Consider the following 72089-nt stretch of genomic DNA (forward strand, 5'->3'; position numbering starts at 1 on the left):
GATCATCAGGGCAAGTGAGGGTTAGTAATGGAGAGTTATAGACAAGTAATTTTGTTCCTGCTGAAGGAACCTAACATTACACTGTGCTTTGACTTCCACTTTGCTATTACGGTATAATGCCATTTCACAGGACGTTTGTGTTCTGGTGGCTAGGGTTAGTCTAAAGGGACAGTGTAAGGTAGAAGTGCCATAACAGTGACCAGTGAGAAACCTGGTCCAAATTGAGAGTGGTGAAATATTGCTGGTTAAGAGAAGTTGCAAGAAAAGGTTGCAAATTAAGTAGTTGTGTAGAATGGCTAGTAGATTCATTTACAGGAACTGACATCGAAATGATTTTGTACAGTTTAAAGGAAACATCAGTTGGTGCCAATGGAAATTTGACAGCTACGCATAGTTTGTTTGATTTTGTCCTGGCATACAAGAACTTAGCATTATTGTAAGAAAACTGTAGATCAGTTTGTAACAATTTGAAACATTTATATTTACTTTTAAGAATGTTAAGGATAAAAATTAATTTGGTTTTACCGGTAAACTGATCCGGGCTTTGTTTATGTTGCCGCCGGTAAGGATCCGGATTTTAAGTGGTCCCGGCCGGTAGTTTGATCCGGGCGACTGAGGTCGACTAAAGCACATGGCTGGTGTCACTGCGGTGATTCAATTTTGTAGAGGGTCAAGGGGCCAAGAAAATTTGTAAGTAGTTGATGGTTGTTGTTTATATTGATGAACATTGTTGATAGGGTCACAAAGCGTGTTAAGTTTGATGAATTTATATGAGTTTAGAATAATTTCAGTTTTGTCAGGTCAGGCACGTGGGTTCGTGTTTCATATTTTCGTTATATTTACAGATACATTGCATTTATCTGAGTAGTCAAGATATTGATTTAGCAGTGGAAATTGTTCAGCTGTATTTTTATAATTGTTTATTTATTTATACAGTTTGAACCGTATCAAGTTGAATTCTACCTACGCTGCGGCGTCATGTAAAGAGTCTGCGGACAATAATTCAATAAACGTGTTCAAGATGAAGGCCCGACTATGTTTTAACCTCTGCAATAAAGTTCAAAAAATTTTCAAGGATTTATAAACATTTCAATCAGGATGTTTGACAGCCAAAGTGATATCGAAGAGTGTACTAATACTCGTACCAGAATGGAAAACGTTAGCGTTGACATTGATGAAGGTCGTGTGATTGCAGAGACAATTACACAATTAAGAAGACAAAGGGGAGGAATAATGTCTTCATATACTAAGTCGGAGAATTACCTGAGGGACAAACTTCGTGAAAAGGCCACTGTGGTTTTGGTTGACTTAGTAGACAATGAAAAGGACAATATTGAAGGAATAATGGCCAAGCTTGTACAGAAAACTATGCAATTGAAAGATCTTGTTATGAATGACCCTGCTGAATATAGTCAAGCCGAGACATATTACATTCAGGTGAGAGATAGGTATGAACAGTTAATGACTGACATTACGGTGTGGAGGCTAACTTCACAAAGTAATCCAGGAAATGATATAGAGGATGTGCGCCCAGAAGATTCTGCAAGTCAGGCTTGTGGAAGTCATACTTCTGTAAGTTCAAGGTCGAAGGCTGCTGCAAAGAAAGCTGCTTTACGTGTGCGAGCAGCAGCATTACAGAAACAACATGAACTGAAGTTCAAACAGCTGGAGTTGGAACAATTACACGAAACTCTTCAAATAGAGACAGATTATAGCAGCTGCTGAAGCAGAAGAACAAGTTTATGAAGAAATGAGAAGTAATGTCTCACAGAAAAGGGATAACACTGATGTATTGCATGATACAGGCTTAACTCGTGATGGCTTGGTACAGGGAAAGGGTCTGGCAAAGAAGGATAAGCGTTTAGATCCTTTGGCAAAGGAGGGCCACACCGGAAGTCTTATCTATCAGATAGGGGTGATAATCCAACCTTGTCAAAACATAATCAACAGGAACAGCAGGTAAAGAAACAGGGTCAACATGGTATCATGGATGGCCCGTGTGAAGTGACAGGTGACAATATGACAACTGATGATAAAATGCTCTACATGCAACACCAGATGTTGAATGTTATTCAGCTTCCCAAAACAGAGCTTATGAAGTTTGATGGGGATCCTCTGAAATACTGGATTTTCATTCGTTCATTTGACAACAGCATTGGGAACACTAATGTCAGTGATAGTGCAAAGCTTACTCGTCTTCTCCAGTACTGCACCGGTAAAGCTCGGAGTCATTGAATGCTGTGCTGTGATGGAGCCACATGTAGGATATCCTGAAGCTAAAAGACTATTGTTGGAACGTTTTGGCAACCAATATGTAATATCAAAGGCTTGGGTCGAAAAGGTCACTGAAGGATCAAGCTTGCGATATGGTGACAGTTCAGAATTAAGGAGATATGCAGACTCTGTTAGAAGCTGTGTTATCACTTTGACTGCCATGGGTAGACTGAATGAAATAGACAATCAAGTCAGAATGGGGAAGATAATTGGAAAATTACCTTCGTATCTTCAAGGGAGATGGAGAAAGCAAGCAGTTCATACCTTGAAAGTTCAAGGCAATTACCCTGGTATTGAAGCTCTATCAGAATTTATTGAGACAGCTGCGGAAGAAGCAACCGATCCGGCCTTTGGTACAGATAGTGTAACTTCAAAGGACTTAAAAGGAAAACCCCAAAAGCCTAACTCTGGAAAATCTGCTGTGTCCAGCTTTAACGTTCAAGCTAGCAAGGAAGCTGGCATCTCAGCTGGTAGTAGCTCTTACAAGAACCTAAACAATCAGTACAGGACTGGAGGATGGCCTGCATGTAAGTGTTGTTTGGGAAATCATGCCATATATGTGTGTAACAAATTCAAAGAAATGACTCCACAGAAAAGGTTGGACTTTGTGAGGGAACATAAGATGTGTTTTAATTGCTTTTCAACTCAACATGTGTCTTACAGCTGTAACAAACCAAGTCGGTGTCAAGTTGATGGTTGCAATCGCAAGCACTCCAGATTGCTGCACGATGGCTTACAGACATTGGTAAAGTTTGGTGGACGTGGTGTTGGTTCATCACATGGACAGACGTCTACATTGACACAAGAATGTGGAACTCAAACTCATTCAATGCATAATTCTGTCGGTGGTGGTGTTAATGGGGCCGGCGTGTCCAGAACAGCCCTGCCTATTGTCCCCGTTTCAATAAGGTTGAATGGTCAGGATGGATTCATTGAAACGTATGCTTTTCTTGATAATGGAAGCACGAACACATTCTGTTCACAAGAATTGATTGAACAACTCGATGTGAAAGGAACAAAAACGTCTCTTTCACTTACTACATTGACCAATGAAAACTGTGAATCTGAAACCAGTTTAGTAAGTTTAAACGTGACAGATCTTGATGGCAGACAACTACCACATGTGTTTGTGATTCCCAAACTACCTGTTCCGACTGAGAGTTTAGCCAGCCAAACGGATGTTGATAAGTGGACTCATTTACAAGGTATAACTCTGCCGACCTTGGATCATGGAAGGATAACTCTTTTGATTGGACAAGACAATCCTTCAGCACTCGTACCAATTGACGTGCGGAAAGGTAAAGACAATGAGCCATATGCTACAAGAACAGTATTTGGCTGGACACTGAATGGGCCATTAGAATATGGTAGCCAAAGAAGGATAGTATCAAACTTTGTCCAAGCAGAACACAGCTTGGAGTCTTCAGTTGAGAGATTTTGGAAGTTGGACTCTTGTGAACACATTTTTGATAGTAAACCACAAATGTCTGTTAATGACAAGCGTGTTATAGATATTTGGCAGGAGTCTCTGGAGGTTGAAGAGGGACATTATAAAATGCGAATACCTTTCAGAAGTGAGCTTCCAAGCATGCCCAACAACTACAGTGTTGCAGAAGTCAGACTTGAATATCTAGGCAGGAAATTATCCAAGAATAAGAGCCTGCATGAGAGATACAGAGATGGAATACAGGAGCTTCTCAGTAAAGGATATGCTGAAAAGGTTCCACGTGAAGAAACAAAACCCAGGAGGGCCCTGTTTGGTATATCCCTCACCATGCCGTGATCAGTGAGAAGAAACCGGACAAGTTGAGGATAGTTTTGACTGTGCTGCTAGTTATGGAGGAACAAGTCTAAATGAGGAGGTTCTTCAAGGACCGGACTTAACCAACACATTAATTGGTGTTCTCCTTCGATTTCGTCAGGAAAATATAGCCATAATGGGTGACATTGAGGCAATGTTTCACCAAGTTAGAGTTGCCGAAGAGCATGGCAATGCTCTGCGGTTTCTTTGAGTGGCCTGATGGAGATGTATCAAGACAACCTGAGATCTACCGAATGACAGTTCATCTGTTTGGGGGCGTTTGGAGTCCAAGTTGTGCAAGTTTTGCTGTGAGACGCACTACTGAGGACCATAGAGCTGACTTTAACCCCGAAACAATAAGGACAATCTTGGAAAATCTGTATGTGGATGATTGTTTGAAATCTGTAGCCTCTGTATCCAAAGCAATTCATCTCGTGAAGGAGTTGTGTGAACTGCTCCTGAGAGGAGGTTTCAAACTTACCAAGTGGATCAGCAACTCCCGGGAAGTACTAGATTCCATCCCTGCAGAGAGAAGAGCAAAGGAGCTCAAGGACGTTGATCTTGGAAGTAATGTTCTTCCACAGGAGCGAGAGCGTTAGGCGTTAGCTGGAACACTGAATCTGACAAATTTGGATACCTGATCATGCCAAAGAACAAGCCAACTACACGGAGAGGTTTATTGATGGGAAAGGCCAGGCTAGCACCCATGAAACAAATAACAATCCCAAGGCTTGAACTCTCAGCTGCAGTCATTTCTGTAAAACTGGATCAAATGTTACGTCAGGAACTGAGACTCAAGATAAGTAGTTCTACCTTCTGGTCAGACAGCATGGTTGTTCTTCACTACATTAAAAGTGATTCACACCGCTTCCATACATTTGTGGCAAACAGGATAGCTGTTATTCATGAAGGATCCACGGCTGATGACTGGCGTTATGTTGAATCCAAACTTAACCCTGCAGATGATGCATCCCGAGGTCTTAATGCAGATGAGATGATTTCGCAAGAAAGATGGATGAAAGGGCCAGACTTCCCTCTGGTTGGATGAATCTACATGGCCGACTATTCTAGAAGCATTTGAGTTGCCAGAAAGAGATGTGGAAATAAAGAGACCCAAAGTGTACTTTGTTCAAGGTGATGTCAAACATGGATGTACTAACAGGTTACTGGAACGGTACTCTTCATGGTACAAGTTAAAGAGAGCTGTAGCTTGGATCTTGCGACTGAAACAGTGCCTATTGATAAGGTATAGAAATCTGAAATCTGATCAAAGAGTTTCAAAGAATCCACTAACTGTTGAAGAAATCAGAACTGCTGAGTATGAGGTGGTGAAGTTTCTTCAAAGATGTCATTTCTCTGATGAGATCAATGATCTTACAGGAGGTCACCCTGTGAAGAAAACTAGCTCAATTTACAGACTCGAACCTGTGATGAACTCTCACGGAATTGTGTGTGCTGGAGGCCGTCTCAAGTACGCCGAAATACCAGAACAGGCTAAGCATCAGATGATTCTCCTAAAGCACATCATGTTGCCAGGCTGATTGGACATCACTATCATGAGCTTCTTGGCCATTCCGGGAGGGAACATGTCTTATCTCACATGAGACAAAGGTTCTGGATTATCAGTGCTCGTACGACAATAAATGAGATTCTGAGAAACTGTGTACATTGCAAGCGTGTTCAAGGTCTGAAGAATATCCAAAGAATGGCTGACCTTCCATCTGATAGGGTTACTGCAGGGCACCCCCATTTACCTATGTCGGCGTGTACTGCTTCGGGCCATTTGAAGTCAAAAGAGGACGGGCTCTAGTGAAACGGTATGGGTGTCTCTTTACATGCTTAACCACCAGAGCTATTCATATTGAGAAACTGGAATCAATGGACACAAACTCTTTCATAAATGCATTACGACGGTTTGAGAGTCGACGAGGAAAACCTGAGAAAATCAGATCTGATAATGGTTCGAACTTCAAGGGAGCACACAGGGAATTGAGGGAAGCAATCAATTCATGGAATGAAAGCAAAATACAGAACTACCTCACACAGAAGAATATTCATTGGGAGTTCAATCCTCCTACAGCATCGCATATGGGAGGCGTTTGGGAACGTCAGATAAGAACGGTGAGGAAAGTTCTTAATGGGCTGTTGAATGGCGACCATGGTCTGCACGATGATGGTCTGCATACATTATTCTGCGAGGTGGAATCTATAGTCAACAGCAGACCGATTACAGTAGTATCAGACAATACAAACGACCCAGAGCCACTGTCTCCAAACCATTTACTTTTACTGCGGTCGTGTCATACAATGCCACCAGGTGAATTCCATATACATGATGTCTATCGCCGACGATGGAAACATATTCAGTTCCTTGCAGATGTTTTCTGGAAGCGTTGGTTGCAAGCGAATACTTACCAACGTTACAGTTCAGGCAAAATGGCGCAAACAGACCTACAACCTTGGTGTTGGAGATATTGTTCTCGTGATGAATGAGAACACCCCACGTAATATGTGGCCGCTGGGTAGAGTTATCAAAACATTCCCTGGCAAAGATGGTCTTGTCAGAACGGTTGAACTTACTTCAAGAGGAACGACGTATGTAAGACCAGTGCATAAACTGTGTCTACTCAAAACAGTGTCTGAGTGACTTGTCTGATATGTGATCAAACACTGAGGATATTCAGTGAACAATTCAGAGAGGCGGTGGGATGGCCTAGTGGTTGGGGCGTTCGCTCGTCACGCCGAAGACCCGGGTTCGATTCCCCTCATGGGCTAATTGTGTGAAGCTCATTTGTGGTGTCCCCCGCAGTGATATTGCTGGAATATAGCTGGAAGCTGCGTAAAACCATACTCACTCACTCACTCGGTGAACAGTTCAGAGACTTTTGATATTATTCTTATTGAGTTATATATTATCTGTAGTTTGATCCGGGCGACTGAGGTCGACTAAAGCACATGGCTGGTGTCACTGCGGTGATTCAATTTTGTAGAGGGTCAAGGGGCCAAGAAAAATTTGTAAGTAGTTGATGGTTATTATTTATATTGATGAACATTGTTGATAGGGTCACAAAGCGTGTTAAGTTTGATGAATTTATATGAGTTTAGAATAATTTCAGTTTTGTCATGTCAGGCACGTGGGTTCGTGTTCCATATTTTCGTTATATTTACAGATACATTGCGTTTATCTGAGTAGTCAAGATATTGATTTAGCAGTGGAAATTGTTCAGCTGTATTTTTATAATTGTTTATTTTATTTATACAGTTTGAACCGTATCAAGTTGAATTCTACCTACGCTGCGGCGTCATGTACAAAAGAGTCTGCGGACAATAATTCAATAAACGTGTTCAAGATGAAGGCCCGACTATGTTTTAACCTCTGCAATAGATGTTGCAGTGCCAAACAAAGATTTTGAAAGTTGGCCAATAAAGCCTAATAGTGCCCGTTTGAACCTTTGTCCTTTTGGGAATGATGAGATCTGTAGTATTTGATTAATTTGAAATACTGTTTCGTTCAACATTGTTGAACATCTCATCTTTATAGAATTGAGTTGGGACTGAATCAATTTAACAAGATGACAAGTTGTATTGTCATTATGACATCCATTGACTGACGTAATGTTAAACGTTGACGGGGTGTCAAGTTGGTACGTATGATGCCGATATTCACTGGCAAATTGAATATGAGCAATGGGTTTGAAAATAACACCATAGTTGACACGCTGTATGATCTCATCGGAAGCAAGAGTAGAAGTAGTAAGCAGCATGAGCCATTGGAAAAAGATCCAGATCTTCAGATTACCTGAGGAAAAAGATACAAGAACGGGTTGAGATAAGTCTGGGGTGAAGTAGAGCGGCCGTCTCTATCTCCTAGCACTATTTATAACACCTAGTGTTAATTGTACATGTTGGGCCAGAAGTATTTCTGCTGAATTGCTTGTCTTGTGGAATCCCTTCCCCGACTTGTGAGTCATGATATGCAGCTAGCAGTTCTTTACGGTCCTGGGTGGGAACTGCCAACTGTGTCACTGAAGAAGGTCTGCCTGGTTTAGCACCTCTGTGCTTGGGGGAGTAGATATGATACAGTGTATTTGTTGACAATGTCATATTCCATGGCACGTCCGACTAATCCTTTAATCTGGGCTTCTGTTTACTCAAGTGGCACTTCTTTCTTCTCCAAATATACTAGCCACATAAAGAAACTGTGCATTGTCAAAATATTATCCCAGTTGATAAGTACGATAACAATGTCAAAGGTACATATAAACTTTAATGGAGGGATCATGAGACCATAACAAGTCTGGAGAATTTCAATTGAAAAGTCAATCACAATCACAATGTCCACAAGCGGGACAGGGGTCAAACGAAGAATCTGATCCCTGTAGCCCACACCAGTAAAGTTGCCCTGAACAATCACCAAAGGAGTTCTTTGGCGTGCTGTTATTCCACCCCAAATCATCACGGATCCACCATCAAAGCGATTCCTCTCCAAGACACAGGCCTGTGCATAATGTTCTCCCACGCGTCTGTAGGCACGTTGACGTCCATCACTATGGGAAATGTTAAACCTGGATTTATCTGTAAAACAACATTTCTCCACCAAAACAAGTGTCTGCGGACATGACTTCGGAACCACATTCGGCGAGCTTGTCGATGACGTTGTGTCCATCCCAGGACTTCGCCGTATCCATCCCAACACAGTTCGACAACGTTTACGTCATCACGGGATCAGACCACGACGTCCCGCCATACGGCCTATCCTGACACAACGTCATTGACAAGCTCGCCGAATGTGGTTCCGAAATCATGTCCGCAGACACTTGTTTTGGTGGAGAAATGTTTTTTACAGATAAATCCAGGTTTAACATTTCCCATAGTGATGGACGTCAACGTGCCTATAGACGCGTGGGAGAACGTTATGCACAGGCCTGTGTCTTGAGAGGAATCGCTTTGGTGGTGGTTCCGTGATGATTTCGGTCGGAATAACAGCACGCCAAAGAACTCCTTTGGTGATTGTTCAGGGCAACTTAACTGGTGTGGGCTACAGGGATCAGATTCTTCGACCTGTGGCAATTCCTTTTCTGCAACGTCATGGCCCTGGGTTAACATTCCAACAGGACAATGCACCCTCCCCCTTCCATACGTCAAGCGTTGCTATGGATTTCTTGCAACACCACAACGTTGACTTACTGCCTTAGCCTGCAAATTCACTGGATCTCTCCCCGAAAGAGCATGTTTGGGACGAGATGGATCGACGTCTACGCCGTCTTCCTCATCCGACAGATAACGTCCTTGACCTTGCAACAGAACTTGAGAGAATCAAGAGAAATGGCGTGACATCCCACAAGCCTTCCTTGCACGTTTGATATGCTCTATGTGTCGTCGATGCACTGCTGTTCTCAATGCCGATGGTGGACATACCCGTTATTGAGCTTGTGACATGGTCGTTTGACCCCTGTCCCGCTTGTGGACTCGTGACGTCATTGTGATTGACTTTTCAATTGACATTCTCCAGACTTGTTATGGTCTTATGATCCCTCCGTTAAAGTTTATACGTACCTTTGACATTGTTATCGTACTTATCAACTGGGATAATATTTTGACAATACACAGTTTCTTTATGTGGCTAGTATATATCAATACAAATTTCCAATTGATTGCTCGGAGAGCTTGAGCCAAAGTTGACTGAAAAGCCATAGGTGCATTCTTTAAGCCAAAAGATAACCGATTGAATTCAAACACCTTCCTGTGTAATAAATGCCGACTTGTGTTTGGTTTCAGGATGCAATGGAATTTGCCGGAATCCACTTGCACAATCCAGAATAGAAAAAAGTTTTGCCTGGGATTGGCCAATTGTATCAATGACATCATCAAATCTTGGTAGAGGATAGTATACCGGTTTCGTGATGGCATTTAATTTTCGATAATCCACGGCAAATCTTAAGGATCCGTCTTTCTTTTCAACCATAACTACTGGTGAGCGCCACCGGGACTCACTTGGCTGAATAATACCTGCTTCCAACATTTGCTCTACCTGTTTAGCACATTCCTGTCTTATCTGAACAGACTGTCGGTAGAAGGGCATCCCGACAGGATCACCACTACCTGTCTCTATCGAATGATAATGAAGATAGGTCTTACCTAATTCCTTCCAGTCTGTGGCAAAGACATCTCTTTCGGTCTGCAGGAACAGATGCAGTTGCCGTTTTTCATTGTCGGAAAGGTCGGAATCACTTAGATCAAACTGAATATGGTCTTTAGCACTGGACTTCACAGTAACAGTATCAATAGATGGGATGGCATTTGACTGCTTGGAATCAGTCAAGGTATGAATGGAGTCTTCCTGAATATGGGAGACTGTTGCTAGCACTCTGTTTCTAGGGATAAATATTTCCTCTTCTGATAGGTTAAAGATGCGCATCCTGGTTTTCTTGCCATGAAGGAAAACTAAGCACTTAGCTCCCAGGATTTGAGATGAGCGTTGCGCAACAGGTTCAAGTAAACAAACACTTCTTGGTGGAGTCCGAGAAAGGATGACAGGGATATCACATTCTTGTTTAGGTGCAAGTTTGCAAGATTTAAGTGATCTAGCAAGGCCAGAGTTAGTTTCTACCAGACTGACAGAAAAGAGGTTATCATAAAGTGAAAATGTGCCGTGACCAATGTCGATATGTGCTTTGTTGATTTCCATGAAATCAAAGACTAAGATAAGTGCATGGTGAAGGTACTAAAAGACATGAAATTTGTGATCAAAAGTGGCATTTGCCACTCTAACAGGCAGTGTGATTGTACCTAACACTGAATGAACTTCACCTCCTACTCCTGTCACATTCAAGAAATCTGTGGGGCCTAACTGCTCTTGCGAATAACCTGTTTTTTTGAAGATAGCTAAGTTTTATACATGATATAGATGCTCCAGTATCTACCAATGCCTTTATCTTTGCTGAGTTAATGGATGCTAATATGGTATTTTTGTCAATTGGGGCAACTAAGTGAACTTCTTCAACTTGCCTGACCTCACCTCGATGAGAATCAGGCACCTTATCCTATTGGGGAAGATTTATTCTTACGCAGACTGGTGTGGTGGCCTTTCATCCTCCATATTCCACAAATAAAGTTAAATGGGGGCATGATTCTGGCGGATAACATCTCTCAATCTTACCACATTTATAGCATCGTTCATCTTCACGCCTTCTCCTGCCGTTGCCTTTCTTGAAACTGGAGTTATTTCCCTTTGATCCATTGAAGTGGGGCTGTTGTCGTGGGTGATGCTGTATGTAGGTTGATTGCTGCCGTTGGCCTTGGCGATTGTATGTCATCTGTTGATGATCTGACTGGAATAGATGGGGGCGTTGACTGTTCAATGGACGATCTGGCCGTGAGTGATTATAGCCATTTTGGCCTTGATAAGGCGACTGGTCCATCTGGTTAGTGTTGTCCTGCCATTGATATGGTGACTGTCCATGATTCATCTGCTGAGCCTGTGTGTGTGCTGCCAATGCTAAAACGACTATCTGGTCAACTTCTTTGGAATCTCCTTGCTGAGTTATGGTGTGGTGCTGTTCAACGAACTTGGCATGTTGTCTTATCTCATCCAGGGACTGTGGATCCTTACCTCTTACCCAGAGATGGTATGAAGGGTGCAAGCCCTTGGTGACATAGGATACGAGGATATCCTTTTGGATGGTGACTCCCAGAATGCGTTTTTGTACCCTGTCGAGGTATTGATCCACTGTCTCCAACTTTCCTTGGTGTATTTTGATGGGGAACACCTGTTGTCCAACAATGACAGAAAGTTATCTAGAGGAGTTTCCTCGAAGTCCTCTGAAAGTGAGTCAAAAAACACTTTTGCTTCGCCATCCAAATGTGAATGGAGAAGCAGTTTTTGACTGAGCTCATCAAGTTTGTGGGCCTTAATTGTAGCCTTTAGTCTCTGCACCCACACTTTAAAATTTTCTCCAGAGGCACCAGAGAACTTTGCTAGAAGGATCGGTAGTGATGGCATTGTATGGGTTAAGTTGACTCGTTCACTTGGACTATCCTGAATATCCTGAGATTCACCGTTGATATGGTTAGTTGGGGGAACTGATGCGGTAGAGTCTTCACCTTCTGCCGGGTAGTCCGGCGGCTGTAGGGAAGCACTGTTGGTGTAGCTCCTCTGTTTTGGCCACGCATTTGAAGGTTGGGATGTTTTGATTCTCCACTAGCTGAGAACGTGCTGTCTCACGGTAATTTTTGCCTTCAAATAAAATATATGAATTCAGGATAATGATGACATCAGAGTTACTAGCGTTTCAAGGTTTACGGAGCAGAGGGGAGTTGTTATAGGGACTAATTCAGGACAGCCATCGTTCAAATATTTAAAAAGTAAAAAACTATGTACTCAAGACATGTGAGACTTTATTGTAATTATTTATATGATGCTAATCTGTATTCTATGCAATCCTTATCACTTCCGCATTGTACATTGACTTGTCAGGCAATGAATTACTGTATATGACATTTATAACCTAATTGGTCATCCCCCTTGGCCGTGTCTGCCATCACATCAACTGGTCAAGGAAGTGCTATTGTTTTTTTCTATCTGTCCATTGTTGAGTCATCGCCTGTCCATTGTTGTCAAAAACTGTAGATATACTTATATATATAGTATGCTCACATCTAGACAATGAAGGAGTACGAGTCCGGTATTCCGACTGTCTGTAGGGACGACCACGAGCAGGTGAATGCCGCTCGTAGGAAACGTCCTGGGGTTGAGCAGGTACTCCGCTCACCACATTTATGTCTTGTGTATTTGTTTGTCATGTAACTAAAGAAGTTTGAACTCAACGTATTCCTTCGTCTTGTCAACGTATTGTACGTACACCTCATCCTAAACATGAGCTAATTCCCCAGTCGACCATATACCACGCGTTGACAATATTTTTCGCACCGAAGAGAGGGAAGTACAATGCCAACCTTTGTTCGCTGTGCTCGCATATAGGAAGACAGGTCATTTTCTATCTATTACGCAACCCAATTTGCGCTACAGTTTGCCTGTGGTCCACGTGATCAATAACACAATCCAGGCTCTAAAGAAATTACCTAAATATACAATTCTTAACGAGTAATAATTAAGGGTGTCCGGGACCACCATGTTTGTGATTCGAAGTAATAAAACCCTGATGCTCCCTTGACTAAGATTTGAAAGTCGTACGACTCTTGCTCGTATCGTTTAATCAAGGTACAACATTCAAGGCCTCGGTAAAGCTTTCAAAGTCTTTTATGGTGGACATGTGGAGCAAATTTCATAATTTCGCGCATCAGAGACAAATATTATGTCCGATGAAATTCCCTGTTTTGACGTGTACCACACGTTCAGTGTTTGCAGTTGAATAATTGCCTTGCCTTAGCATTTGTTTATGACGGGTGCCACTGGTCGGACAGGATACGCTCACTTTTACACCAGCACCTGGTAACATCACTATATGATAGGGGGCGGTGGGGTAGCCTTGTGGTTAAAGCGATCGCTCGTCACGCCGAAGACCCGGGTTCGATTCATCACATTGGTATAGTGTGAAGCCCATTTCTGGTCTCCCCCGCCGCGATATTGCTGGAATATTGCTAAAAGCGGCGTAAAACTAAACTCATTCACTCGTGCTTTAATTATAATAGTTCAGGGCAAAACTATACTTTATTACAAAACACATTGGGGTAGAGCGAACTTTATTTCTTAAATAGAATACAAAACATAAGCCACATTTATCTAATAAAGATTTAACATGATGCATCCAGGGATCAAAATCATTCTCAAAGATACTTTGTACATATGCATAATTGTTGATCAGTTTTGATAATTTCTGCTGCATTCCAGGATGATTAAGTTTATGCCAGTAACAAATAATACGCTTAGCCGCAGTGATACATAAAGGAAATCTTCCGAGTTCTCCATATACCATAAAAGTAGGGGTAGAGTTTCGTAAACCGCTGGCCAATTTTAGAAATTTCAAGTGTGTTTTTTCAATTATATTGAAATTTTCATATGCTCAAGTTTCGCACCAATGGAAAAGAATTTGGGCTATCATAACATCAAATGCCTTAAGTAAACAGTCCAACGGGATATTATGATTTATAGATTTTTTAAAAGACAAAACATTGCTTTGGATGCGCTTGCTGCACGGTTTTGATTGATAGAATAAATTTCCTATTTCTACTAAATGTCACTCCAAGATAAGTATAGTTATCTACAATTTCAACTGGAGATTGTTCAAAGACAAATTTTAGTTTACAATTTTTGGCAGGGCCACTTCCAAATATATTAAGACTTTCGTTTTATCGGACGCCCGAATAACATGGAAAATAATCTGAAAACTTATATTTTGAATATACACAAGATTTGATATTTGCATACATGTTTTGTATAAGCGTAAGAAATTACCTGTAATTCCATTGTTAACTATTTTTTGCCAAAGTCCAAGCCTCCATACATTATCGAAAGCTTTAGAAAAATCAATGAACGCACAATATAACTTTCTTTTACAGGTCTTTAAAATCTGAGTAAGCATGTTCAAAACAAATATGTTGTCGTTTGTGGAATGTTCTTTGCTAAAACCTGGCCTTTACCTTTGTATATAGGTCTAATAGAGCCAGTCAACCATGCTTCAGGCATTATTCCTGTGGAGAATATCAAATTGAAATAATCAACAAACAAAGGACCAAGTAGATCAGAGGAATCAATAAGATAGTCATTTTCAATGCCATCAATACCAGAAGATTTATTTCGTTTTAGCTTTTTGATAGCATGTCACTTTTGTCAAAGTAATATCATCATTTAATATGTGATCATCATAATCTTTAATTTCTTGATCTATTTCAAAATCAGGAGTAGTCTGTTTACTATTGATATAGTTGAAATGTTCAAAGAGTTAATTTATGTCTGGTATTTCAGAATTATCATATTTGTTACTTTTTGTTAGTATTTTCCAGAATTCTTTAGGGGAATGTTTTTGTTTTTTTCTGATCCAGGGGGAGAATTCATTTTATACTTGTTTATATGTTTATTCAGACATTTCTTATATTCTTTTGAACATCGGCGATATTCAGCCTTATTAGAATTCGTCTTACTTTTAAAATACCAACGTTTTGATTTTTGAAAGCATTTACGTTTTTCTCGACATTCTTTTCCAAACCAAGGCTTATTATTGCAATCTCGTGTCGACACTGGTGGAGGCGAGCGTCTCACACCAAATGTTGCACGTGCTGCGTCAGCCAGAAGGTGCGCTAACCCAGAGGCAAAGTCATTGACTGCACGTGCTGGGTCGTCGTGACTTGATGTTGATTGCAATAAATGGATTAATTCCAGGACAGAGTTTTTGTTAATATTATTTACAAATGTTTTGCTTCATTTATGTCATACCGCTTTGGTTTTGTAGAAACTTCTTTAGGTGAATTGTTTGTTACATTTCCCCGCCTATTCTCAGGTTGTTTTGAGTTAGAGTTTAATTCTATATTTAATGAGAAAGTGATGGGAGAGTGAACATCTGAATACAAAGGTGAAAAATCAATAACATCAAAATCAACAAAACATGGAAGACATTGTGGCGAGGATAAAACATAGTCAATTAAACTTGAGTCATTACATGTCACTTTACCTTTATCCTTATCTTTGTATAGTCTCCCATTGCATATAAACATATTAGTGGTTTTACAAAGCTCTATGAGCTTAAGTCCTGAAGCATTAACTTTTCCTAAATCTTAGTTAGCTCTTGTTATAGGGAGAGAAGAGGCATTAAGAATATTTTCAGGTTCAAAAATATCTGTCATAGTTTCAATATCAATATCAAGTTCTTCAATTATATGCTTGTCAACTGTGCAATACTCTTTCAATAGTCTAGTCCTAGCATTGAAATCACCCATAAGTAAAATGTAATCACTCTTAGCAAGCATTTGTAAAATGGATTGTTCTACAAGGGGAAACATATCATCTTTTGCATATCTAGAACTATCTGGTGGTAAATACACATTACCTAGATAAAGATCATTATCAACATTGAGCAATTCTTTAGATATTCTATACCAGATAATATATTCACATTCATGGTTATATAATGAGATATGGTCAGAAAAGGTGTTTCTTACTGCTAACCCAATACCACCAGACTTCCTACGGAAGCCTGGTCTATGGTGAAGATATAATTTGTAGCCTTCAATTTCTAGCTCATCAAGCGAATCTGTTTTTGTTTCTTGTAGGCCAATTATATCAGCTTTGTTTAATAGAGAAGTGAATTCAGGATACTGCAGTTTTCTTCTCAGCTCACATACATTTAGATTGATAAATTTTAGTTCACTGGCAGAACTTGATGAACCATCATTAGTTTGGCATGAAATGCATGTGGACCCGGTTTTTTGTAAATATCTCTTCATCCAATGATCCAATCGATCTCAAACTGTGCAAGTGGATGTTTTGTCAGACAACCTAATCACATTGTAAATCACCGATTTTATGCATTTGTATTAAAGAATCTGTCTATGTAACTGTCAAAAAAATAAACAGCAGAACGCAGACTGATTGCAGAGGGAGGGAGCCAATGACCTGTAACAGCGTCAGTGTTGGGTCATAAAGGTCAACGTTCGTCAATGTAGGTCAGCTATGCTGATGACCCTGATGTTAAAAGAATCTAACTTTGGATGCCTACCTTTTTGTACAAGGTTTTGTTTATTGGTTGTTGGTTTATTTTTCACAATTTTTAGCACGATGTTCTTTTTCATGCCAAGAGCAAAAGTTGTACGTTTCATGTAATCCGACACCTTATAAATCGGTTTGCTACGTTTGCTCTCTTTTTAAACAAAATTCAACACATTTCTAATTAAACGTTTAGCATCATCTGAATAAGCTTTCATGATGACAGCTAGAAGTAGTCAATGTGAATGATCCAAACGGTCTATCACTGTGCAGTGCACAGGTAACTATCATGAACTGCACGTGCATTTACCTTTATGACCCAACACTGCCGCTGCCGTATTCGTAAGCTCTGCATGTTCTTTATAGACTTCGGGAATGTTTCATCGAATATGAAGCGAGACGCAAAAGGGGCTCTCAGGAGTTTCCTTTTAAACTCTTCCTGCCAGGAACAAGGCTCGAGGAAACCTGTACGCCTAACAGCTGTAGTCATGGCCAACGCCGTCCTGAGGTGTGCCAGCAAACCATGAAGTACCTTACCCTGCCACTGGAACAGGGTGGTAAGGTGTTCAATCCTCGACGTATTGTCTTCAGTAAGATTCAAAGCAGCAGCCGAAGTTGCTGAGGCCAACGCCGAAACGGGCTTTAACGTCCTCTTAAGTTCTGCATCAATGGCTAACATCTTGGAATCTTGTACACGATAAGACGACTGTGGAGAACCCGATAAACGTCGGAGAGATTCATCGTGAGCCGCGCCTCCATCGGCAAAATCCAAACTATGTATCTTATAGTCTCCTTTCCGTGACTTAGGAGCCTTAAAAGTCGTATTGAGAGAAAGCTTTGCAAAATCCGCATCTAAAGAAGCCACAGCATCGGCTACCATCGGGTGAGGCGGGAGGAGTAATTCAGGAGAAGTCCTAATAGCTCTCGAGTTGTCACCTGAAGAGGGAGAAGGGCAGTCCGGCAGTCTATCAGCAAACCAGTCAAACACGGAGGATAGGGGGAGGTAGGTACCCACATCTTCTTCCTTTGGTAACGTCTCCTCATTATAGTCGGGAGAGAAATAACGCTCATCATTGTCGTCCCAACACACGGCCGGAGCATTTTAGCGTTGGCCAAAGACAGCAGGCGTCGGGCGCTCTGATGAAACCTGAGAATCAGTGCTAAACGTAACTGTCGGAGAACGTGGTCGTCACAGCGAGCGGCGCACAGGAGGAGGCCTAAAACGGGACCGATGATAACGCCTCCCACGAGTCGGCGACCTAGAACGCCTCTCCCTATCGTTGGAACGTCTAGGTGAGCGAGACCTGGAAACGGAACGACACCGGCGATGACAAGAATCAGAGCTAAGACGAGGGTTCCTGGATCAACGGCGGTGACGAGGAGACCTAGAGCCTGAATGCCTAGAACGCCTGGAACGCTCAGCCTCCTGGCATCGGGAACGCTCTTCCACTAATTGCCGCTGCAAGTCTTCCTCTCTAGACAACGTAGAGACAGGTGTCTTCTTAGGGATATGGAAGCCTGCCAGCGGCGTCGGCATTGGCGTCGGCAATGGCGTTGGCGTAGGCACTGTCGTCGACATAGGCGTTGGCGTCGGCCCTGGCAAAAGCGCTGGTTGAGAAAACAACCCAGCCACATCAGAGCTGAGCGCTGTAGTCGTCGGCGCCGGGAGTGCGCTAGGCGTAGGGGCAGCGCTAGGCGCTGGCACGGCGCTGGCTTGGGCTTCCACTGCAGCCGGCAAGAGGAGCGTCCTCAAAAGCTTCTGAACCTCCGGATGTGATAGAGCATCTGGCCGAGACAAATCAACAAAAGCGCCGGACGGTTGTTGGGGTCAGGCGTCAACATACGAAGCGCAGGGGTAGGCGTCTGTACTGTTGCAGGAGAGGAACGTCCATCCGGCGTCCGAGGAAGAGGGGATCGGGATCCCACTGAAGAACCAGGAGACGACATCTTCCTCTTGCGCTGTGATAACCGTTTCTTCTTGGCTGCTTTGTAGGCCTGAAATCAGCAACAGACAACGGAGAGCAAAAAAAGCAGCGCTGGTCAGGGGAACAGACGACAGTGGCGCTGTCCGGACACCACGGGTGGGGATCCTTGGCAGATTTCTGCACCCTGCAGATGTTACAAAACTGCTGGGTCATGCACAAAGCTGTAACACAAAAAAAAGTGGAAACGTAACAAAACGTAAACACACAACGAAAAAAACCCCTGCAGGTAAAATGGAAGCACCCCCTACAGCAAGAATGGGCACGTCTAAGCAGGCGAGACAGTAGAGAAACAACCAAGATGGCTGCCCCCACTGAGCCGAGAAGCGTGTGATAAAAACACAAAATTAGGCAAAAATATGAAGGAATACAACACCAAGCATGAACATTATGATGAAAGAGACACAGACATAGGAGTATGCAATACATCAAACATGCATCAAGTCAGGACATATGCCCGGAAATAAACAAATTTTAGGATACAGACCCGCACCGAATAGCAGAGCGAGTCTCTGATTGGATAGCGTCTTCTATTATTCCCACCTCTTTTAACGTGCGACTATATTATCCAATCAGATACTCGCTCTACTATTCGGTGCGGGTCCGTAGCCTGAGATTTGTATACTTCTGGGCATATGTCCTGAATTCGTGCGAGAATGGACGGCAAAATTATTGAAAGCTTTAAATGAGAATATAATCACCATGTTAGTGATACGCAAGGTACTTTACAGAGGTCAACTGAGCATAAATTGTGCAGTTTATTCAACGGTCAAAGCGATGGAAGCGTTTGTCAGACCGAAACCCAGCCGAGCCGAGCCGCCATTTTGTTTCGTTTACTGACACATCTTTCTTATATCTTATATATATAGATCATACTTATAAATATATCAGAGTCAGGCGCCTATGAGCCAGGTAGGTGAAGTTTACTTTTATTATATTCTTCACCCTCACAGAGAAGAATAATAAGAAATAAAAAACATACCTACCAAAAAGCAATCAATAACTTAAATCTGAAAGAGAAAGTACGTAACAAGCTAGCGAAAACAAACGTCTGACATGTAGCACGCTTAAAGTAAAAGTGATTTTTGGATAGACCGCGCTTGCGCGAGAGGGGAGACGACGTCACTTCCGTGCCTAAACACTCGTAGATACCTGAGGCAGCCATTCTAGAGAATGGCGAATCAACGACTGTCTGATCTCTTCTAAGCGGAGCTTAAGGTAATATGCATAAGACCTTTGGTAAGGTAAGTTAAAAAATGTCTAATTTGAAAGAGTCTTGTGTCCTGTCTTGAGATAGAAGTTGGTCCTTTAATTGTTTAACATCCCCTTCAATTCTAGTTTTGTCTGTTCCCCAAGAAACTAGCACTGACAAATGAGACACTCTCCTCTAACTTGTCAACCCTCCCCCTCACCTCCTCAAACTCCCTCACACGTATCTCTAACGAGGCTACGTCAGCTTTGATGGATGAAATATCGGCTACGATCTTGTCCAGTTTACTCAGTGTCTTATCCATACCTTCAAGTTTGGCTATAATGAGTGTCATGTCGGGTACCGGGGTGGGAGCGGCGTAGGTGTAGTTGGGGCCAGTGTAAGGTGTGGGGCCTGGGTGGTTGTAGTGTCCCTGGGGGGCAGGGTAAACATGGGGCTGTAATATATGTTCCTGAGAGTACAACGTGTCCATAGATTGCCGTACCAGGTTCCTCGTGCTCCTTTCTTGAGAAGCGGGTGGGCTCGGGGTGTCACCCATATTCGTGTCTGTCTCGCTCACTGACGATAGGGACTCTTTTTCTTCTTGTTAGCCTTTCGAGAATCGCTATGTTTGCCTTTAGACATCTTAGTGGGTAAACAGTTCAAATACTAACCACATAGTGTAACTAGATGTCTCTTGTAGCGCTAAAACTTGTATTTTAAAACAGAGTGAGACTCATAGCAATGTTAACCGCCATGTTGCCACGTCACACCCCTTGTCACAATAATGTCACAATAATAGACTATCGCTATCGTAATAGCTGTATCCACGTCAATAGTCACCCCAGGTTATGACACGACACGAGCGGCTCTGTTTGCAAATGTATCTGGAATAACCTAGCGGCGTATAATGTCAACACACATCACCCAAAGCACGACGACCCATAATACAAGGAAATCTAGCCTTCATTTACGTAAACATCTCCACCTCGCTTAGGACAAATTACACTTTCAAGGACAATAAGACAAGCCGACCCAGCAGCGTCCTAGATAATGAACACGTCTCCATATTTATAACTGCAGCTGCACGTTCTGGTAGATCTGACGCAGTCGACGATGTCTGATGTAGTGTACGACGTTGTGGTTGTGGGAGCCGGCGTGGAGGGGTCGGCAGCAGCCTATTACCTGGCCAAGAGGGGGAAGAAGACCCTGTTGCTAGAACAGGTAAATATTATTTCATAAATCGCTATCCACACGCTTGACCTACATGGTTATGATGAACGTATTCACGTTGAATGTGTGTATGGTAAATACGAAACGGGACATACACGAATCGGTAGAGCTGTAGCTATAGATCATGTTGATTTTCACCTCTGACGATTTGGGATTCGTATCAAATGCTGCAGATTGCTGGTATCTGGGTCTAAATCTCGTCGCCTTATTTATATATAGAACGGAAAAATACGTATTACCTTGGGTCTCCAGACCAGGCCATACCAGCTACAAGCCTTATCTATATATGTGTGCTTCCATGTTGTACACGTGGGTAATTTCACACGAATCAGGGCAACAGGGCAAAGCGTTCGCTCGCTCGCCAACAAGACCCAGGTTCGATTCCCAACATGGTTGCAACGTGTGAAGCTCATAGCTGATGGTATTGTTTAGATATTGCTAACAGCGGTGTAAAACTATGCTCACGCGTATTTTAACTCGTGGCAGAAGATAAGATAAATGATCAAAGCTTAACACCTTCCCTACATTCGTGAAGCAGGATAGAATTACTCGGTGTTTACACACGTTTCCGTGTCTGCTCTATTAGAACAATCTAAGGCACTGGGTCAAAGTCCACAAAGTGTGTACGACAGTCGTAGGATTATGGTAGAAATATAGAGTTACGACATGTCGTAACATTACGAACACTTTGTGGATCGGGGCCTAGAACCACATGACTAGTAATGCGTCTTTACGTAACCGCCTGTGTGATGTGAAAGCCAACCCCTCGTATTTCAGTTCCCCCTTCCACACAGCCGGGGCAGCTCCCACGGTCAGTCCCGCATCACCCGCAAGGCCTACTCCCAGGACTTCTACACAGAGATGATGCATGAAGCCACCGACATCTGGCGGCAGCTCGAGAAGGAAGCCGGGTGGGAGGTGTTCAGGTGAGGAGAGAAGCCGTGTGGGAGGTGTTCAGGTGAGGAGAGAGGCCGTGTGGGAGGTGTTCAGGTGGGGAGAGGTGTTCAGGTGAGGAGAGAGGCCGTGTGGGAGGTGTTCAGGTGAGGAGAGAGGCCGTGTGGGAGGTGTTCAGGTGAGGAGAGAGGCCGTGTGGGAGGTGTTCAGGTGAGGAGAGAGGCCGTGTGGGAGGTGTTCAGGTGAGGGAGGAGAGAGGTGTTCAGGTGAGGAGAGAGGCCGTGTGGGAGGTGTTCAGGTGAGGAGAGAGGCCGTGTGGGAGGTGTTCAGGTGAGGAGAGAGGCCGTGTGGGAGGTGTTCAGGTGAGGAGAGAGGCCGTGTGGGAGGTGTTCAGGTGAGGAGAGAGGCCGTGTGGGAGGTGTTCAGGTGAGGAGAGAGGCCAGGTGTGTGGGAGGAGGTGTTCAGGTGAGGAGAGAGGCCGTGTGGGAGGTGTTCAGGTGAGGAGAGAGGCCGTGTGGGAGGTGTTCAGGTGAGGAGAGAGGCCGTGTGGGAGGTGTTCAGGTGAGGAGAGAGGCCGGGTGGGAGGTGTTCAGGTAAGGAGAGAAGCCGGATGGGGGGTGGGTGGGGTGTGTTCAGGTGAGGTGGGAAGTGTTGGGGTGAGGTGAGAAGCCGGATGGGAGGTGTTCAGATGAGGAGAGAGGCCGTGTGGGAGTGTTCAGGTGAAGTGAGAAGCCGGGTGGAAGGTGTTCAGGTGAGGTGAGAAGCTGGATGGGAGGTGTTGAGTTGAGGCGAGAAGGTGAGGAGAGAAGCCGGGTGGGAGGTGTTGAGGTGAGGAGAAAGGCCGAGTGGGAGGTGTTGAGGTGTGGAGAGAAGCCGGGTTGGAGGTGTTCAGCTAGGAGAGAGGCCGGGTGGAAGGTGTTGAGGTGAGGACAGAAGCCGGGTTGCAGGTATTCGGGTGAGGAGAGAGACTGGATGGGAGATGTTGAGGTCAGGAGAGAAGCCGGTTGGGAGGTGTTCAGGAGAGGAGAGAGGCCGGGTGGAAGGTGTTGAGGTGAGGTGAGAAGCCGGGTGGGAGGTGTTGAGGTGAGGAGAGAGGACGGATGGGAGGTGTTCAGGTGAGGAGAGCGGCCGGGTGGGAGGTGTTGATGTGAGGTGAGAAGCCGGGTGGGAGGTGTTGTGGTGAGGAGAGAAGCTGGGTGGGAGATGTTCAGATGAGGGGAGAGAGTGGGTAGGAGGCGTTGAGTTGAGGAGAGAGCCCGGGTAGGAGGCGTTGAGTTGAGGAGAGAGCCCAGGTGGGATGTGTGTATTCGAGGACTGTGGCTGGGTGAGCGTTATTGAGATAATTGTCTTTTCTCTGAAGCATGACATGTTGATACTGACGCATTATTTCCTCTGTAGACCCACTGGTTACCTGGCGATGGGGGAACATAACGGTGTCTTCCTTCAGGATAACGTGAGTTCCCTCACGCGGCACGGCGCTTCGTTCCAGTACCTCCCACCCCTTGACTTCCGCCGTCGTTACCCCATGCTGGCATACCCCGACAACTACGCCGCTATCGTGGACCCCGACGGGGGAATTCTTCGGGCTGACAAGGCGCTCCTTGCTTACCAGGTGATATAAGCTGAAGTATACACGCATCACCGTCCTCCATTTTCAGGAGCGGACCTTCACTCATGTGCCATATTCAAGTTCACAAAATGGCCGCTGTGATTCTTGCCAACAGTAGCTGGTTCTTTTAAATGAAAGTTTATTTCATCTTAGCAATAGTTATAGGGTATGAAAGTTTTGGGGGTACAAATTTGACTTAACACCTGTTACATTTTGTAAACAAAAGGGGAATAACTCTCAAGTGCTTGGTATGACGTCTGCTCAAAGTGTCATGGCACCTAGAGGGAAAGATCTTACTGCCTATCAGAAAAAGATCATATTAAGTTTGAATTCAGAAGGAAAGAGTGGACGTGAAATAGGTACAATAACTGGAATTAATAGGTTTACTGTCTCTAAATTTCTGAAGAGGTTTTCTCAAGGAGGAAATACAGAAAATCGTCAAAGAAGTGGCAGGAGAAGAAACTCAACTGACAGAGATACTAGAGCTGTATTGAAGATTGTTAAGTGTAATAGGAGAATGTCTCTTCAGGATATATCTTCACTTTGGAACCAGACATCTCAAGTAAGACTATCGAAGAGGACAATACAAAGGCGTCTTCATGCAAATGGTTTTCATAGAAGAGCTGTGAAGAAGAAAAACAGGTTCAAGAGCAGAGCCTTTGCCAGAACACATTTGAGATGGAATGTGAACAGAGATTGGTCTTGGGTAATATTTTCAGACAAGACTCAAGTTGTTTAGTAAAACATCTGAAAGTTTTTGTTTGGAGGACTAATGAAGAAAAGTGGAAACCCCGGTGACTTGGTGTGTATACGGATAAAAATTGCCCCACGTCTCAGTGTGATGTTCTGGGGGTGTATTTGTTTTGCAGGTGTTGGAACCCTTGTCGATGTAGATGGTCATATCAACTCTACAAAGTATATAGATATACTGGACAGCAACCTTTGGCCAGTAATAGCCAATGTTCCAGCATATTGGGGCTATATATTTCAAGAGGACAATTGTCGTCCTGTCCATGTTTCTAGATAGACAATTCAGTGGAAACGTGAGAATGACATTCAGACAATTAATTGGCCTCCTCAGTCCCCAGGCTGTAATATTACTTAAAATGTATGGAGAACTCTGACAATCAGGCTATCAGGGTATTTAAGACATTCACATGAAATAAATACCAAGCAGGATCTGATAGATCATGTTCAAGGTATCTGGACATCACTTACTCCAGAGTACATAAAATCACTGTATTCTACTCTACCTAAGCGAATGAGGGCTGTACATGCAGTAAATGGCTGTATTACTAAATACTGAAAATATCAGGTAAGTGGCTTCAGGCATTATGTTCAAATCAAACTTTATTTACATCCCAGCACAGTTAGTGAAAATTCGGGACGGCCATTTTGTGAACTTTAATATGGCACATGAGTGTATTTATTACCTCCCTTTGCTGGCTCAGCTTTTTCACAGTAGCATTCTCACACATGCCGTTACAACCGAGCTTGCCAGTGTTAAAGATGGTGGTAGAAGCAGCGAAGGTTTGCTCGCTGTGCGACTCCGATTTAGGGGAAAATCACACAGACAAATTGACAGGATACATGTATATGCAAGAACTCCTTCTATCTCTTTCAGAGTATCTCTGCAACATTTGTGTTGCCAAGTTTAATCGGTTAGATAAAAGAAGCGAAAGTGAGTTATGATAGAAGCCTTGTGATTGGTACGCTCAACTTCCCAGCGTAGACACCTGATTGGATAAAAGGCCAGCAAAGGGAGGTAATACAATTATCGAGCCGAGCTGTAGATGCATCCAGGGTACTAGTGGAGATTTATCGGAACGTATACCCTGGAGATTATTGAGGATGATGCTATATAAGACAAAATATATTCATTTTTGTAGAAAAAATAGACCTCACAAACACCCACTACAATTAAATGTAATGCCTTTGAAAGTTTAAAAGACGCCAAATTCTTCGATGTTATTTGCTATCAGCAATTGACCTTTCGGCACATTCAAAGTTATATCCATCACCGTTTTTAATCGCAGTACATTTGAACATGCCAGACAAATTGATAACGCGTAAGGTTTCTAGCAGTTAAAGGGATGGTATAAATCCAGCTAGGGATCTGCAACCGTGCAGATGCACGTGTAGTAGAAATCTCCACGGTCCCTAGTAGTACTAGTATCGTGGCTTTGGTTGCAATTGATCTCTGGCCCCTTTTTATACAGTGTTAGTAACTAAAAGTTTTTTCAATTTTCACATGCTCTCTGACTGGTTTTAAGTATAAAATCTGATAATCTGGTTTTTATCCTGTCCTTTGAGCGAATTTTACATAGATATATAATGTATACTTTTCCCTGGTCATGGCATGGCTGAGATATTGCCGATATGATGTAAATTTTTACTCACTCACTCATTTATTGATTCAAAACATATTAACCACAAGGAATACACCTTACATGAATACATGATAACACGGACAAGTCCATGCATCTCTGCTGATAAAACCGCCTCCGCAGTGTAGTGGTTACAGCGTGCGCCCGGAGAGTGGAAGGTCGCGGGTTCGATCCCCGGCCGTGTCATACCAAAAGACGTTAAAATATGGAACTTGTTGGTCCCTGCCTGGCGCTTGGCATTAATGGGAAAAAGGACTGGTCGGCTCGGAGTCAGTATAATGTGTCTGAGTGGGGTATTCATGCTAAACTGCGGCATGGTATCTCAGTGAGCTAGCACTATAAAACCAGCTTAGGTCTGGGCTAGTACAAGCAGCCACACATACACACGCATGTACGTCGTCATACGAGCGAACTATTCTTAAGTACGACGTTAAACCCCATTTCACCCCACCTCACAGCTGATTAAGTACATCAGTAAAACGGATGTACTTTATCCACAATTATTCTGAAAAATATCAATTCACATCAGTCTGCTTGCTGCTTCATCCATTCAACCCTGGTAGCAAAGACCAGGGTGCCGTTGTGGCAAAGCGATCTTAGCGCCAAGGTTACCGTAACTCCCATTCATTAAGCGCTTAAGATAGTCGTAAGGTTGTTAACGTAGAAATGTATGGCGCTTAAGACTATCGTTAATGTATGGCGCTAAGAGAGCTTCGCTAAGAAAAAAATATAGGCCCTGGTATCATTGGCTTGTCCACCTGGCGGGATACGATAGTACTTATCGCAAGGGACCATGGAGTAGTCTAGAGGTTAACGGTTTATTCGTCACGCCTCACCTCACCTCACCTCACCTCACCTCATAAATGAATAGGGATGTGAAAGGCAAAGCACCGATGACATCAAAACTCGATGGAGAAATATAATACTGTTGAAATACGAGTATTGTGAATATACAGTGCCATTTAGAAAGTGGTCAAATGTAACACATGTTAAAAAATGAACTCGGACAACTGGTAGTCTGGACCACAGACTTTGTGTACCCCTCTCACAAGTGTAAATTGGCACAGCTCCCAATTGTAATCCCAAATATAACATGTGTTACATTTGACCACTTTCTAAATGGCATTAGATATTGATAGCTTTCCGCCGCGGGAGCCGTGCCACATACTGCATGTCTTTGATCACGGTCTGAAGGTGAAGTAACCCATAACTGATTAACTGTTTCAGGGGATGTTCCAAAAATATGGCGGACGGCTTATCGACGGTGCCAAGGTAACCAATATCAGACGTGGTAACATTGTTACCCTGGACACGCCCAACGCCAGTTACCGGGGTAGAAGCGTGATCATATGTCCAGGACCCTGGGCGTCCCATATACTTCGTCCATTTGGGGTCAAGCTTCCACTTAAGGTAATTCTGTTCACCTGGGCATGGCTCAGTAATTAATGTCTCAGCAAGAGGCCTGTTTGGGGAATTGCGAATGTGATGTCTTCAAATCGTCTTTATCCCTTCGCCAGTATCTTTCATTTCGTTAGAAAATATTTACCAGTGTGTCGCTATTGGTCAAACTAGTTTTGTTTATTTGTTGTGTTACGTCGCACTTCGCAATATTCCAGCCATATGGCCGCGGTCTGTAAATAATCAGCCTAGATCAGACAATCCAGTGATCATCATCATGAATATTGATTCGCAATTGGGAAAAGATGACATGTGTCAACCACGTCAGCCACCCGATCCCGTTAATGTAGTCCAGTATATGTGTCGCAGCTTGAAAATACAGAGTAGACCAGCGTACTTTCACAGCCCTGTACCACCCTATTATTGTACGTCCTTGGTAATAGGTTATACAGATTTGCATTGTCTTGTAGGGGCGGTGGGGTAGCCTAATGATCTCGTCACGCCGAGGACCCGGATTCGATTCTCCACATGGGTACTATGCGTGAAGCCAATTCCTGGTGTCCCCCGCCGTGGTATTGCTGGAATATTGCTAAAAGCGGCGTAAAACTAAACTCACTCACTATATTTTGTAAGGGATACTGGGATAGCCAAGTGGTTACAGCGTTCGCTCGTCACGTCGAAGACCCTGGTTTGATTCCTCACATGGGTACAATTTCTGAATTCTTTTCTGGCGTTTCCCATATGGAAAATTGTGAAGATAAGCGTAAATTCCAATGGTTCGCTGTCTCAAGTCTGGTTATTTTTAATACCCCACTCAGACATTATTATACTGACCTGAGCCGACCAGTCCTTTTCCCATTAATGCCAAGCGCCAGGCAGGGACCAACAAGTTCCATATTTTAACGTCTTTGGTATGACACGGCCGGGGATCGATTCCGCGACCTTCCAGTCTCCGGGCGCACGCTGTGACCACTACACTGCGGAGGCGGTTTTATCAGCAGAGATGCATGGACTTGTCCGTGTTATCATGTATTCATGTAAGATGTATTCCTTGTGGTCAGTATGTTTTGAAATGAATAAATGAGTGGAGTGAGTCAAAATCTTCATCATATCGGCAAATATCTCAGCCATGCCATGACCAGGGGAAAAGTATACATTATATATATCTATACGGTGTAAAAATTCGCTCAGCTGAGGACAGGATAAAACCAGATTATCAGATTATATACTTAAAACCAGTCAGAGAGCATGTGAAAATTAAAAACGTTTAGTTACTAACACTGTATATATAAAAGGGGCCAGAGATCAATTGCAACCAAAGCCACGATACTAGTACTACTAGGGACCGTGGAGATTTCTACTACACGCATCTGCACGGTTGCAGATCCTAGCTGGATTTATACCATCCCTTTAACTGCTAGAAACCTTACGCGTTATCAATTTGTCTGGCATGTATTGAAGTATTGAGCATCTAACCAGGTTGTACGGATCTGTGTGTTGTACTGAAGTATTGATTGTCTAACCAGGTTGTACGGATCTGTGTGTTGTACTGGAAGGAGCGACAGCCGGGTAGTCATGGCGCTAGTAAACTGCCAACATTTTATGAAGACAATGATGGTTACCCTATTTACGGTCTTCCAAGCGAGGAGTACCCCGGACATGTGAAGGTAAGGGAAGATACGTGAAGGTAGGGAGAGATACGTGAAGGTAGGGAGAGTTACGTGAAGGTAGGGAGAGATACGTGAAGGGAAGGAGAGTTACGTGAAGGTAGGGAGAGTTACGTGAAGGTAGTGAGAGATACGTGAAGGTAGGGAGAGATACGTGAAGGTAGGGAGAGATACGTGAAGGTAGGGAGAGATACGTGAAGGTAATGAGAGATACGTGAAGGTAGGGAGAGATACGTGAAGGTGCTGGGAGAGATGCGTGAAGGTAGGAGGTAGGGAGAGATACGTGAAGGTAGGGAGAGATACGTGAAGGTAGGGAGAGATACGTGAAGGTAGAGAGAGATACGTAGAGGTAGGGAGAGATACGTGAAGGGAAGGAGAGTTACGTGATGGTAGAGAGAGATACGTGAAGGTAGGGAGAGATACGTGAAGGTAGGGAGAGATACGTGAAGGTAGGGAGAGATACGTGAAGGGAAGGAGAGTTACGTTAAGGTAGAGAGAGATACGTGAATTTGAGGGGAGATACGTGAAGGTAGAGAGAGATACGTGAAGTTGAGGGGAGATACGTGAAGGTAGAGAGAGATACGTGAAGGTAGAGGAGAGATACGTGAAGGTAGGGAGAGATACGTGACGGGAAGGAGAGTTACGTGAAGGTAGAGAGAGATACGTGAAGGTAGGGAGAGATACGTGAACTTAGGGAAGGAGAGTTACGTAAGGTAGAGAGAGATTCCGTGAAGGTAGGGTCCAATAATTCGGAAGAGGATACGTGAAGGTGTCCAAGTTACTCGGTAGGGAGAGATACGTGAAGGTAGAGAGAGATACGTGATATTGAGGGGAGATACGTGAAGGTGGAGAGATATACGTGAAGGTAGGGAGAGATACATGACGGGAAGGAGAGTTACGTGAAGGTAGAGAGAGATACGTGAAGGTAGGGAGAGATACGTGAAGGTAGGAACAGATAACCGTTCCTAATTTCCAAGTTGAGAATCCGGAGCGGAACAGGTGTCTAATAACTCTTCTTTTTGTTTTCTTTGTTATACTGAACAGTGTCATAAGTAGTGTTCATTAGCTGTGAAAGAAAGTGACCTAAATAATATTTATCCAATCATTTCTACATTAGTGAAATTTGTTGCATTTGCTGCAGATCTGTCTTCACCTCGGTCCTGAAATGGAAGCCGAGTCACGTGACCAGGTAGACGCGAAGTGGGTGATTGATCGGATGAGGAACTATGTTCGAGACCACTTTCCTGGACTGGAGCCAGCGCCGTCTATTGTTGAGACATGTATATACACGGTACGGTATTCTACATCATTCACCCATTCTTTCAGTGCCACCCATGAAGATCCGGGTTAAAATTGGTCTGCATGGGTTATGCTTCTCGTAAGAGGCGACTAAAGGGAACGGATTGTCAGGCTCGCTGACTTCGTTAAACAAGTCGTCGAATAAAACATTGCCTAGATCGATGCTCATGCTGTTGATCACTGGATTCTCTGGTCCGGTCTGGATTATTTACAAACCGCCACCATATAGCTGAAATATTGCAGAGTGCGGCCTTAAACCAAAAACAAACAAACACACGTTTCCAGTGCCTTAACATATAAGTCCCTACTGCAATGTTGATGAATAAAAGTTCGTTATAAATACATCATCAGTCTTCATAGCCTAATATGACCCTCCCAGTTAGACAACATATCTTCTACCCTCGACACCCCTCAAGGGGATTCCGGGTGGGAAAAGGCCTCCAACACCCTATGCTGATCGTTTGAGGCGACGTAAAAGACGTCAGAATCGGGGACTTGGTTTATTGAGAGTCGTCGTACCAGGCGTAGATACTAAGCTGCTCATGATATCAATCACCGGATTGGCTGATCGAGACTGGATTAATTGAAGACCGTCGTCATTCGCTTGAATGTTGCTGAAGAACAAACAAACATGTTGGAAACACAAGGGGCGGTTGGGTAGCCTGGTCCTGGGTTCGACTCCTGATGCTGGTGTGATACAAATATTTCATGACTTCGGTAAACATTGAACTCATTCCCTGTATACCTCTGTAGCTGGAAATGTGAATAACGCGCTTATGCTGCGTGAGGATGCTGCTTATAATTCATAAGTATAGTCCGTTTGGCTCAAAAGCGGACCGATGAATTGCAATCTAACTCGAAAACTAATAAACATAAAATACTCAATGAAACGCTGATCATAATCAAAACATCATACCAACTCTGTGAGGTTTTTGAAGAATTGAGGTTTTTGCCTAAAAATAAAAAAGTTGTTTAACAATCTATCATTAAAATATTGACACAGTTCACTATTTGTTACGAGGGAGGAGTGCAGAGAAAGGGACAGCCAGGTGTTCGAGAAAGGATGGAGACGGCACAGCACAGGTTAATGAATAAATTAACCTGTGAACGTGCATCTCGAACACCTGGCTGTCCCTTTCTCTGCACTCCTCCCTCGTAACAAACAGTGCACTGTGTCACTATGCCAAACGGACTATTTTTATAGTGCTTTCTCGTGATATAATATTCAGCATTCGTACGTTCAATGGGCTATTCAGATCATTGTTACTGGAAATTTAAAAATGATATCATAATATTACCCAACATTTGTGCGGAGAACCGTGCAACATGTGGTTGCAGTTATACAGAATCAGAGCCCGATGGGCTCCTAGGTCTGTTTGTTGTTTAACGCCGCACCTACCAATTTCCAGCTTTATAACGGCGGTCTGTAAATAATCGAGTCTGAACCAGATAATCCAGTGATTGACATCGTGAGCATCGATCTACACAGTTGCGAACTTGCGATACGATGATATGTGTCAACCAAATCAGAAATCCTGCCCACCGGACCTGGTTAGTCGCCTCTTGTTACAATCATGGGCTACCGCAGACAAATTCTAACCCGGATCTTCACGGGTTAAGACTCTTATCATTAGCAATCATGCTGTTTCAGAACACGCCTGACTGTCACCCTGTCATCGACTACCTTCCCAGCTCCCGCAACATCGTCCTCGGCGCCGGCTTCTCAGGTGGGTCAAATTATCAAATTGTAATTTAAATAATAATTAAATTCGAAAATCTAATGTTTCATGGGTAAATATTACAGACATGCATATGATAGCTGTCTTCTCTTCCAGGTCACGGGTTCAAGTTGTCCCCTGTGGTGGGCAAGGTACTGGGTCAGCTGGCGTGTGGGGAGACGCCCTCGTACGGCCTTACCCCCTTCAGGATAGACAGGTTCCCCCCACAGGCTGGCCTCTGATGGGACAGACCGATAACTGGTTCGTGTGTGATAATGGTTCATTCAGTGACAATAAATGACAACAGTTACTGTGGAACCAAGAAGATTTGGTTGTTTGTTGTTTTGTATTTTATGTTGAAATTCCGAAGTTGTTTGCAGTATGTTGCGTGCTGAATATCGTCGTATTGATGAGTGAGTGAGAGAGTTTAGTTTTACGCCGCTTTTAGCAATATTCCAGCAATATCACCACGGGGAACACCAGAAATGGGCTTTACACGGTGTAGGATAAAGCACGACTCGAGAGGTTATGGTTGGGAAAGTAAGATCCGATGGTCGAGGGCTTACTTTCCCAACCATAACCGAGGAGGAGTGCTTTATTATACATATAAACCGTCAGTGATGGATAATTAGATGATCATGTAATGAAGCTACATAACAGTAGCTGAAGCGCTAGTAAAATCAATTGAATGACAGTAGGCCTAACTATAAATGCATAATTCAACCCTCGTTCTTTGTCGGCCCGGTGGCTGTGAGGTAGAGCGTACGCTTATGAATCTGAAATATACGGTACCAATCCTGCTAGGGAAAACAATTGCACATTTGCTGATCTTTGACGATATTTTTCAATTGATTTCAAACACTAACATATCATCTGAATTTGGAATGTTGATGTTAATATAGAGTTACGAAAAAGTAAAACCGGGAAATAAGTCTTAATTACGAAAAGTAAAACCTGGGAGCAAAACAAAACCCTCAAATGCGGTCATTCTGGGAAAAGAAGCCATGTCTAATATATAGTGAGAAGCAGCCTTCAGGTTTATATACATTGTACCCATGTGGGTTATCGAACCCGGGTCGTCGGCGTGACGAGCGAATGCTTTAACCTCTGGGCTACCCCACCGCCCCTCGTATTGATGATGATGATGATGATGATGATGATGATGATGATGACGATGAAAATATTCACGAGATTTCACTGTGTCTTGATCCCTGGTATGATGTTCTGACTCTGCTTGCGATCAACAACATGTTCTCATTAAGTCAGTTAGAAGTCTTAAAAATGAATGCTCTAATGCTAGAAAAAGTCGAAAACATCAACATACCAGCGTAAAACCTGTGGCCAGATTCCACGTGGTCAAATGCAGGAAGAATGACTACTGGAATTCCTGGCTCATAACGAAATCCTGCTGATGTACACCTAGATAAGCGTGACGTCATACAAGGACCATGCTGAACTTTTCGTAGAAACTATTCCCTCAAATTCCATTTATTATTTCCTTTTCTTCCACTCACATTTGTCTGTAGAATGACTGACTGACTGAGTTTGCTTTTTACGCCGCTTTCTTTAGCAAATTCCAGCAACATCACGGCGGGGACACCAGAAATGGGCTTCACACATTGTACCCATGTGGGGATTCCAGGTCTTCGGCGTGACGAGCCAACGCTTTAACCATTAGGCTACCCCACCGCCCTCTATTGTTTTCGAAAAATATAATAATATACATGTATTTTTCATTTTTTTATCGTTAGTATATATATTCATGGAAACAGCTAGCTCGATAGTGTGGATCCTTTGTCACAATTTGGACACAGTGCGGAGAGGTTCTGGACAAATGGGTTTCCAGAATTCAATTGTGACCTCTTCTAGTGCTCTTTAATGCTTGGGACGAGCGGTACAAGAGGAGTGGTTCAGGGCGGGTTGGTTTGTTGTGTATATTAACGCCGCACTCAGCAATATTTCAGCTATATGGCGGCGGTCTACAAACACAATGTGGACCAGACAACCCAGTGATCAACAGCATGAGCATCGATCTGCGCAATTGGGATATGATGGCATGTGTCAACCAAGTCAGTCAGTCTGACCACCCGATCCCGTTACGACAAGCATGGGTTGCTGAAGACCAATTCTAACCCGGATCTTCACGGGTACGTTCAGGGAGGGAACGCGGAGTCGTTTCAGCAGGCGGTTGTGGGGCCACATGCAGATGATCATTTGGTTGTTTGTTTAGATGGGTGTATACTCCGATCAAGGATTTTCTTTGGGTGGGCGTAAAGTACAAAAGCCGGTAACCACAATTGTAGTGACTATCTGAATATAAAGGACAGATATGGAACTAACTTTTAAGCCCGGTTCCTGGGAAGCATAACTTTGAGCTTCCAGGAAGGTCACGTTTCCGGTGTTACCCGTTGTGGTGTGAGCTAAGGAAACTTGGTACAGAACACGGGCGGTGGGGTAGCCTAGTGGTTAAAGCGTTGGCTCGTCACGCCTAAGACCCGGGCTCGAATCCCCACATGGGTACATTGTGTGAAGCCCATTTCTGGTGTACCCCGCCGTGATGTTGCTGGAATATTGCTAAAAGCGGCGTAAAGCGGCGTAAAACCAAACTCAGTCAGTGGTACAGAACACACAAGTTCTCGATCGAAAACGAGAATGTTGATAGATTCAACATACATGGATACTTGATGTCAACATGACATCTAAAAGCTCTCGTGGCTTGTGAGTGAGTGAGAGAGTGAGTGAGTGAGTCTCTTGGAAAGGGTGTTGTCGTTTCTATTTAATAGTACGACAGACAAATCACTGTCCTAAGTTTAATTCCGGGGCGGTAGGGGAGCCTAGTGGTTAAAGCGTTCGCTCGTCGGGTTCGATTCCCCACATGGGTACAATGTGTGAAGTCCATTTCTGGTGTCCGTGCCGTGATATTGCTGGAATATTGCTAAAAGCGGCGTAAAACCAAGTTCACTCACTCACTCTCTGCATCCGTTTAAACCATCTGTAACTCTGACAAATCGCAGATCACTACAGGGAAACAAGTCAACAGAAAGTCATTGTAACAACATCTTGTAACCTATTTTCTTTCTCTGACTCATCATCCAAACTATTAAGCTTGACACACTTTGATATCATCTCAGTAACATTTATTATCTATGTCGCGTCCTTTTCAAAGCGTCAGTAAAATGCCTTAAAACACCGATTGACTGCCTTAAGATCATGACGGATTTGGCGTACATTTTTCTTGTTTTTGAGTGAGTGAGTTAAGTTTTACGCCGCGCTCATGGCGGCGGTCTGTAAATAATCGAGTCTGGACCAGACAATCCAGTGACCAACAGCATGAGCATCGATCTGCGCAATTGGGAACCGATGACATCTGTCAACCAAGCCAGCGAACCTGACCACCCGATCCTGTTAGTCGCCTCTTACGACAAGCATGGGTTACTGAAGGATCATTCTAACCCGGACCTTCACGGGTCTCTTGTTTTTGAAAGCCTATTACTATAACTATATGATTTCTGTTGCAAAGGAGAATTCGACTGTTGTTGCGTGTAGATTCCCAATTTCGTTCGTTCGTTCGTTCGTTGACCCGTGAAGATCCGGGTTAGATTTGGACCAGCAATCCATGCTTGTCCTAAGAGGCGACTGCCAGGATCGGGTGGTCAGGCTTGCTGACTTGGTTGGCACATGTCATCGCATCCCAGTTGCGTAGATCGATGCTCATGCTGTTGATCACTGGATTATTTACAAACCGCCGCCATATATTTGGAATATTGCTGAGTGTGGCGTAAACCTAAACTCACTCACTCGCTAGTTCATGCTTACCGAAACTGATGATTAGGTAATTACTGCCTGACCAAACAACGTGACAGTTTACAGCTGTGAATGTGCATGGTCACGTCTGTTGCCAAGAGTTGATTTACTGAATTAGGACATACCATTGTGTCTACTTGCACACTGGCCTATGAAATCCTGGAAGGGACATTGTCGCGTTGTCGCATTGTCGCTATGTCGCGTGTCGCCCTTTGGAGGAATAGAAAAATATTATTCAAAATGCGACATCGCGACAATGCGACAAACAAATAATAAATGTCGCGTTGTCGCGATGTCGCGTGTCAATTTTTGGTTTATTTTGCCTCACTTTACTTGTTTTTGAGAGGGCGACAATGCGACATAGCGACAATGTCCCTTCTCGGATTCCATACTGGCCTGGTGTCGCAGTGTGTCTTCTCGCCAAGTGGATTCATATGCTAAGTTGGCTTTCTGTTGGGATGACGTCGCTTTATATTATCGTATATTTAACGTCACGTTCCGTTGGGACAATATACACTTGTAGACTTGATATGAGTTCAGTAGTTTTTTTATAAACCGAGGTCTGTTAAAAAAGCTATTACCTGTCTTTAGGTCTATATCAGTGGATGCATTAAGGCCCGTCCGACCGTCCGAGACGGGCTAGGTTTCTGACGGAGGGTCTAAATTTACAGCTAGTCAGCCCGATGGTCTGGTACAGATTTTAGATAACATGTTCCAAAACTCTGTGTAAATTCACCATATCTTAAAATCTATTCTTCAAATTGAGCATTACAATTCGACTTAACAATTACTGTTTGAACATTGAACTGGCGTATCGCAAGCTCAAAGCACTACGTTAACATATATTATCACTAAAACAGCGACACCTATCGATGTACGGAGTCAGATTTCTCGGAAAATGCCTGTTGTGAATAGACCGTTAGACAGTAAATACGTGTCTCAGGTTCATTGAATTATTCATTGTAACTAAAATTGAGTTGTTTTTGTGTGGATTGTCTGGTCTGGTTAAATCCATCAAATCATATTGATGTCCGGCTGGATTTTTGGCTTATTTCATACACTGAGTCTATATATAAGGATATCTAATTTCAGTAAAGAGATAAAACGTAGACTGGACTTGTCAAAGTATGTCAGCTACACACGTTGTTGTTTGTTGTTTAACGCCACACTCAGCAATATTCCAGCGAAATTGGCGGCGGTCTGCAAATAATCTTGCATGGACCAGACACTCCCGTGATCAACAGCATGGGCATCAATCTACGCAATTGGGATACGATGACATGTGCCAACCAAGTCAGCGAGCCTGACCACCCGATTCCTTTAGTCGCCTCTTACGACAAGCATGGGTTACTGAAGGAACATTCTTCATGGGTCGCTTCCATTGTGTGCAAGAGGGTAATTTCACGCGCATCTGGATAAAGCGTTCGGTCTTCGACCAAGCTTTCATTCCCCACATGGGTATGAGGTGTGAAGCCAATATCTGATGTCCCCCGCCTTGATATTGTTTAGATATTATTTAGATAACCCGGATCTTCACGGGCCGTTGTATTCAGTCATGCCCCAAGGCTGGTTGGCAGTTTTATTGTATCAGTAGCGTCATTCACAGTAAATATACTAAAATAAACTTTGAATCCCGGCACAGTTCGAGGTTGTCAACTGGTTACATGTAACTTGTCAGAAGCGCGGAGATTGTCCACAACATTGGCAGCTAATGACAACAGCTAGTAACTGCGTGTACGTGCAGTCAGATCACAGGCCCTAGTGTCCTTGCGAAGATTAAAGATTACAAAAAAATATATTTGAGATGACCCACGACTAAAAATGCTACACAGTACAATACATTATGACAAGGCCGGACACTTCGGTGTACCCTACCCGCCTGCTTTGCCGATCGCTTCGCCACCATCGTATACAATCGATTAAAACTTAATGTAAACATAATCATGGATGGATGGCCTATCGATCACCACTCAGGGCACCTACCAATTCTTTATTTTTATTTCTGCAAGATTATAACCCTCAAGTAACGATCTTGACACAGATTGATGACGATCGATGTGTCCGCACAAACATCCAAAATGAAAATTTCATTCAAACACATGACGAGTCAAATGTCATAACAGACGTCTCGAAGTGACGTTAGTACCGAGTATGTCCACCGTGAGGGTCAACACACGCCAGTGCACGTCTACGGGCTGATGACGTCAAACGCCACGGGACTGTCGTTGGATGAATGGCTCCACAACTGGATGTAAAATTTCATCTTGACAACGCTGTGCATTCAGGTTTCCTCGAATAACGACGAGCCTCGTTTTGGTATCACCGCAGTTCCACCCAAAACCATTAAACCTCCGCCTAAGAATGGCCGGACTTGATGAATGCAATTCTGAGCCAAACGTTCACCAACTCTTCGGTACACATCCTGCCGATTATCGTTCCTGAAGACGCAAAATCTGCTCTCGTCGGAAAACGTGTCCAGTCTCGCCGTTGTCAACGTCGAAGTCGCCTGGCCCACACCAGTCTGTTGGCTCGCTGTTTGGGTGTCAGGAACGCTCCGCGGTAGGGGCGAAGTGCTCGGATACCATGTGCCTGCAATCTCCTGTACACGGTTTGTCGACTTACCAAGTGTTCCGGTGCCGTCCATGCCGTTAACGCCGCCGTGATGAAGCGGTTCAGGAGATGAAATACACAGATGTGACGGTCTTCAACAGGCGTGGTCACCCGTGGTGTCCCGCATCTCGGCCTGTCTCTTGTGCACCCTGTTTGATGCAACCTCTGCATTAACCTGGTTGTGGTTATGCGCGCGCATCCTAACCTTCTGGCGACGTCGGTGTGTGTTGCTCCCTGTTGGACCATTACAACGATTCTCTCTCTCAATCGCTGTCAAACGTGGCATTTCTTATGTGTGATTCTTGTTGCTGTGATCCCAGCGTGTGAACAATTTTATACAGTTGAACTGCACGTGCATTCCGTGCTTCGGGACGTCATTTTGGCAAAGTGCGAGTTTTTGTCTCAATTGAACAAATGTTCATGGATTTGTCTGAATGGCCTTCACACATTGTACCCATGTGGGGAAATGAACCCGGATCTTCAACGTGACGAGCGGACGCTTTAACCACGAGGCTACCCCACCCACCCCGGTTACCTACAAAATGATTCCCCTCGAGACTGATTATTCATACTATTAGGCATTTCTCCTGATAGTGACAGAGGGGCAGTGGGGGTAGCATAGTGGTTAAAGCGTTTGCTAGTGGTTAAAGCGTTTGTTCGTTCGAGATCCGGGTTCGATTCCCAACATCGGTATATTTAGTGAATGTTCAACTGGTGTCCCCCGCCGTGATATTGCTGGAATGTTGCTAAAAGCGACGAAAACTAAACCCACTCACTCTCTACTGGTGACAGAGAAGGCGTCAAATAAACATGCCGGCGGCAATATTTGAGTCACATCGGGGAGGACCAAGGACTGTGTCATTGAGTAAAACGTGAGGTTTGTAACAACGCTGATTACACATAGGCATTGAGGTTGTGTAAATATGGATGAATATTTGTATTTTATACACGAATATCTGTATGGAGAACTGATGGTGCATATACACTCTTCAAAAAAAGAAACGCATAAGTGATTTTTAGAATATTGGACTCATGTAGCTGCGGCAGAAACAATACAAATATACTATTTCTTTCCAAAACGTCATCTTTGTGTGACTGTAAACAGCTTCACCACCAAAACCGGCAATTTTAACTTTCCCACTTGTTTTAGAAGCTTTTATAGAAATATTAGCCAAAACGTCACCATGCACGTGCAAGTAAGCGAAAACAGCAAACGTTGTGTTTAATTTTGCCATTCGTTTTTGCCTGGAAAAGAGGAAATCATCATGCCACGACTGAGTGCCGCCAATCGAAACATCGTCATAGGCCGCCGTGAAGCAGGGGAGTGGCAGTTTGCCCGACCTTTCAACAGAGCACCATATGTCGCCTTTGGGATCGTTTCCTGCAAACCAATTCGGCCCAAGATCGCCCGAGAAGCGGCCGTTCAAGCCTTACCACCCATGCCAGGACCGCTACATCCGGGCTGGTTTGAGAAGAATTTCGGACCAAACTGTGAGGAATCAATGGCGTGAAGTGGGAATTCAACCAAGAATGCCAGTTGCCGCCCCTGTTTGGAGAGACTTCCATCGCGCAATCGCTTGCGGTGGAATCGAGAGTCCGGAACTGGAACCTTAGAAACTGGAGGCGATTCGGGTTCAGTAATGAATCACGATTTCATCTTCACCGGCGTTTCGCCCCTAATTGCATTCGACAGGTCGACAGATTCGGTGGAGACAATGTCATGGTGTGGGGTGGTTTATCAAGCACACAAAGGTCTGATTTAGTGGTGGTTCAGGGGAATTTGACAGAAAATCGGTACATCAACGAAGTCCTTGCACGTCACATGCTTCCGATTATGGACCGACAGAGGGAGTTGTTCCAGCATGACAACTCTACGCCACATACAGCACGCATCACGGTCCGCTACCTTGCCAATTCTAACGTCAGTGTCTTGCCATAACCTTCCCGATCACCAGATCTAAACCCGATAGAACACCTATGGGATGAACTTGATCGACGTGTTCGTCAACGTCAAAACTCAGACACTTCCATAACTGGCCATCGCATTTTAGGAAGAGTGAGGAAGAATTATCCAGTCTGTGCCGAGACGGTGCCGAGCAGTAATTGCTGCCAGTGGTGGTCATACAAAGTATTGATTTTGACGCCTCAAGTAAACAGGAACACAACAATAAAGGCTGTTGTATTGACAAACCCTTTGTCAGTAGACGTGTAAATTTTCACCTTTTTACCATTGACATTACATGAAATAATTGCTCTTAAACTAACGCAATAAATACTTCTAAAAATGGCTTATGCGTTTCTTTTTCTTTTTTGGGGAGAGTGTAAATGTTTGTTTTAACATCAAATCAATATGTACTAGGGCTGACTGACATTGATTGAGGAAGTAAAACGGCGTAAAACCCAAATCACTCACTCAAGACCAAATACAAATGTATGGTCACAATTAAACCAAGAAAAAACCATGCCATTTTAAACAAAATTGTCTACCAATCAAAGCCAATTGAAGCCCAGAACAATGTTGAAGTTCAGAGGCAATCTAGACTTGCCAATAACTGCAAGAGCAGATTTAATAGGCAAATCTGTGACCCACTGTTATCTGCCATATATGTATGTATCACATCTTTAATGTTGGTTTCAGGCAACGGGCAACATTTGATATACACTCAACCTTATTACCATTCAATAGAACACATCTGATATCTTCTATCATTATTAGTTGATGTTTTCGGAATGCTTGAATTATCATGTATCGTTTCTTATTTACTCCCAATGACATAAGAGCACTACAATAGATGTTACTGATGTGTATGAGGTTTTGCGATGACGACGAGGTTTTGTTGTGTAAATGTGGTTTTTCATGCAACGAAAAGTTTTATTTATCTCCGTGTCTGTTTGTATATGTGGCTGTTTGAATCTGTTTGAACAATCCGGTTGCGTTTGAATATTGATATAGCATGGGTCGCTGAAGACCAACTCTAACCCGGATGTTCACGGGGGACAAGCATGGGTTGCTGACGACCAACTCTAACCCGGATGTTCATAGGGGTGCAGTTCTCGCCCAGGAAGGTCTTAATTACCGCCGACTATGTACTGAGTAAGATAATGAGACTAACGCTGGTCTTAATCTGTTCCACAGTCCCTGAACATTATTATTTTCCGTTACACCCCTTTCTGTAATGCTAAATGAAGCAAGTCTAGATTTTCGTCAGGTTAGGACTCACTATGGCTCCTTTCCCATTTAAATTGTTCCCTTGCTATGAAAATTGTATAAAAATAAAATGATATACTAAGAAGATATTTTACAGAAACAAGTTAAAAAAGATTATTAATGAAATAAGGTAAAATTCAAAGGAGCTAAGAGACTTTGAGAAAACAGCATTAAGTTTCTGCCTTTTTCGCATGTGGTTATAACAAGCAATAAATTGTTACAGAGAAGATGACAATTGCAGTAGGTGTAGATTTTGCTTTTCGTGAAACAAGTCAGCTCAAGGCTTCGTTCGCCGTGTGCGATATCTTTGTTTATTACCCACGAGGTCAACCTATGGGTAGTTGCATACTAATCTCGTACGTCACACGAGTGTCGTATCGCGTTGACCTGTGTCGTAACGACATGACCTGAGATTCTAACGATTTGATTGGATAACCGATGACTTTCTCAATTAGGTCACATTCCGACGTAACTCTTTTTTCATTCATAACAAACACGTGAATTCATTCTTTCTACAACTTAAATGCATTGTGGGAATGTAAACATTGCGAACGCTGCCGTGTCGCTGTTTAATTGAGTCGAACTGAGACATTATATCCGTCGAAAAACATAAACGCCATGATTCCACCAGTGATGTTAGCCGAATGAAGCAACTGGAAACCAAGAAACTAGGTGCTACGGAGTAGTTTACTGTAGGAGGCTGTACGAGGCGATGACAACTGACATGCATCGTAACGTCGGTTACCAAGGCAGTGACGTCATTACAGTGTGACGTCAAGCAAATATTGTACTACAGTACAAACTCTTCCGCAACCTCTTTATGAAACCGGTTTTGGTTTGAAACCAAAAACATAACAAAATGAATGTAAGACGTGGGTAATGAATAAAATACCACACTCGGTCTCATTACATACGAATTATACGAAACTCGTGACCTTCCTATGGTATCTGACCTCGCTTTCGCTCGGTCAGATACAATAGGAATGACACTCGTTTCGTATAATTCGTATGTAATGAGACCTCGTGTAGTATGCTCTATTGCTCGGCAGTATACCTAGTGAATGAGGGAGTATTCTGAAAAGCGCTTGAACAGATATGCCACGGTGTGCCTGTTTGACGTGTGAAGACAGCCCGAAGTAAACGTTTAGCACTTTGGCGAGACCCACAAACACAAATGTATAAAACACAATCGGGTATCGGGATTCGAATCGATGATGTAGGCATCTTACACACCCAAGGGACGCCAATCAGTGCCTCGGGGCAAATCCAGTTTGCAGGTGAGCTAAGCAGTTGCAGTGAATGAATATGGTTTCACGCCGCTTTTAACAGTATTACCAGAAATGGGCTTTACATATTGTACCTGTGTTGGGATTCGAACCCGGACTTTGGCGTGACGAGCGAACGCTTTAACCACAAGGCTACCACACCGCCCTTAAACAGTTGGATTTGGTACTGATATGATCAGTATGCTGGAGTAAAGCCCGTGGTGACGCAGAACCATAGGCGCCCGGCTTTGATATATTTATAAGTATGACCTATACATATAAGATATAAGAAAGGTGTGTCAGTAAATCGAAACAAAATGGCGGCTCGACTCGCCCCGGCTCGGTTTCGGTCTGACAAACACTTCCATCGCTTTGACCGTTAAATAAACCGCACAATTTATATTCAGTTGACCTCTGTAAAGTACCTTGCGTATCACTAACCTGGTGATTTTATTCCCATTTAAAGCTTTCAATAATTTTGCTGTCCACTCTCGCACAAAGTCAGGACATATGCCCGGAAGTAAACAAATCTCAGGCTACAGACCCGCACCGAATGTAGAGCGAGTCTCTGATTGGATAATATAAATGCACGTGAAAAATGGTTGGAAATTTAAAATCGATATTTTATGCAATATATATTTGCAAGCCAGCATGAAAACAGTTCTAAGAAGCCAACATGGATAGTGCAAATTTTATTTCATGGTGAGTAGTTTGTTTTATTATCATGTGTAGATCCCTTAAATAAATGCACACTAATAACATGAACAATCAATTATCAATATTTATTGTAATAATATTACTAATTTTTACATGTTATTGATATAACAATACAACAATAAACTGTTCAGAAGCAAACAAAGCACATAGCAAAACATAATTTACTAAAATTATAACATTGCAAACTGGAGATACCATGATTCATTTTTATATAATCAGCTATAGATATTCGGATAAGTTTGACTGAGCATGACAATGATAGATTTTCTACCCCAATCAAAAGCATTGGTAAATAATATTGATGAAACATTTGTAAAAAATGTAAAATATAAATATTTAAACATTCATATTTGTTCTTTGAATACATTATAAATTTAATTTCAAGACTTATAGAAAAGTAGTTTGAATTGTTAAAGCTTCGCATTTAATAGAACTATATTAATTCTAAATACTTATAAGTGTTTTCCTGTTGGGGCGTCTTACCTATTTTTATCTTTCCAAATTATTATTAACAACAATCTTAGCAAATTAATTGCTGAAAGGTCAACTAATTAATGAAATAAAAATGACCCAATGAGAATATTACTATTGATAATGCCCTCATACCTTTTGCTAAAAAGCTGCTTTCTTCTTCTCTCTAAAGCTTTTCTTTTGATGAAATAGACAGAACATATTGACCTTAAAATTATCTTTTAAAAAATTCAAAACAGAAAACAGTACTCAGTCAAATATGTCAGCAACAAAAATCACAATTGAGAATAATGATGATAAACTGGATTTGAAGAATTACATATATGATGTGATCTCCATGAAATATGTTCCAAATGGTATTAGTTGTATTTGCTACATACTTTATATGTACAGTACTGTGATCACTTTGGAGATTGGATTTGGAAGAAACCTGAAAATATTTCAGTAAATATGTAAAGGGTTATAATGAATTCTGTTTATACTCAATTACATTGCACCCTAAACAAATTAAATAGGTTTTGTAACTTTTTAGAACATAAAAAGTGTAGTGACATATTAAAAGTGGAGTGCTAAAATGACATTTGAACAATTTATATTTGTTGCTTATCAATGTTACGTTATTCAAAATTATCTTATCATAGGTCACTGCATTTTCTCCATCACAAGAGATACAAGCCCCAAACAAATTGATTTTTAGAAAAAACTTTCAAGTATGTTGGAAATAGTGTTACTATACAAAATCTAAAAAAATATACATTATCAAACAAAACATACTCACTTTGTAATCATGCTCTATAATATGTTGTTTATTACAGGCTGCATAAGAATTATGTAGCAGATGAAAACCAAGAAAAACCTGTTGGTACAATCATCAATAAAATACAGACACAATTTGGGAACAATTTAAAAAATTGTAGAGCTATTGGGAGATACATTTCAACAGCTTTTCCTTCAGTAAGAAAGGTCAAAGTCCGTGACCGTAATGATTGGATGAAGGAACTTATGGTTTATAAAGGCTTGGGGGACAGAGTAAAATAAGCTGAAGAATGTCTCTTATCAATACATGACATAGTGAAAATACTCCCACCTGAATTCTTCATTCTAAGTCAGGATAACACACAAATCACTCTGGGCAAATCTACTTCAGAAAAATGCAATGGCAACACAGTCATTATGAAACTAATAATCTCAATTGATGGAACAGTGGACATTCAAATTGGAGATACAAGTGTTACGTCCCAAAGCGGGATAGCAAATTCAGTGTCAATGGAAAAGTGTGCAATACAAAGCTTGTTGTGCTCAGTTTCCTCCATTAGGTTATGCCAAGGCATACCATTTGATAAGTCCAATGAAAATCAGGAAAACATTCATGTTCAATGAAACAAACATGATCAACGCATCATGATGTCAATGTCATGCAAAAAGGTGTTGACCTTAATAATTGGAAAGGAACCACAGCGTGTAAAAATTGTCGCTCTATCTTGAGTAAATCTATGCATACTAATGGGAATGATACTAACACAACTACATTCACAGAACTGTCAACGGATGAGCCAAACAGAGTTCCCTGCATCCCCCCTCCCTACTCCCCTTCCCTCATCCAGTGCATGCACATGATTCCTATACCATCAGAGGCATATTGTCAATATTGAAACATAAGGCACCCTACCTTACAAACAATCAACTGAAACGCATTGAGTATCAATTGTCTAATTCAAGAACACAAGAAAAACACAGTCGACGGTGGGATAGCAGTATAATCCAGCTGTCTCTGGCCATGGGGACACGGAGTCCTAAAACATACGAACAGCTACTCCAAAGTGAAAGCTTAGTAATACCCTCCACACGCACACTATCACATTATAAGAATGCATTTGAGCAGGGTCCTGGGATAAACTCTGATGCATTCCGCTGGCTAGACATGAGGAGTTACCTACACACGGCTACTGTGGTGGCTTGATCCTTGATGAAATGTCAATTCAAGAAGACCTCCAGATTGTCCGGAAGAATTGTAACATCAAACTGGTTGGATTGTCAGATGAGACATGTTCCGGCTCTGAGTTAGCCACCCACGTGCTCCAATTTATCTTTCATGGTTTGACAGGCTTTCGGTTCCCGATTGCACATTATCCAACAAAACAGGCAAATGCTGCGCAATTGTACTCCTGTTTCTCGGATGTCATTGCCAAGCTTGAGGAGTGGAATTTTAAAGTTCTTTACTGTTTTATTGATGGTGCCTCAAACAACCGTGCATTTTTCAAGACACACTTTACTGGTTCACCTGTTGACCATCACATGGCAGCATTCAATCCATGCGGCGATGAGCCTGTCGTCTTTCTTGCAGATCCGTCACACCTCTTTAAAAGATCCACAACAACATCTTGAAGAGCGGTATTGATACATGGCACACTAGGGAGTTGCTTGTGGACAGCACGCCTGTTCTCTGGAAGATGTGGGAGGACAGCTACACATGGGACAAGCAGCACAGTTTGTCTATCCATCACAAACTAAGCAACGAGCACATACACCCAAATCAGGCTGAGAAAATGCGGAATCCAATGGCAGAGGAGGTGCTGGATGACAACATGCTGAATTTGATGAGACACTACTAAAGTCACCTTGGCGAGAAGGGATCCATTCTTCAAGGAGCTGTGACATTTCTCGAGCAAACAAGTCAGCTCATCAGCATTTCCCATGACTGTAGACCCATCACCTGTGAAAGTGATGTGAGGATTAACAAGTTAAGGCACATTCTCAATTGGTTCATATCATGGGAGAAACATGGCAACACCCGAAACCTCATGTCATGGGAAACAAGGGAGGATGTGGCTTATCTCATTGTTGGATTCCTGAAGTTGGTGTCTGTGGCTACAAAGTCCCTCCACGTGAATGTGACACCACTGCACATTAACAGTGACATTGTGGAGAAGCTATTCTTACAACAAAGAGGACTCTATCATGGGGCAGGAGCCAACCATACATACATCCAGTGCCGCAGTTCCACCAACAGCATCATTCTTTCGGAGACCATCATTTCAAACAAGTCCAATGCTTCTCGAAGGAAGAGTACCTCTAATCCTGCTGCACTCGCATTCCCTCAGCTCTGCAAAAATCAAGAATACAACAAAGTAAGTGTGCTTTCCTCTTTTTTCAGTTCAACATGTCTAATAGCATACAATTCTTTCCACGGCAGAATCAGCAGAATGGACAAAACCATGGGACCTCTTCAGTTGAGAATTTCTCCCAGTCCTTTTCGTACTTGATTCCCCCACAAGATCGATGGTACCACTGGTCACAATTGCTGCAGCTGATCCATTAGACTCTCTATTAGAATGTCCCTTTTTTCAACTTGCTTAGGGTGAGTCCTTATGCTGCACCAATACGGACAAGCTCTTCCTTTGTGAATATGGCCAACTGCTTTACATCCTGAATCACAGTGCCTTTCAACTTCAAATGTGAAACTTGCTTTTCTTTTCGACTTGTCATCCTTCAAAGCTGATCCTTGAACCTTGGATGTCTTTTTCAGAAGAACTTGCTTGCGGTGTTCCAATGTCTTCATCCTCCCCATTTCATCAAGCAATTTCCTTCTGAACTCTGAATCTGTGACATTCAAGTACCTGTTCACAATTTGGGTGAACAGATCTGTGACAATGCTGCATCCAAGGGTAAGATCTTCCAGTATGCATCTGATGTCTTCTCGCCCCGTTGGAAACCATGCCAAGATAAACTTTACAAACAGGCCAGCAACTGTTTGAAATAAAGACGTATTTGCCAGAACACATGAATGGATATGTGTCAACAAATCTGATTTGTATTGGTCCAAATACTTCTGCCCATACAATGGTAATCTCTTCTTTTCCAGTAAAAGGAAGAATGCAAAGCATTCGTCTGAGATGTTGGTGTTTTCTTGACACTTCTGCGAGGCTAGCGGGATACTTTGTTCTGTCAACAATGTCCATATGTGCAGTTGTTAGAGATTGGAGCATGTCCACTTTCAGCTTGCTTTTGACGACAAGTTTGATCCTGAGGGCATGAAGAGAATTCCTAACGAGGTTCATGTAGTGGTTTTTCAGTTTTGCCACTGTAAAGCCGGCCTCATATCTCACTTTAGAATATCCAGTTTCTGGTATATCAGCTTCGCCCTCAGTGACATCCATGTGAATTGATCCCAAGTCCGCCTGGAGTGATCTAGCTGATTTCTGAGCAGCTGTGACATCTGTCCTGATGGATGTAATGATGTCCCACAAAAGAAGCTTATTCACAGGTAAAGGTGAGAGCAGTTCACGAGAACTTTTTTGATAATAATGTGTCAAAAGGTAGGCATGGAACTTTTTCATGAAAGCTGTTTCATCTTTCACCTTCTTTCCTGCGCCACACTCAGTGAAAAGTCTGGTTATTTTTTGGTGTTGATCCTCAAAGAAAAGCTTCAACTTCTCTGGATTTCTCTGAAGAAAAACAATGGCTTCATTAATGCTCTGCTGCTGCGGTGTTACAGCATTGTCGGTTTTGAACGACATCAGAATACCTTGAACCTGACAGTCTTGGTATCTTGCTTCAGCTGACAGTGCTGGGACCTCTGGAGCAGCCTGAAACCAGTTGATATGATTTTTTAAGAAAATATACATACCTGAAATAATGGTTTCATTTGTTAACTAAATAATCTAAATAAAAGGAAAATTGATATGTTGGATAATTGGAGTAGAAAGGAAATGTATATTAACATATGACTTCATCATAGGAAATGAGATATCTCAGTGTTACTCGCCTGTGTAAGATACTGCACTGTAATATTTCCTTGGCAATATGAAACTAGTGTCATACCACTGCACGTATGACTTCATATTTGTTGACAATTATGCCGTCAAAATGTTATTATGGCCACAATGGTATTTGACTAGTGATAACCTAAGTGTCAACACACTTTATTTCACTTGATTTTTTATGGTAGGAAATAAATAAAATACTTAACTTGTTCCTGTGAAATACATTTGTTATTAAACCTATGAAAGATAAGTATCAAACTTGTTGTCTGTCGCTTTATTCCAAATCATTAACACGTCTATTGCAAATGGTATTACACTGGTGTTCGTTTAGTTCAATTTATGTACAATGTTCGCCTTAAATCAAACATTTAATATCGGTTCATTTTAGTATTAAGATTATCTACAAACTATTTCACTAATGCTAACTTGTAAAATGTCACTTACCTTATTTCTAGATTCTGCTTCCGCTTCAAATTCCAAGTTTGAAATTCTGTGAAGGTCATTGTCATCATAGTCGGATTCATCGGAGAAATCCATGACATCAATGGCTTCTCTTGAGGGAGCAACCATGTAGAGTATTTGTAACAAATAATGACATACTCAACATGGATATAAAAATTTGGGGATTGTTTGTATGAATAATAATTGCTTTGGTAATTATCCAGAAATAGATGTTTGTTTACAGCCATGGCAGCTCTTTAAGAGTAGCTGTGCATTTTTTTTTATTTGGTTTCTGCTAATGATTCCCAAATGCTGGCAAATCTTGTGCAGCAATATCATGCTTTTCCTATAATTCCATTATGCGCTTTGCTTACCTCATCACAACATGACATGTCATCGTCCTTCACAGGAAGACCAGGCTCATCGAAGAAGCTGTAAACTTCTTCTTGGTGTCTTTTTGAGCACTCTCTTTTGTAGTTCAGTACGGCTGCCCCAACAGCTCGCCCAACTGCAGCACCCAGTTGCCCCGGGTTGAAAATGTTCTTACAGTTGACTATAAGTCTGGGCAGTGTCAAACCCTGTGCCTTATGCACTGTAAGCGCAAATGCAGGCGCAATAGGAAACTGTTCACGTTCTGCTTCACCAATGTTGCAGCTGTCCACCACAGAAAACATCACTGTCTTCAGTTTCATTGAGCAAGCTGGAAATTGGACAGTTGGTCCGTCTTCGTCAAGTCTAGTCACAGTGCCCTGCAAACCATTCACTAGACCTTGTCCTAGATTTCTTAACAGAATAACCGGACAGTTCACTTTCAAGCTGAGCACCTTCTTGGCTGTTGTTAGTCTCAGCTTGCTGACAACTCCAGAATCTGTTGATCTATAAATCATGACATCTCCAGGTAAGCTTGAAATTTCACTGGCATTGTGCCAATCCACTTCAAAATTTGTCCCGTATAATGTCAATGGTTTGTCACCAGGGGCCAATGCTCTGGAGAGGCTTTCCATAAGCCTATGGGTTGACTCTGACGGGAATCCCCTTTCAAGTTCATTTACCGCAGCAATAAGTTTATGATCTTTCTGTCGCATAACCTCAGTTAAGACGACTTTGTGCTTTATTGCATCCCTCCAAACATCAGCCAAAAAACATTGCCGTCCTGGATCGTTGTTGAGAATGTTTGCGACAGGTGTCAGCTGAAACCAATCACCAACAAACACAACCTGCAGGCCTCCAAATACACATCTGTCTTCCCTCAGCTTTCTGCATATGTATTCAACCTGAAAAGAGAAAGGTAAACCATAAGAATATTTCTTAATAAAAGCTATGTTTAAAACAGTGACCATTCCATGTTATTTCACAATATTCACTTCAATTCACAGAAGCCATAACCAAAATCAATAGATCATGATAGACAATATCGCTCTTGTTGGTCTCGAGAATTTTGTAAGTATAAAGTTCATTACAAGAAACATTACATGGACAACTCACCCACTACTGCACATGTAAGTTGTAACATTACTTATGTCCTTTATGGAAATGGCTAAAACATAACGATTACTTATTAATGAAAATATCACAGAAATATGTCTGCATTTCCAATGACATGGCATTGTACTTGAGAAGCCATTATCTTTTGAAGAGTGAGTGAGTGAGTGAGTATGATTTTACGCCGCTTTAAGCAATATTCCAGCAATATCACGGCGGGAGACACCAGAAATGGGCTTCACACATTGTACCCATGTGGGGAATCGAACCCGGGTCTTCGGCGTGACGAGCGAACGCTTTAACCACTAGGCTACCCCACGGCCCCATCTTTTTGAAGAAATGACAGTATACCTATGGTTTCAAATTCTTTTAAACTTTATATATGAAAACAGTATAAAATTTCACAAATATCTTTTACAACACCAGTGGAAGCAATCCTTAATGGTTATTAATGGACACTTTGATGTTATTACTTCCGCTGGATTAAAATAAGCAATACTTTCTTCACCTGTCTATTGACATACGTGTCTATATTTCTTTTCATCCTGCAAGTCATAGTTACTTACATTTTCCCTTACAATTTCTTTCAAAGAAAAAAGTCTGATTAAAAAAAAAATATGGTTTGAAACACAGCTTCTATGGTTTCTGTACAATCACAATTTTTTATTGCTAGGTATATTGTTGCAATTTTATATTCATGTACTGCTAGGTATCTATATATACTACATATGATATATTTTACCGACCTTTCAATGAAATCCTAGTTGTTATTATAATTATTCAAGCTTGTGTCAGTTGACTTAACATGCTTAAGCTACCTAACAACTATTTTTTGGAACAACAACACATTGGTTTGGGCTAGCCAGAGACCATATACCGAGGAACATAAATGAAATATTCCTATGATTCATTGATTGTCAAACATCTTTCATTATATTAATATCTGTTTGGCACATGCCCGTTCAAGCTGTAAAGCTTGTTCACCAATCCCAATTCATTTTTTACGAATAAAAATATGTTTAAACCACATACCTGTTCAAAAACGTGAACACTGATAATGCTACTTTCACCAGCAATCAATACATCGGTGGATCGTATCCTGAGCACAGTTGAATAATATTCTTTAGATGACAGTCTCTTCAACAAATCTTCGTTTGTAAACCGGCCATCCTGCCATCCACACCATGAATGGAGGGTTGTCCCATTTGGAAATTGAGTGGCAGCGATTCCCGTACTCGCAACCACAGCGACGCGTTTTCCCTCGACAAGTAACCGTGACTGAGTTTCTCTAATCAAAGCCGATTTACCAGTGCCTGCTTGTCCTAATATCACGAGATTATGTCCATCATCAATTGCTTTATAAGCACAGACCTGATCATCGTTCAAAAGAACCATGATCGACATGATTTCAATCGATAATCAAATGTCAGATTGCCTCGCCATTACAAACGTGGTTTTGTTATGGCTTCGAATAATAGAAGAAGCTATCCCAATCAGAGACTCGCTCTACATTCGGTGCGGGTCTGTAGCCTGAGATTTGTTTACTTTCGGGCATATGTCCTGACTTTGTGCGAGAGTGGACAGCAAAATTATTGAAAGCTTTAAATGGGAATAAAATCACCAGGTTAGTGATACGCAAGGTACTTTACAGAGGTCAACTGAGTATAAATTGTGCGGTTTATTCAACGGTCAAAGCGATGGAAGCGTTTGTCAGACCGAAACCGAGCCGAGGCGAGTCGAGCCGCCATTTTGTTTCGATTTACTGACACACCTTTCTTATATCTTATATATATAGGTCATACTTATAAATATATCAGAGCCGGGCGCCTATGCGCAGAACAACTGACAACCAACCTATCGTGAAATGAACATGTGTAGTTTCACGCCTATCGGATCCTGAGGCGGTTAAGGGAAGCAACTCTCATGTTTCACTGTCTCACAGTCCCTGAACCGCATTATTTTCTCAACTAGGTATAGCCATCCTGCAATGCTAAAGACCCCAAATGAAGCAAGTCTAGAATACCTCAGGTTCTAATCTCCCATCTCACTGGGGTTCCTTTTCAATTACATTTGTGTATTTGGGAATATGTGTTACTATCAAAATTATATATATTCAGACACTAAGTTTAAATCTACTTTTGGGTGCAGTATTAATTCGTGCTACCTTTTACATCACTAGCTATTCTAACACATTGTAGTGATCATTGAGTAACGAATTAATAATCCTGCTATTTCTAGTAATAATACGAAAGTGTTAGCTATTAATCACCTCGAAAAATGTCGCACACAAGGCCACAATCGAAAGGCCGTTACACGCGAATCTTTATGCACCGCAAAGACTGCTCATGCGAATCGGATTAAAACCACAAGTAAATGTTTACGTCAGTGTAATACCCGTGTAATTAGCCTGATACAGGACAACGACATCTGTTCAAATAAGTAAAATATGTAATTTCAATGTGTGTGCTCGTGATCGTATCTGGGTGTCATTTTCATTATCTGGCCGGGCTGTGAGTTGATGCCAGATTATCTGGTTGATGTCAACAGAATCGGCGCTCGCCGCTCCAAACCGGAGTATGGTTGTTGTGTATACATGTTACAGCCTCCGCTCGTGCATAGACATTTGTCGTCTGCTCCTTGATTTGACCTACTTTTGGGGTTATTAAAAGTTTCGTCCGGAGCAAGGATCACGCATATTCGGCTTTAGTTGTTCAGGTGTGAGGATAGTTTCAACACGAAGACAAGGTTAAGTCACCGTCCACGATGTCTGATGTAGTGTACGATGTTGTGGTTGTGGGAGCCGGCGTGGAGGGGTCGGCATCAGCCTATTACCTGGCCAAGAGGGGGAAGAAGACGCTGTTGTTAGAACAGGTAAATTCCATATGACTTTGTAATCGTTTACAAATAAATTAGCAAGTGTATTAGAGACGATTTACGTAGCGTTTATCGAAATTCCTACAAAACTTAACGGCAAAGTCGCTTTCATTTAGTGTCTAGTCCCCGTATTGACCAGATGCGATGTGAGATGAAATGGGGTTTAACGTCGCACTTAAGAATGTTTCGCTCATATGCATGTTGGGCTGTTTGTACTAGCCTAGTCTTAAGCTGGTTTTATAGTGCTAGCTCACTGAGATACCATGCCGCAGTTAAGCATGAATGCCCCACTCAGACACATTATACTGACACCGAGCCGACCAGTCCTTGTTGTACCCATTAATGCCGAGCGCCAGGCAGGGACCAACAAGTACCATATTTTAACGTCTTTTGGTATGATCGCGACCTGCGGTGTTCCGCTCTCTGGGGCAGACGCTCCATTCCTCCACGCACGACCACGGAGATGGTTAGATGCGACGTCATCAAACATGGTTAGTATGGGTTGTATGAACCCACACACGAGACAATGTGGTGTTGGTGCTGACCCATTTGGTATGGGATATCATTACCATACCTCCACACATACTTATCCGCCTAGTGGTTACAACGTAACGCTAATTAATAAACAGCCATCTGTTGTCTGCGCTAGTACGATCACTGACACACACGAGTTTAGTTCTCGCCGTACGACAATAAACCCATTTCACGTCACACCAGAACTCACCTGCACACACATGCCCAGCACAGACAGGTCTTCTCATGACACACGAAACACAGGCTACCTTATCAATATAAGAAATACAATTTTTAACGCTAGATAACTAAGCGCCATCTGTTGTCAGCTCACAAAGTTCTAAAATATTACCTGAAAGAAAGTTCCGTTCAACCTATCATGTATCTGCAGATCAGAGCACAAGTCCGCTTTGACATCACCGTCGCATGCTTTGAACGTTTTGATGAATATTCAAATGTTTCTTGAGAACGATGGACGTGGCCTCACCTGAATAAATAAACAGAAAGTTTATCTGACTACTCAAATTCTCTCTTTTAAACATAGATAACCCGGGACTTTGAACTGATATAGGAAGGGGTACAATGTACTCAAATTCTCTTTTTAAACATAGAGGGGACGGGAGGTACAATGTGTGAAGCCCATGTCTGGTGTTCCCTGCCATGATATTTCTGGAATATTGCTGAATAAAACCCAAGTCACTACTTTATTCGTTACATAAAGGCGACATAATCTAATACAATCCGTTAGGTTTCGGATTGTATTGGCGTAATGGTGATTTTGCAAGTTAATGATATAAGTTTTCCAACGATGACATTGAATGATCCATATCTTTGCACAGCTCAGTGTAATGGTTGTCAGAAATTTAGTGATTAGACAAAAACAGAAAAACAAAGAAATAAAAAAAAAACCAAAAAAAAACCCACATGATCCTACGCCTGTAACATGTGAGTGAGTGAATGTTGTTTTACGCAACACTCAGCAATATTCCAGCTATATGGCGGCGGTCTGTAAATAATCGTGTCTGGACCAGACAATCCAGTGATCAACAGCATGAGCACCGATCTGCGCAATTGGGAACCGATGACATGTGTCAACAAAGTCAGCCTTTGACATGTGATGACTTATGAGTATTCGTGTTCATGCGCACCTTCACGTGATCGTGTTCACCCTTTTGTCCACCTCGTCATCTGAAGAGTTCGTTATACACAAATGTGTCTCTTAGGCGTGCCGGGGTGTTGGGTAGCCTAGTGGTTAAAGCGTTAGCTCGTCACCCAAAGACCCAGGTTCGATTCCCTACAAGAACACAAGTTGTAAAGCTCGTTTCTGGTGTTCCCAGCCGTGATGATGCTGGAATATTGTTACAAGTGGCGTACAGCCTAAAGCACTTAGGCGTGCCAGAAACTTGATCATGGTTCGAATCCTGCTTCGCTCTGAACATATTTCTATGCTTGTCAGACCATACCCGAGGGTGTGGGTTCAGGACGTCTAAGACCTACTTAATCAAGCTGACACGTTGTCAACCTGTTAAAATAATGATGATGAAACTCCCGAAAGTTTCGTTAAACCGGCGTACTCACTCACGCACCTAGCAATGTAAAGGGTGGGGTAGCCTAGTGGTTAAAGCGTTCGCTCGCCACGCCGAACACCTGGCTTCAATGCACCATACGGGTACATATTGCGAAGCCCTTTTCAGGTGTCCCCCGTCGTGATATTGCTGGAATATTGTCATAAACGGCGTAAAACCATACTCAATCTGGAATGTGGTTGAAACGGCGTAAAACCATACTCACTCACTCACACCAAGCAGTGTAATGTAAACAGACGGTAGTGTTCCCCTGGTCTCGTGATAACGGTATCAGCGATCGAGATCTTGTGTTGGGTGATAGTGTACCAACCGCTTCCGCCAGGAGCTGGATTAAACTGGCCACAACTGTGGATCTGACCCGTCACATGCGTCAGTTGCCAGCTGTGATAACAATGAAGTTCAGTTTTTATTTTTGTCGGTCATAGTGACGGTGTTTTATTTAGAATACTTTAGAAGTATAACAAAGAATGTAATTAAGCACCTCCTGTTTTTTGCAATGATAGGTTTTCAACACGTACATGAAACTTTCTGACCCGTATGATCACTTGACTCATAAAAAACGACAAAATGGTTGGAATCGATGTTGATTTTATGATGATAATTGCTCATTTTAAAAAAAACACCACTGATTTTCATTCAAAACCATGTCTGTACAAGTATGGCCCTGGAATGTTAAATGTTGAACTTATTGGTGAATGTGAACATTCAAAATGTCATTTTGGGTGTGTTACACAATTCACAGTCAACACTGTGACTGTATATGACAGCCAGCACACTCCTCCTCATACCCCCTGTCAGCCTCCTGATCCTCTGAAGGGGCAGTCTATGCCATTCCTCGTGTAGAGCAGCTTCCAACTGGGCCAGGTTCTGTACAGGAGGATCCCTTTGTTGCACATGATGACCAATCATGTCCCAGACATGCTCCAACGGGTTAAGATTTGGGCCCATTCAATCGTGAGACATGTCAGGGGTGCTTTAGTAAGTTCTTTGTGTACAGCAGCATCTCGTTTAATGTATCAGCGGAATTGATTCCTTAGTAAACATACCCATGCACATGTTTACCACTTTTGACTGCTTCTCGTACTTACATTGGGAGGTGGAGTAGCCTAGCGGTTAAAGCGTTCGTTCATCTCACGGTTTTATTCCCTAAACTCATTCGCTCACTCACACATACCCTTGACATTTTGTGAAAATGAAACATAAAACAAAATGTATGTGTCTCATTAATTAATGGTTTCACGATATAATCTTGACAAATTCTAATTGTATTCACGGGACAAATTGTTTTCAGCATAAATATATTCATGCAAGAGACAGATATATTTGATATTTCAGCGAGACATAAATTCAACAACATGCTGTTATCATCAGATAAGGTGCGGTAAAGAACTATGAATAAATCTAAAACTATCACAGAACAAATCACGCAAGTGGAACCTTTACAATGGCTTGCCACATCGATTGTGCACAGTCTGCATACGAAGTAATTATTATTATAATTATTATTATTAGAACTATAACAGTAAACAAACTGTGTTGTTGGATCTGTTTTGACAGGATTCCCGTTCAATTCCCTTACTCCACGCAAAAACACATTTCATTATAGAACATCCTGATGAACAACACAATGATTCAATTCTTTCGGGGCTTGTCAAGCATAAACAGTTTCGTTTACTCATCGGTCGCAATATACATGATATAGTGAGGTGAGGTGAAAGTGGGTTTAACGTCGTGCTTGAGAATATTTCGCTCATATGACGACGTGCATGCGTGTGTATGTGTATGTGCGGCTGCTTGTACTAGCCCAGACTCAAGCTGGTTTTATGGTGCTAGCCCACTGAGATACCATGCCGCAGTTAAGCACGAATACCCCACTAAGACACATTATACTGATTCCGAGTCGACCAGTCCTTGTTGCACCCATTAATGCCGAGCGCCAGGCAGGGACCAACAAGTACCATATTTTAACGTCTTTTTGGTATGACGCGGTCGGGGATCGAACCCGCGACCTTCCGCTCTCCGGGCAGATGCTCTAACCACTACACCACGGAGGCGGTCTATACATGATATATGAATATTTGTTTATTGGAATTATTTCATATAATCAGAAGTATATGTCACATGACAAAACTAGCATATTTGTCATTTTACAGATTCTCGGCTTCTTCGTTCAACGAAAGGGCGGTGAGGCAGCACTGTGGTTATAGCGTTCGCTAGTCACGCTGAAACCCCGGGTTCAATTCAACACATTTCTAGTGTACACCGCCGTGATATTGCTGGAATATTGCTAAAAGCGGTGTAAAACCAAACTCACTCACACACATTTACATATGTTTACATATGTTACATATGTATATGTTTTTGCCCAAAATTACCCTCTCTCTAATAATTAGCAATTCGAAACCACCTCCATCACCTCAACACTCGAATATTACATGATCTCAACTGTGATCATGCATTGGTCCAAACCCACAACCAAACAATCTCTTAAACGCACCCAATGTTCTTGAGCAACTTGTTTGTTTATATTTCATTATCTATACTGTCTTGACATATCAAACCTATAAACGCGTTCCTATGTCGTACGTAAATCTATGTAGGTCATCCGTTTTTAATACGCTATCAGCTCTGCACTTAAGCACATGCATATCTGAAGGGACCGACCATGATCATTTTTTTTAAAACAACTGTTAACAAGATATTTTCCCACGGGGTTGAAAACACCAGTTAGCTGTCCCACACAAGAACATTTTCGGCAAATTCGGTGTTCTGTGAAATAAAAATATTTTCCACGAATACTAAGTGGTCGCCCCTAACATACATAAAATATCATAATCGCATTCACAATGTGATGTGAAAATCCCTACAAGTATGTGAGTTTTTAAAAAGTTTATACACCAAACGAAAGGGCAGTATTTCGCAAAGATACTAATGCTAGAAAATGATGAAACGTGTGTATTATTTTCGTAGTCAACTTTACTTTGTACATTGTACCTTTATCTTGAAATGTATTACGAAGACATTGGCATTTTTTGACGTGGTCTTTCCAGTACAACCCGTGAAGATCCGGGTTAGAATTGGTCTTCAGCAACCTATGCTTGTCGTAAGAGGCGACTCACGGAGGTCACGTTCGCTGAGTGGTTTATGCATATCACCTTAGAATAATTGCGTAGACCGATTACTATGCTTATAACGTCAATCACTGGATTGTTTTGCCCAGTCGCGATTGTGTTGTTCACACAATGGTTAAACAGGTTCTAATTTGGAACGCCCCCACATGCGGACGTATATAACTTGTAGTGGGACAATGAATATTGCTCTTGTGTTAATAGAACATGCTTCATCCTTTATAATATTTGTTTGCTGTTTAACACCATACCCAGCAATATTCTCTCGGCGGACATCTCTGTAAATAATCGAGTCTCGACCAAAATATGCAGTAGTCAACAGCATGAGCATCGGTCTACGCAATTGGGATACGATGACGTGTGTCAACCAAGTCAGCGAGCCTGACCACCCGATCCCGTTAGTCGCCACTTATGACAAGCATGGGTTGCTAAAGACTTCGTCTCACCCGGATCGTCACTGGTCTGCAATCATAATAGAATTATATGAAGAATGGACGTCTTATTAAATAAATTATATTGTTTCAAAGTTAGCTTTTTTGAAATATATACGTGGAGTCGGTATGATGTTGCATAGAAAGTCAGAAACAAGGAATATGTGATACTAAGTGGTGAAGCCTATTAAAGTTACATAGTATAGACTATATACATATACCATGTTGTGAATCCAGTATGAGATTAACATATCCGTCGTTGGAATGTATAATTGCATCTTTGACTGAAAGTGTAAAGACTCTACAAACGAAAGCCCGTATTTCAGTTCCCCCTTCCACACAGCCGGGGCAGCTCCCACGGTCAGTCCCGCATCACCCGCAAGGCCTACCCCCAGGACTTCTACACAGAGATGATGCATGAAGCCACCGACATCTGGCGGCAGCTCGAGAAGGAAGCTGGGTGGGAGGTGTTCAGGTGAGGAGAGAGGCCGTGTGGGAGGTGTTCAGGTGAGGAGAGAGGCCGTGTGGGAGGTGTTCAGGTGAGGAGAGAGGCCGTGTGGGAGGTGTTCAGGTGAGGAGAGAGGCCGTGTGGGAGGTGTTCAGGTGAGGAGAGAGGCCGTGTGGGAGGTGTTCAGGTGAGGAGAGAGGCCGTGTGGGAGGTGTTCAGGTGAGGAGAGAAGCTGGGTGGGAGGTGTTCAGGTGAGGAGAGAAGCTGGGTGGGAGGTGTTCAGGTGAGGAGAGAGGCCGGGTGGGAGGTGTTCAGGTGAGGGAGAGAGAAGCTGGGTGGGAGGTGTTCAGGTGAGGAGGAAGCTGGGTGGGAGGGTGTTCAGGTGAGGAGAGAGGCCGTGTGGGAGGTGTTCAGGTGAGGAGAGAAGCTGGGTGGGAGGTGTTCAGGTGAGGAGAGAAGCTGGGTGGGAGGTGTTCAGGTGAGGAGAGAGGCCGTGTGGGAGGTGTTCAGGTGAGGAGAGAGGCCGTGTGGGAGGTGTTCAGGTGAGGAGAGAGGCCGTGTGGGAGGTGTTCAGGTGAGGAGAGGCCGTGTGGGAGGTGTTCAGGTGAGGAGAGAGGCCGTGTGGGAGGTGTTCAGGTGAGGGAGAGGCCGTGTGGGAGGTGTTCAGGTGAGGAGAGAGAGCCGGGTGGGAGGTGTTCAGGTGAGGAGAGAGGCCGTGTGGGAGGTGTTCAGGTGAGGAGAGAAGCTGGGTGGGAGGTGTTCAGGTGAGGAGAGAGAAGCTGGGTGGGAGGTGTTCAGGTGAGGAGAGAGGCCGGGTGGGAGGTGTTCAGGTGAGAGAGAAAGCTGGGTGGGAGGTGTTCAGGTGAGGGAGAGAAGCCGGGTTGGGAGGTGTTCAGGTGAGGAGAGAGCCGTGTGGGAGGTGTTCAGGTGAGGAGAGAGAAGCTGGGTGGGGAGGTGTTCCAGGTGAGGAGATGAGAGCCGGGTGGGAGGTGTTCAGGTGAGAGAGAGGCCGTGTGGTGAGGAGGTGTTCAGGTGAGGAGAGGCCGTGTGGGAGGTGTTCAGGTGAGGAGAGAGGCCAGGTGGGAGGTGTTCAGGTGAGGGAGAGGCCGTGTGGGAGGTGTTCAGGTGAGGAGAGAGGCCGTGTGGGAGGTGTTCCAGGTGAGGAGAGAGGCCGTGTGGGAGGTGTTCAGGTGAGGAGAGAGGCCGTGTGGGAGGTGTTCAGGTGAGGAGAGAGGCCGTGTGGGAGGTGTTCAGGTGAGGAGAGAAGCCGGGTGGGAGGTGTTCAGGTGAGGAGAGAAGCTGGGTGGGAGGTGTTCAGGTGAGGAGAGAGGCCGGGTGGGAGGTGTTCAGGTGAGGAGAGAAGCTGGGTGGGAGGTGTTCAGGTGAGGAGAGAAGCCGGGTTGGAGGTGTTCAGGTGAGGAGAGATGCCGGGTGGGAGGTGTTCAGATGAGGAGAGAAGCAAGTTGGGAGGTGTTCAGGTGAGGAGATGAGACGGGTGGGAGGTGTTCAGGTGAGGAGAGAAGCCGGGTTGGAGGTGTTCAGGTGGGGAGAGAAGCCGGGTGTTCAGGTCAGGTGAGGAGAGAAGCCGGATTTGGGGAGGTGTCCAGGTGAGGAGAGAAGCCGGGTGTTCAGGTCAGGTGAGGAGAGAAACTGGGTGGGAGGTGTTCAGGTGAGGGGAGAGAGGCCGGGTGGGGAGGTGTTCAGGTGAGGAGAAGCCGGGTTGGGAGGTGTTCAGGTGGGAGAGAAGCCGGGTGTTCAGGTCAGGTGAGGAGAGAAGCTGGGTGGGAGGTGTTCAGGTGAGGAGAGAAGCCGGGTTGGAGGTGTTCAGGTGGGGAGAGAGGCCGGGTGGGGAGGTGTTCAGGTGAGGGAGATAAGATGGGTTGGGAGGTACTGAGGTGAGGAGTGAGGAAGGGGGGGGAGGTGTTCAGGTGAGGAGAGAGAGCCCGGGTGGGAGGTGTTCAGGTCAAGAGAGAGGCCGGGTGGGAGGTGTTCAGGTGAGGAGATGAGACGGGTGGGAGGTGTTCAGGTGAGGAGAGAAACCGGGTGGGAGGCTATGAGGTGAGAAGAGAGGCCGGATGCGGGATGTTCAGGTGAAGAGAGAGGCCGGGTGGGAGGTTATTAGGTGAGGTGAGAGGCCGTCTGCTACTTGTTGAGGTGAGGAGAGAGGCCAGGTTTTATATGTTGAGCTGAGGTGAGAAGCAGGGTGTTATGTGTTCAGGTGAGGCGAAAAGCCGGGTGGGAGGTGTTCAGGTGAGGAGAGAGGCCGGGTGGGAGGCTATGAGGTGAGAAGAGAGGCCGGATGCGGGATGTTCAGGTGAAGAGAGAGGCCGGGTGGGAGGTTATTAGGTAAGAAAGAGAGGCCGGATGCAGGATGTTCAGGTGAGAGAGAGCCGGGTGGGAGGTTATTAGGTGAGAAGAGAGGCCGGATGCGGGATGTTCAGGTGAAGAGAGAGGCCGGGTGGGAGGTTATTAGGTGAGAAGAGAGGCCGGATGCGGGATGTTCAGGTGAAGAGAGAGGCCGGGTGGGAGGTTATTAGGTGAGAAGAGAGGCCGGATGCGGGATGTTCAGGTGAAGAGAGAGGCCGGGTGGGAGGTTATTAGGTAAGTTGAGAAGGAGGGTGGGACTTGTTGAGGTGAGGGGAGAGGCCAGGTGTTATGTGTTGCGGTGAAGTGAGAAGCAGGGTGGGACTTGTTAAGGTGAGGAGAGAGGCCGGGTGGGAGATGTTCGGGTGACAAAAGCGAACGGGTGGGTTCTGACTCTTGAGAGTTTCTAAGACTTTTGTTCTGCCCCACAACGAAGCACATATGTAGGTCTCAGTCTCATAGTGATTGTGATCACGACATATATAATAGGGACAGATGAACTGCTGACGATAAATGGTTGTAAAGATAATTTAAGCCTGAAGATTGATATCTGATGTGTCGACCTTGTGGACGATACATATATATCATCTCGATGGCATAATTGCCCTGACAATCGCTCGCTCTTCCACCTGAATAGCTTCTCTATGCTGTGGCACGTCGGTTGGCGCTCGATCATTGACGATCACGTTCCACCCGAGAATATCCCGTAGAAGCTCGACTGTGGTCACGTCAGGGGACCTCGAGGTCTAGCCCAGTATCCGTGTACTCAGCTCCACTGTATTAGTGGGGCGGTGGGATAGCCCAGTGGTTAAAGCGTTCGCTTGTCACGCCCAAGGCCCGGGTACGATTCCAAACATGAGTATAATGTGTGAAGCCCATTTCTGGTGTCCCAGCCATGATATTGCTGGAATATTGCTAAATGCGGCGTAAAACCATACTCACTCACGCATGAACATATCAACTTTGCCAGACCACTCGATGAAATATGCATATTATTTGACAACATTAACAAACTATTCTATTTATCATATTTTGATCATTGTTTAGAAATGATCGAGACATCGAGTAAGTCTGCATTTTATTACGCAACCCAACTACAGTTTAGTCCTTGAGCAGAAAGTAGTTCCAGGCAAAAGTGATATTCTACTCAGTGAAATAACATGTTATTCTACTCAGTGAAAATACCATTTCTATTTTCACCAATATTAACAGTATTTCACCATTAAGAATATAATAACGTTCGCTGTTCCACCATGTATAGTGTAATAAAGTACACTTTTGCCCTGTACTGTTACAACGTTAAAACGTCTAGCTTAATTGACGTAGTAAAAGTTGTAGAAGGAATGAATTCACGTGTTTGTTATGAATGAGAAAGTAGTTCCGTCACAACGTGACCTAATTGAGAGGTCATCGCTTATCTGATGAAATCGTTCGAATGTCAGGTCACACGTCGTTACGGCACAGGTCAACGCGATACGACACTCGAAATTAATATGCAACTACCCATACGTTGACCACGTGAACAGTTTCACATTAGGTTTTGTAACTATGTGTTGGGTGTAAGTTATACATGCTCTAACGCGGCTGTTTTGGCGGAATGTGGTAGAAACTATATATTTACGTTCAAACTTGTACACTTTCCAAAAGAGAGAAATCCAAAGCAGTGCTATATTATGTTGCACAATTTAGACAAAGTTGGTAGGAAAACGTGGGTATATTTTGTCCGAAATACTTTGTTCAATTATGGTTTTGCTTTTGTGTGAGAAGCTCAAGGAGTTGGCAACGAGGAACAGTTTTTGAAAGATTTTCATGTAAGAGTTGGTGATTGTCAAAAGCAATTCATATTATCAGAAATTCACAAATGTTCATCGCTTGATGTTTATTCCAGTATTAAAAGTGTATTTTGCATTGAACCATATTTAACTTGATTGAAATCTAAAGATGCGAGTCGTAGAATAACAATGTTACGAATCGGTGCACTTCCAAAATATAAAAATACCGGTAGATTTGATGGAGTTCCGAGGCACCAAAGACTATGTAATATTTGTAATGATAATCTTGTAGAAAATTAATTTCATTTCCTTTTTTAATGTAAAATTTATTATGACTTGGGCTGTAAGTATTTTTAAGCATTACCAAATTACATAGATCAGCAACACTTTCTAAACACATTATCATGTACCATTTTTTCAACAGCAACAAATTGTTCTACAATAAGGAAGCATTGTCATTGCGCTCTTTATACATATGCATGCGACTGTCAATTGCCACTATCTTATAATTGCACTTGTTTAGTTTGTATTGAACGTGGCCTAAGGCCTTGTTACGAAATAAACTTGATTGATTGGTTAAACCACGTGGGTAAAAAAACACAGTCTCTAATCGCTAGATCCTCTCCTTCAAACATTCTCTCATTGTGTCTCAGTCAAACAGGATTCATAGCCATCGGGAAGCACAAAGGTGATTATCTAGAAAACAACGTCAGTTCCCTCCAACGTAACAACGCTCGCTTTGAGTACCTCACCCCGCAAGACTTCCGACGGCGCTACCCGATGCTGAGGTACCCGGATGACTACAGCTGCGTGGCAGACCCAGAGGGTGGAATCTTACGAGCAGACAAGGCGCTTTTGGCATACCAGGTATGTAACAATCAACGACTACAGCACTCAATTTTCACATGAACCACGTTCAATGAACATGACTGAGTAAGTGTATCGCTTCTTTGAACACATTTGTGACCAACTCGTGTTATTCCGGGACAAGCCGAATAGCGACTCGTGCCCCCTTGCCATTCGTAAATACTCGTCCCTTTCCGTAACCTTAAAGTAGACTCCCCTCTCGTTGCCATTTTATTGAACGTGGCTCTGTCTGAGCGCAAAAGCGCAGAGAGAAAGAAACAGTCTAGTCGCCGAACTATTTTCAAGGGCATGTAACTCTAGTTTACTGGGAAAACACACATAGCATCCACGCCAAGGAAATTACCTCGAAGGGTATGTTTAACATGCCTAAATACTTTCCTACGCCTTAATGTTAATATATCCTGGTTATAAAAATTCAGGAAACCCAGGAGGACTATGCAGTAATTAGAATATACTTCAAGAAGCCGAAATGAAAAATAAATAAATGAAAACAGCAATACAGTCATTCCCTTTGTAAATAAGTTTCAGTGTTTAAAGTTTCTGATCCTTTAGCTCAAAGTTTATGTTTAAATTGTGCTTTGCATAGTTTATAGCGAAGTTTCAAACTTCAACGATGCCGCCATTTTCATGCTTCGAAATGCGTTTTACTACGCGCGATTTGATTGGTTTGCCACGATTCTTGGCAATAATGGCGTACGATAGGGGTACGAGTCTTCTTGTAGGTCACGGAAAGAGGCGAGTAGTTACGAATGCGAGAGGGGGACGAGTCTACTTTCAGGTTACGGAAAGGGACGAGTAGTTACGAATGGCTACAATGCGTCGCCACTCGTCCCTTTCCGTAACCTCCAAGAAGACTCGTCTCGATGCTTCTTATGTGCGACACACCAATCAGAACGCGCGTAATGAAGGCGGTGCTTTGATAACAATAATCCAGACTACTTAAGTCGCTTATGGCATTACGTCATTGCTTGAAAAATCATGAAAAAATATATGTCGTCATATTGAAAGTACAAAGAACGTAGCTAAGAGAATTGTGCTGTCTAATGTGAAGTTTTTAACAAGAAGCATACGATTGACGGTGAGAGATTCAAATACACGAACGTGCGTTTGTTGACATAACGGCTCTCTTGACTGTATTTATGACGATCTGGCGGGCTTGTTTTGGAGATTGTACGTGCGCGTCCAACATTTTTAGGAACTGTAATTATACATCGCTACGAGTTTCAAAACAATAATATTCATATCTGTATGTAACTAAGTAACTTTAATCTTTTTTTAACATTGGGCTTATATTTCACGTCTCCGGGAATATTTTAGTCTGACTTTTTCGTAGTCATTCATATTGTTTCTGCGAATTCATTTGCAATTCAACCAGGGGTATGACAGCAAGGTTACACGGATGTTCAGTTTGAGAAATATGTTAAAGTCCCCAGCTGGGGTATACAATTGACGACCAGGGATACGCCACTGACCAGCAGGGGTACGCTACTGACGACCATGGGTACGCTACTGACAACCATCGGTACGCTACTGTCCACTATGGGTACGCTACTGTCCACCATGGGTACGCTACTGTCCACTATGGGTACGCTACTGTCCACTATGGGTACGCTACTGACAGCATGTGTACACTTCTGACGACCAGGGGTACGCTACTGTCCACTATGCGTACGCTACTGTCCACTATGGGTACGCTACTGTTCACTATGGGTACGCTACTGTTCACTATGGGTACGCTGCTGACGACCAGGGGTACGCTACTGTCCACTATCGGTACGCTACTGTCCACTATGGGTACGCTACTGACAGCAGGTGTACGCTACTGACGACCAGGGGTACGCTACTGTCCACTATGGGTACGCTACTGTCCACTATGGGTACGCTACTGCTAGCAGGTGTACGCTACTGACGACCAGGGGTACCCTACTGACGACCAGGGATATACTACTGACGACCAGGGGTACGCTACTGTCCACTATGGGTACGCTACTGACAGCAGGTGTACGCTACTGGCGACCAGGGGTACGCTACTGACGACCAGGGGTACGCTACTGACGACCAGGGGTACGCTACTGACGACCAGGGATACGCTATTGACGACCAGGGGTACGCTACTGACGACCAGGGGTACGCTACTGACGACCAGGGGTACGCTACTGACGACCAGGGGTACGCTACTGACTGACGACCAGGGTACGCTACTGACGACCAGGGGCTACTGACGACCTACTGACGACCAGGGATACGCTACTGACCAGGTATACCACGGGATACGCTACTACTGACGACCAGGATACGCTACTGACGACCAGGGGATACGCTACTGACGACTAGGACCAGGGGTACGCTACTGACGACCAGGCATACCCTACTGACGACCAGGGATACGCTACTGACGACCAGGGATACGCTACTGACGACCAGGGGTACGTTACTGACGACCAGGTATACGCTACTGACGACCAGGGATATACTACTGACGACCAGGGATATACTACTGACGACCATGGGTACGCTACTGACGACCAGGGACGACCAGGGTACGCTACTGACGACCAGGTATACGCTACTGACGACCAGGGATACACTACTGACGACCAGGGATACGCTACTGACGACCAGGGATACGCTACTGACGACCAGGGGTACTACTGACGACCTACTGACGACCTGACGACCAGGGTACGCTACTGACGCAGGGGTCTGACGACCAGGGGGACGCTAGGGTACGCTACTGACGACCAGGGGTACGCTACTGACGACCAGGGTACGCTACTGACGACAAGGGATACGCTACTGACCTGTACGACTGACGACCAGGGTACGCTACTGACGACCAGGGGTACGCTACTGACGACCAGGGATACGCTACTGACGACCAGGGATACGCTACTGACGACCAGGGGTACGCTACTGACGACCAGGGGTACGCTACTGACGACCAGGGATACGCTACTGACGACCAGGGTACGCTACTGACGACCAGGGTACGCTACTGACGACCAGGGTACGCTACTGACGACCAGGGGTACGTTACTGACGACCAGGGATACGCTACTGACGACCAGGGATACGCTACTGACGACCAGGTATACGCTACTGACCGCCAGGGGTACGCTACTGACGACCAGGGGTACGCTACTGACGACCAGGGGTACGCTACTCATGAAGCTAACCAGAACCAGGCCGTATCAGGATTTTAACTCACAAACATTGGTTTCTTGAAGAGACGTAATTCTGCAAAGAGACAGACGACTGGTCCGCTCGTAACTACAAAAAATTAGTTTAGTTTGTTGGCTGAGAAGGGCTATCGCTTTCTCGCCTTCGTATGTGGCCACTCTTTCTCGTCTTGTGTTATCATTTTCTCATCTCGTGTTGTCGCTTATTTGTCTCGTTTTGTCGCTTTCTCGTCTCATGTTATCGCTTTCTCGTCTCATGTTATCGCTTACTTTTCTTGAGTTATGGCTTTTTCGTCTCATGTTATTGCTTTCTCGTCTTGTGTTATGGCTTTCTCGTCTCATGTTATTGCTTTCTCGCCTCGTGTTATCGCTTTTTCATCTTGTGCTATCGCTTTCTCGTCTCCTGTTATCGCTTTCTTGTCTCTTGTATTGCTTTCTTATCTCGTGTTATCAATTTCTCGTCTTGTGTTATCACTTTCTCGCCGCGCATTATTGCTTTCTCGTCTCGTGCCATCCCTTAATCGCGGCCGCATTTTAAGGCGAGAAAGCGATGACCCTTCTCGGCCATGATAGTTTAGTGATATTGATCTATTCCGATTACTGAAAAACTACTTAACGATGTCTGCCTAAAGTATATGTATACAAAAAATAAAAATAGTGACGCATGGTATGTTGTAGACAGAAAGGTGAAATAATGAATGTTTTATAAAGCCGTAATCCACATTAGTCTTCTTACGGGTGGTTCCCCCATGTGCCTACACCCCATCCCTTCTTACATGACGTAAAATACGTTATTTGTTGATTACTTATAATTACTCACCACCGCCATGTAGCTGGAATATTGCGGCGTTCAACAACAAACACTGGGGCTCTGACATTCTGAAGGGGTCTGACATTGCATTATGTATTCATATACCATAATGGCCTGCAAATAATCGAGTTTAGACAAAAGAGACAGTGATTGAAAACATAAGCATCGGTCTAAGCCTTCAGAACTTAGTAACGTTTAATCAGTGCCTGAACACCTCATCCAATTAAGTCGAAAGGATTGCAAGCCACCTAATCTATCCCCTACAATGAGTGAGTAAGTGAGTGAGTGAGTTTAGTTTTACGCCGTTTTAAGCAATATCACGGCGGGAAACACCAGAAAGGGGCTTCACACACTGTACCCATGTGGGGGATCGAGCCCGGTCTTCGTCGTGACAAGCGAACGCTTTAACCACTAGGCTACCCCACCGCCCTCCCCTACAATGATACTTGCACAGGTAAAATGTTGGTATTTGTTCTTCAGGCGATGTTCCAAAAATATGGCGGACGCCTTATCGACGGTGCCAAGGTAACCAACATCAGACGTGGTAACATTGTTACCCTGGACACGCCCAACGCCAGTTACCGGGGTAGAAGCGTGATCATATGTCCAGGACCCTGGGCGTCCCATATACTTCGTCCACTTGGGGTCAAGCTTCCACTTAAGGTAAGAGAACATGTTTTCGATCCCCAACCCCAGAACTATGCTTTCATCATGCCCATATAAGGACATTTATTATCGGAAAGGAAACAAGCAAAAATATTAATACATCCAAGCACCGTTGTGTGTAAGTTGACGGGACCTACGCAAATACTCCGAGTTATCCTAAGTTTGCCAAAACCGCAAAATGAGGACTAAATAAGAAATGCTGACGTTCAAGTTCGACACGTCCTAGTTCGACACAACGGTGATTGACTGTATTAACTTCTATATGAAGAACCTTCTATGTTATTCGTGAGATACATCACTTAACCATTGAGATGAGGTAATATTTTATGAAACCAAAACAAACCAATTCAGCAAACCCCGTTTATAAGGACAACAAACGTTTCAATGACTAGATAAACCAATCATTTATGAAGGAATAGCCCCATTTCACTTAGTTCAGATGGAAGTTTTTATCTAATGCACCCCTGAAGTTTCGGGTCAGAATTGATCTTCAGTAACCCATGCTTGTCGTACGAGGCGACTATCGGGATCGGGTGGTCAGGCTCGCTGACTTGGTTGACACATGTCATCGTATCCAAATTGTGTAGATCGATGCTCATGCGGTTGATCACTGGATTGTCTAGTCCATACTCGATTATTTACAGACTGCGGCGTAAAACTAAACTCACTCTATCTAATATCCGGAAAACGGGTCGTCCGGATTATAGAGGTCCATGTTAACAGAGTTTCACTGATAAAATTATTCTTTTCATCTTCGACCGCATACATGCTTGTATCACCCTGTTCTGTAGGTACTAACATTACTCACTAAATCCCTGTGTTTCGCTTGAATGCTTGTCTCTATGTACCATCTCTACCAAATCCCATGGTATGTCGTTCTGTGCGCTTGGAGATTCGCAGATCATTTCTGAGCCTCACATAGAAGGATTGCCGTCCTAGTTCACTCAGCCTGGAAGGCATTCCATATCAGCAACACCAGGAATTATCCAGAGAATCAATGTATTTGTGTGAAATCCTTCTATGAGAGGTTGAGAACTTATATATCGCCCCTCGTATAACCACAAGCTTAATATGTCTTCTATTTTCTGTTTTGAAGTCGAAAGACCGCCCTATAGAGTCATGAAACTGCATCAACTTATGATTTTGCTTATAACGCTGTGTAACTCGCGCGTGGAGCTTTAACCAATGTTGTTTTGGACCAGATAATAATAATAATAATAATGTCCACTTGTATGGCGCCGTTTCCACACACTAGTGTATGCTCATGGGCCAGATCTAAAACTGGCAATTGTCATTCGTAATATTTCCTGAAAAGATGGGTCTTCAATGAAGATTTGAATAAGTCAAAGAGATTTTGCTGTTTTGATGGTTATGGGAAGCACTGTTCCACAGTGAAGGAGCAGCAGCTGAATGATCTGTGACCATAGTTCTTGAGATTGACAGGGGGGTGTTGTTAGGAGGCACTGTTGGTGTGATCTCAGCTGTCGCGGTTTTACACTGAGATGAGTTCATAGAGGTACTGAGGCGCTAGGTCATGTAGACACGGAACACAATGGTCAAAGATCTTGAATTCGATTTGGCTTGGATGGGCAACCAGTTGACTTCACACAGGGTTATGTGAGATCTTTTTAGATGTTAGGGATACAATGCGGGCAGATCTACTGGTATGTGTTGAAAAGTGTATATCATCGCGTTCACTGTTGTTGCACTTATATTTTGCACGTGAGTATGGCATTAAACCGTTTTTTTTAACTATATTCCAGATACATCACGGAACTGTGTACACACACGTTAATAGTGGGAAGATGCATGCGTTAGTGCACATTCGACATTAAAGTGTGTGTTTTAATAGTGAAACAACAACGGGTCACGTCGGCGAGCCAAGTTTTGGGGTATAAGGCTACCTTGCCCGGTGTTTAAAGGCACAGTGTTACACCACACTTCTCTAAAAAACATTATAATGCATTTATAATTTATTCCCCCAAAAACGTATTACAATAATAAATTAAAAAGTTCGAATGAATTAATGCACCGTTGCATTAAATCGACTCTCGCGCCCTCTACCGGCCGAACATTATTTCAAGCGAACCCCATAGAATTATGTCCCTTGGAGTGATCTTTAGGAATATTCTACGCACAACTTGTGATTGAAACCAGTTCGGCAAACACCGACAACGCCGCGTGGGACAGTTTTCGATGTCAGGAGCAATTGTTTACATTCCATATATGGCAAGTGTTCTCTGTTTGGAAGCTGTCCGCCTCGAAGTTTCAATGTTCGATTTCAGGCAAGCCCTAAGGGATAATAAGTCGTTTATTGCATCAATTGGAAGCTCAAGTGAGTGCATTTGCCCCAGTATATATATATATATATATATATATATATATATATGTATATATATATATAGGCCAACATATTGTCGAAAAGGTGTGACATTGTGCCTTTAACGGCTAAAGGGACGTAACTGTGGTCTGCCCCCACAATGTCTTGCATGTTGTAATTACAGACGCTGCGGATTACAGTGATGTATTGGAAAGAGCGAGATTATGACACTCACACCCCCCAGTAAACTTCACCCGTTT

At 43.3% G+C, this 72089-nt stretch overlaps 5 protein-coding genes and 1 long non-coding RNA gene across 6 annotated transcripts in view; 3 read left to right on the forward strand and 3 right to left on the reverse strand.

Annotated features, from left to right (window-relative positions):
- Positions 1–4260: 4260 nt before the first annotated feature.
- On the forward strand, positions 4261–4674 carry LOC124272959. Its single transcript, XM_046708201.1, has one exon. It carries the CDS (start codon positions 4261–4263, stop codon positions 4672–4674), a length of 414 nt encoding a protein of 137 aa, XP_046564157.1.
- A 645-nt stretch (positions 4675–5319) lies between these two features.
- LOC124272997 lies at positions 5320–25309 on the reverse strand. The gene is made up of 4 exons (XR_006897516.1): positions 25231–25309; positions 18856–18859; positions 9100–9103; positions 5320–5331 (listed from the first exon to the last, which is right to left on the reverse strand). It is a non-coding gene; the product is annotated as an uncharacterized LOC124272997 (long non-coding RNA).
- LOC124272996 (putative uncharacterized protein DDB_G0290521) lies at positions 17120–18942 on the reverse strand. The gene is made up of 2 exons (XM_046708230.1): positions 18635–18942; positions 17120–18536 (listed from the first exon to the last, which is right to left on the reverse strand). Exons 1-2 carry the CDS (start codon positions 18678–18680, stop codon positions 18097–18099), a joined length of 486 nt encoding a protein of 161 aa, XP_046564186.1. The 5' UTR covers positions 18681–18942; the 3' UTR covers positions 17120–18096.
- LOC124272993 (peroxisomal sarcosine oxidase-like) lies at positions 19630–32434 on the forward strand. The gene is made up of 9 exons (XM_046708228.1): positions 19630–19959; positions 20988–21128; positions 21915–22063; positions 23430–23643; positions 27255–27437; positions 28952–29092; positions 30234–30383; positions 32043–32118; positions 32227–32434. The coding sequence occupies exons 1-9, from the start codon at positions 19939–19941 to the stop codon at positions 32349–32351; spliced, it is 1200 nt and encodes a 399-aa protein (XP_046564184.1). The 5' UTR covers positions 19630–19938; the 3' UTR covers positions 32352–32434.
- A 14946-nt stretch (positions 32435–47380) lies between these two features.
- On the reverse strand, positions 47381–52265 carry LOC124272960. Its single transcript, XM_046708202.1, has 4 exons — positions 52242–52265; positions 49763–50662; positions 48188–48770; positions 47381–48126 (listed from the first exon to the last, which is right to left on the reverse strand). The coding sequence occupies exons 1-4, from the start codon at positions 52263–52265 to the stop codon at positions 47477–47479; spliced, it is 2157 nt and encodes a 718-aa protein (XP_046564158.1). The 3' UTR covers positions 47381–47476.
- Positions 52266–53342: 1077 nt separating this feature from the next.
- LOC124272994 (peroxisomal sarcosine oxidase-like) overlaps positions 53343–72089 on the forward strand; it is a 27500-nt gene continuing 8753 nt past the window's right edge. Inside the window, 4 exon segments of the mRNA XM_046708229.1 lie at positions 53343–53741; positions 59729–59877; positions 64640–64853; positions 69324–69506. Coding sequence (XP_046564185.1) covers positions 53634–53741; positions 59729–59877; positions 64640–64853; positions 69324–69506 — 654 coding nt within the window. The 5' untranslated portion in view covers positions 53343–53633.

The sequence above is a fragment of the Haliotis rubra genome, unplaced genomic scaffold, assembly GCF_003918875.1.
Source record: "Haliotis rubra isolate DU_JTF1 unplaced genomic scaffold, ASM391887v1 Scf175, whole genome shotgun sequence".
NCBI lineage: Eukaryota > Metazoa > Mollusca > Gastropoda > Lepetellida > Haliotidae > Haliotis > Haliotis rubra.

Bases quoted from the DNA above. Each gene is read 5' to 3' on its own strand.
- LOC124272993 (XM_046708228.1), top strand. From the start codon at position 19,939: ATGCATAAGACCTTTGGTAAG. The intron at 19,960-20,987 runs GTAAGTTAAAAA...TTATAACTGCAG, and splicing joins TGCATAAGACCTTTGGTAAG to CTGCACGTTCTGGTAGATCT. The intron at 22,064-23,429 runs GTGAGGAGAGAA...TTTCCTCTGTAG, and splicing joins GCCGGGTGGGAGGTGTTCAG to ACCCACTGGTTACCTGGCGA.
- LOC124272960 (XM_046708202.1), bottom strand. From the start codon at position 52,265: ATGGTTCTTTTGAACGATGATCAG. The intron at 50,663-52,241 runs GTCTGTGCTTAT...TTCTCTTTTCAG, and splicing joins TTCTTTTGAACGATGATCAG to GTTGAATACATATGCAGAAA. The intron at 48,771-49,762 runs GTAAGCAAAGCG...AACTGGTTTCAG, and splicing joins ACATGTCATGTTGTGATGAG to GCTGCTCCAGAGGTCCCAGC.
- LOC124272959 (XM_046708201.1), top strand. From the start codon at position 4,261: ATGGCAATGCTCTGCGGTTTCTTTGAGTGGCCTGATGGAGATGTATCA.
- LOC124272996 (XM_046708230.1), bottom strand. From the start codon at position 18,680: ATGTCGTCTCCTGGTTCTTCAGTGGGATCCCGATCCCCTCTTCCTC. The intron at 18,537-18,634 runs GGACGCCGGATG...CCGGCGCTTTTG, and splicing joins ATCCCGATCCCCTCTTCCTC to TTGATTTGTCTCGGCCAGAT.